The following is a 72,089-nucleotide window of genomic DNA, read 5'->3' as shown; positions in this document are numbered from 1 at the left end:
CCCAATAAAGGAGTGGTTCTGCAGGTGGGGACCACAGACCACTTCTCAGTTCCTATGCTTCCTGGCTGATGTTTTGGTCACTTTTGAAAGCTGGCGGTGCTTTCACTCTAGTGGTAGCATGAGACGGAGTCTACAACCCACACAAGTGGCTCAGGTAGTGCAGCTCATCCAGGATGGCACATCAATGCGAGCTGTGGCAACAACGGCTTGCTGTGTCTGTCAGCGTAGTGTCCAGAGCACTGAGGCGCTACCAGGAGACAGGCCAGTACATCAGGAGACGTGGAGGAGGCCGTAGGAGGGCAGCAACCCAGCAGCAGGACCGCTACCTCCACCTTTGTGCAAGGAGGAGCAGGAGAAGCACTGCCAGAGCCCTGCAAAATGACCCCCAGCAGGCCACAAATGTGCATGTGTCTGCTCAAACGGTCAAAAACAGACTCCATGAGGGTGGTATGAGGGCCCGACGTCCACAGGTGGGGGTTGTGCTTACAGCCCAACACCGTGCAGGACGTTTGGCATTTGCCAGAGAACACCAAGATTGGCAAATTCGCCACTGGCGCCCTGTGCTCGTCACAGATGAAAGCAGGTTCACACTGAGCACGTGACAGACGTGACAGAGTCTGGAGACGCCGTGGAGGATGTTCTGCTGCCTGCAACATCCTCCAGCATGACTGGTTTGGCGGTGGGTCAGTCATGGTGTGGGGTGGCATTTCTTTGGGGGGCCGCACAGCCCTCCATGTGCTCGCCAGAGGTAGCCTGACTGCCATTAGGTACCGAGATGAAATCTTCAGACCCCTTGTGAGACCATATGCTGGTGCGGTTGGCCCTGGGTTCCTCCTAATGCAAGACAATGCTAGACCTCATGTGGCTGGAGTGTGTCAGCAGTTCCTGCAAGAGGTCTTGCTCCATCCACCAATGCCACGTTGCACCACAGACTGTCCAGGAGTTGGTGGATGCTTTAGTCCAGGTCTGGGAGGAGATCCCTCAGGAGACCATCCGCCACCTCATCAGGAGCATGTCCAGGCGTTGTAGGGAGGTCATACAGGCACGTGGAGGCCACACACACTACTGAGCCTCATTTTGACTTGTTTTAAGGACATTACATCAAAGTTGGATCAGCCTGTAGTGTGGTTTTCCACTTTCCAGCATGACAATGACCCAAAACACTTTGTGTTTTGGGTCATTGTCATGCTGGAATATCCATCCATGACCCATTTTCAATGCCCTGGCAGAGGGAAGGAGGTTCTCACCCAAGATTTAACGGTACATGGCCCTGTCCATCGTCCCTTTGATGTGGTGAAGTTGTCCTGTCCCCTTAGCAGAAAAACCCCCAAAGCATAAAGTTCCACCTCCATGTTTGACGGTGGGGAGGGTGTTCTCATCTGACCACAACACTTTCACCCAGTTGTCCTCTGATTTATTCAGATGTTCATTGGCAAACTTCAGACGGGCATGTATATGCACTTTCTTGAGCAGGGGGACCTTGCAGGCGCTGCAGGATTTCAGTCCTTCATGCGTTTTTCAGGATTTTTTTGTTGTTATTCTGTCTCTCACTGTTAAAATAAACCTACCATTCAAATTGTAGACTGATCAATTCTTTGTCAGTGGGCAAACATACAAAATCAACAGGGGATCAAATACTTTTTTCCCTCACTGTATGTAAGAATTTTGTTCATCGACTGTAGCTCAGCATTTAACACCATAGTACCCTCCAAACTTGTCATTAAGCTCGAGACCCTGGGTCTCGACCCTGCCCTGTGCAAGAGGGTCCTGGACTTTCTGACGGGATGCCCCCAGGTGGTGAGGGTAGGAAACATCTCCACCCCGCTGATCCTCAACACTGGGGCCCCACAAAGGTGCGTTCTCAGCCCTCTCCTGTACTCCCTGTTCCCCCATGACTGCGTGGCCATGAACGCCTCCAACTCAATCATCAAGTTTGCAGACGATACTACAGTGGTAGGCTTAATTACCAACAACGACGATACGGCCTACAGGGAGGAGGTGAGGGCTCTCGGAGTGTGGTGTCAGGAAAATAACCTCACACTCAACGTCAACAAAACAAAGGATGATCATGGACTTCAGGAAACAGCAGAGGGAGCACCCCCTTATCTACATCGACGGGACAGTAGTGGAGAAGGTGGAAAGTTTAAAGTTACTCGACGTACACATCACGGACAAACTGAAATGGTCCACCCACACAGACAGTGTGGTGAAGGCGCAAAAGCGCCTCTTCAACCTCAGGAGGCTGAAGAAATTCGGATTGTCACCAAAAACACTCAAACTTTTACAGATGCACAATCGAGAGCATCCTGTCGGGCTGTATCACCGCCTTGTACGGCAACTGCTCCACCCACAACCGTAAGGCTCTCCAGAGGGTAGTGAGGTCTGAACAACGCATCACCGGGGGCAAACTACATGCCCTCCAGGACAACCACAGCACCTGATGTCACAGGAAGGACAAAAAGATAATCAAGGAGAACAACCACCCGAGCCACTGCCTGTTCACCCCACTATCATCCAGAAGGCGAAGTCAGTACAGGTGCATCAAAGCTGGGACCGAGAGACTGAAAAACACCTTCTATCTCAAGGCCATCAGACTGTTAAACAGGCATCACTTGAAAATAAGGGAGAGCCGCACACTCTAGGAGCTCAGACCTGTGTGTCTTCATCAGGGTATCATCACAAACACTGCGAGATGACTCGTTTATATTGTGTCAGAAGACACACAGGTGTCTGTAATCACGGCCAAATGTGGCCTAATATCATTGGTTAACTCTGAAATATAAAAATGGCATACAAAGAACATACAAAATAACAAATGGATAGCATACGATCATGGATACATTTTAGACTACACAAGCTTACAAACAATTACAATGGCAAAGTCACAATAATCACAAGAATGGCTTCAGATCAAAGTCTACGTTGAGACCGAAGGGAGCAAGGGTCTTTAAATTAAAGATCCAGGCAACCTCTCGTTACCATCACTAACATTGAGTGGCTACTGCCAACATACTGACTCAAATCTCTAGCCACTTTAATAATTAAAAATGGGATGTAATAAATGTATCACTAGCCACTTTAAACAATGCCACTTTATATAATGTTTACTTACCCTACATTACTCATCTCATATGTATATACTCTATACCATCTACTGCATCTTGCCTGTGCCGTTCGGCCATCGCTCATCCATATATTTATATGTACATATTCCTATTCATTCCTTTACACTTGTGTGTAAAAGGTAGTTGTTGTGAAATTGTTAGATTACTTGTTAGATATTACTGCACGGTCGGAACTAGAAGCACAAGCATTTCACTACACTCGCACTAACATCTGCTAACCATGTGTATGTGACCAATACAATTTGATTTGATTTGATGCTGGTCTCCATGCCCGTTTCCTTCATTCTCATCTTTCGGTGTTAACGGAAAACACAGACTATGAGCCTTGTATGCAATTCATTGTACCGTATCATCCGGCAATCAATATGTATGGATGCGATTTAACATAAAAATTCTGATGACATGGTAAAGCTAATAACCTCCCTCTCGGAGGACACTTAAAGATAATGTTTCTAGAGAGAAAAACCCTCCCTATGCCCAATACATTTGACCCACCCCTCACAGATTGAGAGCAACTCTCTCTCGCTGTATCTGAATTATAACTAAAACATTTTATAAATTATCCAATCCAATTTCCATCATTCTGCATACCCAATTCAAAACCAAATTGAAAAGATCCAACAACAAAAAATCCCACAGTGTTAACACCACTAACGCATATTCATAAACGGTAAGGTAGGTCAAAAACACACATGAACAGGCCTTACTTATCTGGGAACTCCATTTATGGCTTAATCCATGGTAAAACAAAAGAAAACAAAAACAAACCTTCATGGTTGACCCAAGCTATCATCCAGTGAGTTCTCTAATAACTTCCCTCTCGGAGGACACTTAAAGATAAGGTTTCTAGAGAGAAAAACCCTCCCTAGGCCCAATACATTCGACCCACCCCTCACAGTTTGAGAGCAACTCTCTCTCGCTGTATCCGAATTATAACTAAAACAAATTATCCAACCTAAAGTTAGAATGACAGTCCTTAGTGCATTATTTGAGTCTATCACCCAAATTCAATCTTCTCAACCTAGCACACATCATCCCGGTTAGAATGTACATTTATAAACAGGACCTTTAATTGCCGGGAATAACTCATCTCATTAAAGCCCCCCTTTGTACCTGTTTTCCTGTCGCGAGTGGCATGGTAATGAAAGATCGGTATCTCAATGCATTCTTAGTCTAAATTGTTTGCAGTGTGTAAACCTTCCTCAATACCACCCCCCCTCCTCCCGGCACTTCCTCCTTCCCAACGGCCCATATGTAATTCTTGCCTGTCACATATGATGGCCCTTGGTAATGTCCTGATTTCAATATCAAAATAGATACATCCATTTTTCCCACATACACAAGTCTCTCACCTGAGCTGGTACCACCATTCTGTCTGGTCCATTTCTCCCACCAGTACACCAGGAGCATGAGAGAAGTTTGTATGTTATCCCTATACGGCTACCAACCTGTTTGGGTTTACCTTCCGGGTTTACCTTCCGGGACTTACCATATACCACAAAGCTACGACCGGTCATAATACAATGGAACTACTGAATGAGCTCAGGCTTTCTAGGTCCGTATCCTGTAATTGGGTCAGCCTACGACTCTCATCTCCCCAAGATGTCAGAATTACTGATAACAGGTGTAGGAATTGTGTTTACATTAGTTCTGGTGCTGGCTCCTGTTTCACTGATTCGGAATCTCTAGTTCAACTGCAAATCGTGGTGAACCCTGCTCGCATCGCCAACTGTTAGGTTCTAATTTTCAGAGTAAAAACTCACCGGACACTATGAGAGCTCAAACCAAGTTTATTCTTCCCAGAGGGTCAATACAGCTGCATTAGACAAATACATTAGACAAATGTTTACAATAGTTGTGGTATATGTACCCCACTTTGGGTGGAGTCTTCTCTAAACATTGTATCTTTATTGCTAGGCAGGAAACTAAGTGATATGGGTAATAATATTTTCTTCTCCCTTAATGTGACCTGACCTGTCTTTGACCCCCTTCATCACTAATCCATGGCTCTCTCCCTTTATCAATACCTGCCACATGTTCCCTACTCTCATTCCCTACTCTCAGTACATTCCAAGCTTATTTGCACCCACCATATACCTTCTTCCTACAGATAAACATTAACTTCTGGTGTAGCCAATCGGCGATGGCACCCCTTAGGTCTCTATTACAACTAATGATTAATAACATTTAATGTTCAGAAATCCAAACCTATCAAAACTAAAACAATGTAACTAATAATGCCTTGAATAATGCCCCTTAGATATGAATTTGGAGGGCAGATATGATTAAATATTAAAGCATTAGACCTCTCACTAAAGGCGTCATTCAAAAGTTATACTTAAATCCAAACTGGATTTAACAAAAAATGACATGAGAAGCACATATTTGTAAATCCCAAACTGTAAAAGTAATTGGAAAGGTAGATACAAATGATTTGTGACATTGTGGTTACAGTAAAGAATGTAAACAAGATGCTGTGTTTTTATTTACAGTAGTGATGGACAGCTGGGGCCTGTTGCACAAAAGTAGAATTAAGACATCCGGGATAAATGACTCAGCTGAGCTCAATGAAGCCAAAACATGTGCGTCCAGGCTTAATTGGTTGCACAAAGACCAAGCCAGGATGAGCAGACACGGATTCATTAAGCCAGGTGAAACCAATCCTGGATAGGTGCGCGCTCACGGCTCACTCAAATAGACCCCGCCACAGATCACAGATTAACTGATTTACCATGGCAACTAGAGCCGCGTACTTTTCCCCGTCGGAAGCACAAATCCTCATGGAGGCATACGAGGAGGTAAAATATATAATTAAGAAGAAAGGCAACACCGCCACAGGGATAAAGCAAAGAGAAAAAGCGTGGCAAAGTATTGCAGACCGCCTGAATGCGTAAGTAGTGCACAATTACACAGTCACCGCTCCGCTGAAACATCACAATTACAATTCAAATATTTAATTCACATCTCCAAAAATGCAGTTGTACTGTAATTATGAAACGGTTAAATTTTTAATTGAAATGCACTGCAGATATGAGTGAAATTGTGTAAAGTAACTCCATCACACTGTATAAAGCTATGATAGATTTTTTGATATTTTTACTGAAAACAAGACAAAAATACCAAGTAATTTTTTGCAGTGTGACTCCATTAAATGTGTGTGTGTGTGTGTGTGTGTGTGTGTGTGTGTGTGTGTGTGTAGATTAAACATGAACGGGCCAAAACGGACATGGCAGCAGGTCAAAATCAAATACAAGAACATTCTGCAGAATGGTATGGTCCCTGACTAATATTTAACAAAGCACAAGCATATATTGTACCCAGAAGGTGCCTGCTCACACATTGTCTGTACTGTTTTAGCAGTGAAAAAGAATACCCACAGACAAGGCACGGGTGGTGGGTCACCAAAGGCTGACCTTACCCCAGCAGAGGACATGGCCTTGGAGCTAAATAAAGGCAGGCCCGTCTTAGAGGGGATCCCTGGGGGGAAAGAGACGAGCATAGGTTCCTCCCAAGATGCCACCCGCTTCATTCAAGGTATGTCCTTCCATCTCTACATGGGATACAACCACATTCATATTGAATCAATTTGGACTGTCTGACTTTGGTTTACCTATTGCCTTGCAGTGTCTGGCAGCACTGTGTTCCTGTTAGAGCCACCAGCACAAGCACCAGACGATGCTGATCCAGTGAGTACTCCATCAAAGGCATACTGTAGGCCTGGCATGTCTTGTCTACTAGCTTCAATATGAATCCGATTAAATGTGATAGGGTGAAGGCCCCAGTGCAGCAGCAACAGCACATGATGGAGACGATGATGAGGAGGAGACCATCTCTCTGGATTCCAGAAGGCATGAGGTATCATGTTAAGACTGTGAAAGTACTATTTACTCTACAATGGTGAGGAGTCCTCATCAAAATCAAAAAATCTAATTTCTTTTACAGGACCCAGATGCTATACAGTGGGAAAACCAGCCTGGCAACATAGTGCGTATTAATAAAAGGACACCACATCCTGCCAAATTCCAGCTGCGCTAATTGTATTGTGTTCACAGAGCTCACAAGCTATCAGAAAGTTGTATGGCAACCACCTCCGGCGCCAAATAGAACTGGCAGACATAGACATTCAGTACAAGAAGAAAAAGATGGAAAATCTTGCACTGGAGTCCGAAATAAAAAAGAGGACAATTAGGAAACTGGACCTTGAAATAAAAAAACTTGAGAGGGAGGTGAGATATGCCTTCAATGTACACTGTATGCTAACTGTAACACAAATGTATTAATCATTATTTTTCTTTCCTCCCCCAGCTCCAAGAAGATGACACAGCTCAAAATAAAAATTAGGTATATTCTCGTAAAGTCAAGTGAGCCATGACATATGAGCTCTTATTGTGAGCACACAGGACGGTGGCATCTTTCTAAGGTTTTTTTTATTTTCCCAGCAATCAGTACAACCAAGTCATCGTTATAAGGCATCGCCCTCTTTTGCCCACCCCCCCAGCACCAGGTGTGGCCACTAGCCTATATGAAGGCCCAAAATTGTGTGTTCCTTTCTGCTCTGACAATGGCATGCCCATTCGTGCGAGATGTGGTGGATGAAGAAGCACTTGTGCTGAGGAGAGCCTTCAGGCGAGAAAGGGTCTTCAGGGACCGGTTGGACCCACTGGCCTTCCCTGATGACCATCTATATGAAAGATACAGGTTTTCTGCAGATGGCATCAGGTATCTATGCAGACTACTGGGTCCCAGGATTAAGCACCGCACTGCACGGAGCCATGCACTGAGTGTGGAGCAAATGGTTTGTGTGGCCTTGCGCTTTTTTTCTAGTGGAGCCTTCCTGTACTCAGTGGGGGATGCAGAACAGCTGAACAAGGCCACAATTTGCCGCACAATAAGGAGTGTGTGTCTGGCTATCAAAGCATTAGCAGATGTCTTCATCTCCTTCCCTGGCCACAGAAGACTCTGTGACATCAAAGAGGAGTTCTATAGGATTGCAGGTAAGAGGATCTACAAATTACAGGACAACTGTTAACACATAGTAGGATACTCATTACTTTGTGTGACAGGTTTCCCCAATGTCATTGGTGCAGTGGACTGCACACACATAAGGATAAAAGCCCCCTCAGGTGCCCATGAGGCCGATTTTGTGAATAGGAAATCCTTTCACAGCATTAATGTTCAGGTGAACATAACTTTTTGATATTGTCCATTGACGAACACTCTGCATTGCCAGTGATGTGCATTGATTGGTGTAATATTCCTCATCTTATGATTTCAGATGGTCTGCAATGCTGACTGTGTGATCAGCAATGTTGTGGCAAAATGGCCTGGCTCAGTCCATGACTCCAGAATCTTTCGGGCCTCTGAAATCTATCAGTGCCTATCACAAGGTAAGCCACACAACCCCTATTTATAACCATCATGGCTGTGTCAAGAATATCACTGTGTTTATGAGGTAGTAATGATGAGATTTTGTGTTGACAGGTGAATTCTCTGGTGTGCTGCTGGGAGACAGGGGGTATGGCTGCCAGCCTTTTCTCCTGACACCTTTCACAGACCCCCAGGAAGCACAGCAGGCCTACAACCATGCCCATGCCAGGACCAGGGCCAGAGTTGAAATGACCTTTGGCCTCCTGAAGGCACGCTTTCACTGCCTTCACAAATTAAGGGTCAGCCCTGTTAGGGCATGTGATATTACTGTGGCTTGTGCTGTCCTCCACAATGTGGCCTGCCTGAGGAAGGAGAGGGCCCCCAGAGTGCCACCAGCCATGGACTGGGACAATCCGGCAATCTTCCCTGATGACGACAGTGGTCGGCTGCTGAGGGACCAATATGTGTTGAATTATTTTAGTTAGTATGTGTGCTTTCAATTTTGGTTAAATATGTCCTGCGGTGGCAGAGGAATTGGGTTTTTTTTGGGTTCGTTTTTTTACGAATTTGGCCTCTTATGATGTTTGTGCGGTATACTGTGTGTAATACAAGGCTGCAGGGAGGCTACTGCATCCATTCATTTGTCTGTTCAGTTGATGTGTATGGATTTGTCCTGCATTTATTTTAGTGTGCAGACATGCAGGGTGTGTTATATACAGACCTTTGAATGTGTATGTATCATTTTGTATAATATGCTTGGATTCTGTGCTTTCCATCTTGTAGTCACTGTGACTTCAGTTTCGAAAGGAGCTGATGGTTTACCTGCTTTGTTTTGTCCTTATTCAATAAAGGAACATAATGTTACACATTGTGTTTTTATATTCATATGGAATGTGTATTTGTTTATATGACAGAGTACTAGGGCCACACTGAAGAAAAAGGATAAAGTCATAAATTTATGAGGCTGGTTCTTTCTGCAGAAAAGCTACATATTGTTTTTACAGTTTTGATAGTTATGACAATGTGATACTTAATATTCTGGCACATCAGCATGTCTTTGTTTATGAAACCATACTGAAGTACAATTTCACGAAATGCCCCACATCTGTCATTTTAACAACTGTCCTCCTTTAAAACAACCGGTTACAATATTATTACTTGTGTTTTTTTCCCCTCTGTGGCCCTAATATTCTATCATTTTATATATAGCCTTATAGTCTATGGGAAACTGTAAATTATCTAATGATAGCAACATAATCTAAAAATTATTTTTTATCCAAAATCATTGAAATTAATGATCACAAACGTTTAAATAATGACAGTGGGTCTAGTTATGTGATAACAATGTATAGTGAGCAGTGAAATAACTATTGGTTTCCATTTGTGGTGACTGCTGACTGACATTAGGGATGAGATTAAATAGATCCTGGAATTTAGCCTGGTCTGGAGCAGGCTAGCTCCACAGAATAAATCTCCATGGTAATTTATACCATAACATATCCTCCTGCCCCCTATCCATCTTTAGTGCAACCGGATTACGGATCAATTGAGCCAGGATCACCAAGATATCCTGGCTTAATCCCTTATCCTAGTTTTGTGCAACAGGCCCCTGGTGGCATTTTGAAAACAGGGTTTCAAACACTTGTAGCCCGATTAGCAGGACAATAGACACTTTATAGCCCGGCTACTGTAGGTGTGAACATCCCCCTACCTGCAATGTATTTGATGCTTAAGTACAATTTCAGTTTTATCCACCAGAAAAGACAAAACTAATAATACAACAAAAAGTGTTATTATTATTATTATTATGTATCACATCCGACCATGATTGGGAGTCCCATAGGACTGCGCACAATGGGCCCAGCGTTTCTCTCCCTCTAAAAACAGAAATAAAATGTTTTGGACTTAAGAAATATTATTTTGACCTTTATTCAGATTACAATCGCTCACTTTCATTTTTTTGAAAAAGAAATTGCCTCCAAAATATCGTTATGTTATCAGGTTGATGGCACAGTCATATACCCCGGCACCTACATAAAGCTGAGTAACTCACTCATTCATGGCTTTGGATCAAAATAAATAAGTACCAACATTCTTTCTGATAGTCTTTAATAAAGAAATGTTTTGGTTATCCTGACCTGGACACAATGTACAGTATTATAATAGCCCAGTATGGGCTATTAGCAGGACAATATACCTTCCTAAACACCTCTCTGTATTTTAATACTTTGTGGATGGGGGCTCCCGAGTGGATGGGGGCTCCTGCAGAAAAAAATGCGTTGCTACAGATGCAGATTTTATACCCGTGCTGGCCGCCACCGGGAGACCCATGAGGCGGCTTTTGGTTTTCATTTAGAATCCTCCAATCCTCTATATGTTATTATTGGCGGAGAGTTACCTCATATTTTTTTATATACTGTAAGCCTACCGTAGGTGATATGAGTCTCACTAGTGTTGAGTTATGTACTGTTAAAAGTGGTGTAGGTCTTATTTATTTAAAGAGTATATTGAATTTAGAAGCAATAGGATTCGAAGCAATAGCCTAGAACTATTTTATCATCGTTTCACGCTGAGACAAGCATGGGGACGGCACTGACCAGGATTTGAAAAGGATTTACATCTGTCAGTGCTGTGGCTTAGTTGGTTAAAGTGCCTGTCTAGTAAAAAGGAGATCCTGAGTACAAATCTCAGCAGTGACTTTACAAGTACTTCACTGTAATGATTGGTAGAAAACGTATCAGGGGAAGGACCTCTATTTTTCTCATCCAATGGGTTTTGAGAAGTAGGCTTGGCGAGTGGGGAGAAGATGTGAGGAGCGTGCAAATGTCATGGAAAAATGGCCAACTGAGTAAAGCTGAACTGGCTAACAACTCCAGCATTTAGCCAGGTTGTACGCATCACCATGCCAACATGAGTATCCTCTACAAGTAAGCTCTGATAGCTCGCATGAGCAAATAGAGTAGAGGTTAGTACTCTTCAAATCCTGGTCACTGCACTGACCAAGATTTACATGTTTTGGTGCTGTGGCTTTGCTGGTTAAAGTGCCTGTCTAGTATACAGGAGATCCTGAGTTTGAATCTCAGCAGTGCCTTTACAAGTCCTTCATTGTAACCGTCAGAGGGGAGTGACCTCTATTTTTCTCATCCAATGGGTTTTGAGAAGTAGGCGTGGCAAGTGGAGAGAAAACGTGAGGAGCATGCAATTGAGATATTCCAATGTCACGGAAAAAGGGCCCTTTTTGAATGAATTGAAATGTACCAACTGAGTAAAGCTGAACTGGCTAACAGCTCTAGCATTTAGCCAGCTTGAACACATCACTGTGCCAACATGAATAGCCTCTACAAGGAAGCTCTGGTAGCTCGCAATGATCGTACAGTGGTTGGTACTTTGCGTTGTGACAGCAGCAACCCAGTTTTGAATTTTGAACTACTTAAAACCTACTGTGATAGCTAAGAAACACAAAATCCCCCAGCTCATGGTAGGTTAACTGTTGGGGCTAGGGGGCAGTATTTAGCACTTCCTAAGGCTTCCACTAGATGTCAACAGTCTTTACAAAGTGGTTTGAGTCTTCTCCGGTAGAAACTGACCAAACGAGAGGCCTGGAAAGTTGGTCATAGGGGGAGGGCCATTACTACTATGACGCGGGCGCCCGTGGGTACCCTCTCGTTCCGAAACGTTTAGTAAGACAATGAAATCGTCTGCCTTGAATATTATTGAAGCTCTGATTGAAAATGCCCTAAAGATTTATGTTATACAACGTTTGACATGTTTGAACGAACGTAAATATATATTTTTTGCACATTCGTGACGACAAGTCCCGCGCACCTCGTACATTATGAGTAGCCTTCGGAACGCGCTAACAAGAAGGAGCTATTGGGACATAAATTATTAACTTTTTCGAACAAAACTACATTTGTTGTGGACCTGGGATTCCTGGAAGTGCCTTCTGATGAAGATAATCAAAGGTAAGTGAATATTTACAATAGTATATTTGATTTTAGATGGTTCCAAGATGGCGCTAACCTGTATCGCCTAGCCTATATTTCTGAGCATAGCACCTCGTTTATTGCAAAGTGTGATTTCCCAGTGAAGTTATTTTTAAATCTGGCAATGCGGTTGCATTCACGAGATGTTAATGTATAATTCTTTGAATGACAATATTAGATTTGACCAAGGTTTTCGAATAGTAATTTTGTAAATTGTAGCTCTGATTCACCGGAAGCATTTGAGGGAAAATATTTTCTGAACATCACGCGCCGATGTAAAATGCTGTTTTTATATATAAATATGAACTTTATCTAACAAAATAATGCATGTATTGTGTAACATGATGTCCTAGGAGTGTCATTTGATGAAGATTGTCAAAGGTTAGTGCATAATTTTAGCTGGTTTTCTGCTTTTGGTGACGCCTGTCTTTGCATTGAAAATAGCTGTGTGTAATGTTTTGTGAATGTCCTGGCCTAACATAATCTAACTTTATGCTTTTGCCGTAAAGCCTCTTTGAAATCGGACAACGTGGTTGGATTAAGGAGGTGTTTATCTTTCAAATGGTGTAAAATAGTTGATTGTTTGAGAAATTGAAATTATTAGATTTTTGCTATCTTGTCAAGCAATCCCGTTACCGGGATGAGAACGGGAAGGGGTCCCATAGAGCTTAATGAGTTAAATGAACTAGTTCATCTGCTATTTCAGAGGTTCTTAAGATTTTTCAGCTCAACACCCAAATGATACATTTACTGTCCTCGAAAGACCCAAATTAAGTTGAAATAGTGTGTGATTATCAACGTTTACTCATATCTCGCGACCCACCTCTCACATAATCAGTAGCCACTTTGGGCCCAAAACCATAGCTTAAGAAACCCTGTTCCTAGTCAATTGAAGTTGTCCGTATCGATTCCAATAGGAAATTGCATCTGTTTTGTGACATGTGATTTTGCTAGACAGAGATAAGTGTTATATCAATAAGACTGGTTTGATTCTAATAGGTGTGGGCTTTCATACCCACAATATAATATACAACAGTCTTTACAAAGTGGTTTGAGTCTTCTCCAGTAGAAACTGACCGAACGAGAGGCCTGGAAAGTTGGTCATAAGGGGAGGGCCAGTGGCTTAGTTGGTTATAGCTTCTGTCTAGCAAACAGGAGATCCCGAGTTCAAATTTCAGCATTGCCATTACAACCTATGCATTGGTGGAGAAGGTCAAAGGGAGGTAACTCTATTTTTCTCATCTAATGGGTTTTGAGAAGTATGCGAGGCGAGAGGAGAGAGGACATGAGGAGTATGCAAGAGGAAGAAACTCAACAACTCGGCCATTTGACAAGGTCCCCCAGCTCATGGCAGTTTAATATTATTCACTTCCTTTCTCTTTGATGCCTCATTATTGTGTATTGCTCTGTTCTAGTACGCTCTAAGAGACAGTGGGTTGAGGTCAGTGATAAAGTTGCCTACAGTCCTACTGCCAAGAGATGAGCTATAGGGGTACCTACCGTAGGAGTCCCCTTGAAGCCTATCAATGACTATGTACATACCCAGCATGCGACAGAGCTGCAGGAGTTCTGACCCGTTTTTATTATCGTAGTTGTGCATTGGGGGGCATATGGGGGAGGGATTGTTGTTCCCTCCAGGTAGGTATTTGTTCCCCTGAGTGCTGAGTGTGTCAGGTTCTTGTCCTATTCTGGCAATAACATGTCTGTTTGCTCCAATTGGGGCAAACGGTAATAAAGAAAACATATATTTTTTCAAGATACGTGTATATATATATGTGTGTGTGGGTTTGTGTGTGTACAGTTGAAGTCGGAAGTTTCCATACACTTATGTTGAAGTCTTTAAAATTAGTTTTTCAACCACTCCACACATTTCTTGTTGAACTATAGTTTTGGCAAGTCGGTTAGGACATCTACTTTGTGCATGACACAAGTAAATTTTCCAACAATTGTTTACAGACAGATTATTTCACTTATAATTCATTGTATCAAAATTCCAGTGGGTCAGAAGTTAACATACAATAAGTTGACTGTGCCTTCAAACAGCTTGGAATATTCCAGAAAAATGATGTCATGGCTTTAGAAGCTTCTGATAGGCTAATTGACATCATTTGAGTCAATTGGAGGTGTACCTGTGGATGTATTTCAAGGCCTACCTTCAAACTCAGTGACTCTTTGCTTGACATTATGGGAAAATCAAAAGAAATCAGCCAAGACTCAGAAAAAAAAGTTGTAGACCTCCACAAGATGGGTTAATCCTTGGGAGCAATTTCCAAATGCCTGAAGGTACCACGTTCATCTGTACAAACAATAGTACGCAAGTGTCAACACCATGGGACCATGCAGCCGTCATACCGCTCAGGAAGGAGACGCGTTCTGTCTCCTAGAGATGAACGTACTTTGGTGCGAAAAGTGCAAATCAATCCCAGATTAACAGCAAAGGACCTTGTGTAGATGCTGGAGGAAACAGGTAACAAAAGTATCTATATCCACAGTAAAATGAGTCCTATATCGACATAACTTGAAAGGCCGCTCAGCAAGGAAGAAGCCACTGCTCCAAAACCGCCATAAAAAAGCCAGACTACAGTTTGCAACTGCACATGGGGACAAGATTGTAGTAAATGGAGAAATGTCCTCTGGTCTGATGAAACATAATGGCCATAATTACCATTGTTATGTTTGGAGGAAAAACGGGGAGGCTTGCAACCCAAGAACACCATCCCAACCGTGAAGCACGGGGTGGCAGCATCATGTTGTGGGGGTGCTTTGCTGTAGGAGGGACTGGTGCACTTCACAAAATAGATGGCATCATGAGGATGGAAAATTATGTGGATATATTGAAGCAACATCTCAAGACATTAGTCAGGAAGTTAAAGCTTGGTCGCAAATGGGTCTTCCAAATGGACAATGACCCCAAGCATCCTGCCAAAGTTGTGGCAAAGTCAAGGTATTGGAGTGGCCATCACAAAGTCCTGACCTCAATCCTATAGAACATTTGTGGGCAGAAGTGAAAAGTGTGTGCGAGCAAGGAGGCCTACAAACCTGACTCAGTTACACCAGCTTTGTCAGGAGAAATGGGCCAAAATTCACCCAACTTATTGTGGAAAGCTTGTGGAAGACGACCCGAAACGTTTGACCCAAGTTAAACAATTTAAAGGCAATGCTACCAAATACTAATTGACTGTATGTGAACTTCTGACCCACTGGGAATGTGATGAAAAAAAAATAAAACATGAAATAAATCATTCTCTCTACTCTTATTCTGACTTTTCACATTCTTAAAATAAAGTGGTGATCCTAACTGCCCTAAGACATGGACATTTTACTAGGATTAAATGTCAGGAGTTGTGAAAATTTGAGTTTAAATGTGTTTGCCGTCAGGTGTATGTAAACTTTCGACTTCAACTGTGTATATATATACATGTGTAAACTCAGCAAAAAAAGAAACATCCCTTTTTTAGGACCCTGTCTTTCAAAGATAATTCGTAAAAAATCCAAATAACTTCACAGATCTTCATTGTAAAGGGTTTAAACACTGTTTCCCAAGCTTGTTCAATGAACAATAAACAATTAATGTACATGCACCTGTGGAACGGTCGTTAAGACACTAACAGCTAACAGACGTTAGGCAATTAAGGTCACAGCTATGAAAACTTAGGACACTAAAGAGGTCTTTCTACTGACTCTGAAAAACACCAAAAGAAAGATGCCCAGGGTCCCTGCTCATCTGCGTGAACGTGCCTTAGGCATGCTGCAAGGAGGCATGAGGACTGCAGATGTGGCCAGGGCAATACATTGCATTGTCCGTACTGTGAGACGTCTAAGACAGCGCCACAGGGAGATAGGACGGACAGCTGATCATCCTCGCAGTGGCAGACCACATGTAATAACTCCTGCACAGGATCAGTACATCCGAACATCACACCAGCAGGACAGGTACAGGATGGCAACAACAACTGCCCGAGTTACACCACGAATGCACAATCCCTCCATCAGTGCTCCGACTGTCATCAATAGGCTGAGAGACGCTGGACTGAGGGCTTGTAGGCCTATTGTAAGTCAGGTCCTCACCAGACATCACAGGCAACAACGTCGCCTATGGGCACAAACCCACCGTCACTGGACCAGACAGGACTGGCAACAAGTGCTCTTCACTGATGAGTTACGGTTTTGTCTCACCAGGGGTGATGGTCGGATTTGCGTTTATCGTCGAAGGAATGCGCGTTACACCGAGGCCTGTACTCTGGAGCGGGATCGATTTGGAGGTGGAGGTTCCGGCATGGTCTGGGGCCGTGTGTCACAGCATCATCGGACTGAGCTTGTTGTCATTGCAGGCAATCTCAATGCTGTGCGTTACAGGGAAGACATCCTCCTCCCTCATGTGGTACCCTTTCTGCAGGCTCATCCTGACATGACCCTACAGCATGACAATGCCACCAGCCATACTTCTCATTCTGTGCGTGATTTCCTGCAAGACAGGAATGTCAGTGTTCTGCCATGGCCAGTGAAGAGCCCGGATCTCAATCCCATTGAGCATGTCTGGGACCTGTTGGATCGGAGGGTGAGGGCTAGGGCCCAACTTGCAGGTGCCTTGGTGGAAGAGTGGGGTAACATCTCACAGCAAGAACTGGCAAAGCTGGTGCAGTCCATGAGGAAGAGATGCACTTCAGTACTTAATGCAGCTGGTGCCCCCCCCCTCCCTTTGTTCAGGGACACATTATTAATTTCTGCTAGTCACATGTCTGTGGAACTTGTTCAGTTTATGTCTCAGTTGTTGAATCTTGTTATGTGCATACAAATATTTACACATGTTAAGTTTGCTGAAAATAAACGCAGTTGACAATGAGAGGATGTTTCTTTTTTTTCTGAGTTTATATATATTTGCAAAAATATACATGGAGGATTAGAAATAATGCAGACAATTACACTGATGGAAGCAACAATCTATCTGCAATATTAAAGCTGATCTAATCTGTAAAAAAAGAATGAAAAATAACCTGTGTCTGTTTACCTGCCTGCCTCTCTCTCTCCCATTTACAGTGTGTGTTCAATTCTGAGTTGACCTATTATGGCCCAACTCCTGTCAATCGGCTGATTATTGAACCTCCATTCACATTTACAACATGCTTCTCAGGATGTGGAAGATTAGATTCTCCTCGACCTGGATGGCTGGCCGCGGAGCAGGGGTGGTTAATAGCAGGCTGTTGTTCCTGCCCACGGCTGAACACGCTGGCTGGGTTTGTTTCGGAAAATGAGGACTCCAGTGTGCGATGTTGGCAGCTGGTTATAAATTAGCCACTCAAATGTGGTATTTTTCTAGGGGACAGGATGCCAATATAGATTCCCCTCTGGCTGTGTCATTGATTAGGATTATAAATCCACCAGCAGAGCAGACCCACCATACAGCCGGCCTGGGCAAACTGCAAGGAACCAGTTTGAGAGAACTGTTCAAAAACTTTTTCAAAGTGTATGAAAATCCTACAGTGCAGTAGATAGGACTAACCAAGTAACATCACCACCCACATGTCTCTATGATCTCTCTTAACGTTGGGTTCTGAAAATCCAACTCACAGGACTGCTGGGTCTCTTTTTGTACCTGATTCCAGATGTCCCACGTCTTATAGAGAGAGAGAGCGAGAGAATGTAATTCTTAAACTACTAGAGCATTTAAATATAGTGTCTCACCCCTTGGTAGGAAGTTTTAACACTTAATTTGACAAGTACAGTGGTTCCTGCTTTAAAAGTTGTGAGCTTACACCGCGGGACTTAGAGGTACCCAGCGTCACAGCTTCATTGCTCCAGACCACCACAAGGGGGAGTTAGAGCACTCATTATGCATTTGGGCCTCAAGGTTTTTATATGTCCAATCATATCGAGTGGGTCCAATGACGAATTTGACGTGAGCCACCTGTCCCTGGTGACTTTCTTCAGCAAAGATGGCTGACAAAAAATTACCGGGAAGCAAATGTAAGTAAATATAACGTAATAATGAGTTAAGCAAAAATGTACAATTGAGAGGAATATGTTAGTTACTGTAGAGACAAACGATTGTGCATATTTTTTGTCATAAAGTTAATTTACAAAAATTGCTATTTAGCAAGTTAGCTGACTAGCTAACATTAGCCAAATCAAATCAAATTTTATTGGTCAAATAGACATGGTTAGCAGATGTTAATGCGAGTGTAGCGAAATGCTTGTGCTTCTAGTTCCGACCATGCAGTCATATCTAACAAGTAATCTAAACATTTCACAACTACTACCTTATACACACAAGTGTAAAGGAATGAATAATATATGTACATATAACTATATGGATGAGCAATGGCCATGCGGCATAGCAAGATGCAGTAGATGGTATAGAGTACAATATATACATATGAGATGAGTAATGTAGGGTATGTAAACATTATATAAAGTGGCATTGTTTAAGTGACTAGTGATACATTTATTACATCCAATTTTTCCATTATTAAAGTAGCTAGAGATTTCAGTCAGCATGTTGGCAGCAGCCACTAAATGTTAGTGATGGCCTTGAGATAGAAGCTGTTTTTCAGTCTCTCGGTCCCAGCTTTGATGCACCTGTACTGACCTTGCATTCTGGATGATAACGGGGTGAACAGGCAGTGGCTTGGGTGGTTGTGGCCTTGATTATCTTTTTGGCCTTCCTGTGACATCGGGTGGTGTAGGTTTTCCTGGAGGGCAGGCTGTTTGCCCCCGGTGATGCATTGTGCAGACCTCACTACCCTCTGGAGAGCCTTACGGTTGTGGGCGGAGCAGTTGCCGTACCAGGCTGTGATACAGCCCGACAGGATGCTCTCGATTGTGCATCTGTAAAAGTGTTTTCAATGACAAGCCACATTTCTTCAGCCTCCTGAGTTTGAAGAGGCGCTGTTGCACCTTCTTCACCACGCTGTCTGTGTGGGGGAACCATTTCAGTTTGTCCGTGATGTGTACGCCGACACCTTCTCCACTACTGTTCCGTTGATGTGGATAGGGGGCTGCTCCCTCTGCTGTTTCCTGAAGTCCACGATCATCTCCTTTGTTTTGTTGACGTTAAGTATGAGGTTATTTTCCTGACACCATACTCAGAGGGCCATCACCTCCTCCCTGTAGGCCGTCTCGTCGTTGTTGGTAATCAAGCCTACCACTGTAGTGTTGTCTGCAAACTTGATGATTGAGTTGGAGGCGTTCATGGCCATGCAGTCATGGGGGAACAGGAAGTATAGGAGAGGGCTGAGAACACACAATTGTGGGGCCCCAGTGTTGAGGATCAGCGGGGTGAAGATGTTGTTTCCTACCCTCACCACCTGGGGGCGGCCCGTCAAAGTCCAGAACCCAGTTGCACAGGGCAGGGTCGAGACCCAGGGTCTCAAGCTTAATGACGAGTTTGGAGGGTACTATGGTGTTAAATGCTGAGCTGTAATCGATGAACAGCATTCTTACATAGGCATTCCTTTTGTCCAGATGGGTTAGGGCAGTGTGATTGCGTTGTCTGTGGACCTATTGGGGCGGTAAGTAAATTGGAGTGGGTCTAGAGTGTCAAGTAGGGTGGAGGTGATATGATCCTTGACTAGTCTCTCAAAGCACTTCATGATGATGGAAGTGAGTGCTACGGGGTGATAGCTGTTTAGCTCAGTTACCTTAGCTTTCTTGGGAACAGGAATGATGGTGGCCCTCTTGAAGCATGTGGGAACAGCAGACTGGGATAGGGATTGATTGAGTATGTCCGTAAACACAACAGGCAGCTGGTCTGCGCTGCTCTGAGGATGTGGTTAGGGATGCCATCTGGGCTGGCAGCCTTGCAAGGGTTAACAACTTTAAATGTTTTACTCACGTTGGCTGTGGTGAAGGAGAGCCCGCAGGTTTTGTTAGCGGGTCGTGTCAGCGGCACTGTATTATCCTCAAAGCGAGCAAAGAAGTTGTTTAGTTTGTCTGGCAGCAAGATGTCGGTGTCCTCGACGGGGCCTGGTTTTCTTTTTGTAATCCGTGATTGACTGTAGACCCTGCCACATACGTCTCGTGTCTGAGCCATCTCTATACTGATGCTTAGCTTGTTTGATTGCCTTGCGGAGGGAATAGCTACACTCTTTGTATTCGGTTATTTTTCTGGTCGCCTTGCCATGATTAAAAGCAGTGATTCGCGCTTTCAGTTTTGCGCGAATCACTGCTATCAATCCACGGTTTCTGGTTGGGGAAGGTTTTAACCTCACTAGGGTAGGGGGCACTATTTTCACCTCTGGATGAAAAGCATGCCCAAAGTAAACTGCCTGCTACTCAGGCCCAGAAGCTAGGATATGCATATAATTAGTAGATTTGGATAGAAAACACTCCAAAGTTTCTAAAACTGTTAAGATAATGTCTGTGAGTATAACAGAACTGAAATGGCAGGCGAAAACCTGAGGAAAATCCATCCAGGAAGCGCCATTACCTTGAAATTGTTGTTTTTCCAGTGAAAGCCTATCCACCATTTAAAGGGATAGGACCCAGATTCCGTTCCCTATGGCTTCCATTAGTTGTGAACAGTCTTTAGACATTGTTTCAGGCTTTTATTCTGAAAAATGAGGGAGAATGACAACATTGAGTGAGTGGACCCTGGGATGTCCTCAGAGCTGGTTATCGCGCGCGACCTGTTTCTTTTTATATTGACGAAGCTTTTGTCCGGTTGAAATATTATCGATTATTTAGGCTAAAAACAACCTGAGGATTGATTATAAACATCATTTGACATGTTTCTACAAACTTTACGGATACTATTTGGAATTTTCATCTGCCTCTTGTGATCGCATTTGAGCCATTGGATTACTGAACAAAACACGCCAACAAAATGGAGGTTTTTGGATATAAAGAGGGACTTTATCGAACAAAACAAACATTTATTGTGTAACATGGAGTCTTGTGAGTGCAACCATATGAAGATCATCAAAGGTCAGTGATTAACTTCTTTGGGATGGGGGCAGTATTTTCACGGCCGGATAAAAAACGTACCCGATATAATCTGGTTACTACACCTGCCCAGAAACTAGAATATGCATATAATTAGTAGATTTGGATAGAAAACACTCTAAAACTGTTTGAATGGTGTCTGTGAGTATAACAGAACTCATATGGCAGGCCAAAACCTGAGAAGATTCCATACAGGAAGTGCCCTGTCTGACAATTTGTTGTCCTTCTGTTGCATCTCTATCAACATTACAGCATCTGTGCTGTAACGTGACACTTTCTAAGGCTTCCATTGGCTCTCTAAAGCCGCCAGAAAATGGAATGGGGTGTCTGCTGTCTCTGGGCAAAGTACAGCAGCAGAGTTTGTAAGTGGTCAGCCTGGGGACAGTGAGACTGAGATGCGCGGCGTTCACGAGACTTCTCAATGTTTTTCTTTCACCCTTTCAATGAATACAACGTTGCCCGGTTAGAATATTATCGCTATTTTACGAGAAAAATAGCATAAAAATAGATTTTAAACAGTGTTTGACATGCTTCTAAGTACGGATGCTTGGCCGTGCGCCGAGCGTCACCCTCGGTAGGCCTGCGCACGAACTGGAGGTTGGGCAGGAAGGACCCCTGTGTTGGGGCCGGGGGCTCGACGAGCAGCAGGCTCCACCTGTTGCGTGGGCCCTGGGGCGGCTGCAGCTGCCGTGCTGGCCGGCGCCAGTGCCTGTGTCCCTGAACAGCAGGCTCACCTGTTGCTGCTCGCCTCAGTGTCTCCCCTGTGCCTGTTCCCTGAACAGCAGGCTCACCTGTTGCTGCTGGCCTCAGTGTCTCCCCTGTGCCTGTTCCCTGAACAGCAGGCTCACCTGTTGCTGCTGGCCTCAGTGTCTCCCCTGTGCCTGTTCCCTGAACAGCAGGCTCACCTGTTGCTGCTGGCCTCAGTGTCTCCCCCGTGTCTTTGTCCTGATCACAAGCTGCTAATTAAACTGTCTCTGTTTAGACTGAGAGAGACAGCAGAGATGGGATGCTTCCACTCACTGAGATAAGCAGCTTAATTGCCCCCCCCCCCACCCCCACACACACACACACACACACACACACACACACACACACACACACACACACACACACACACACACACACACACACACACACACACACACACACACACACACACACACACACACACACACACACACACACACACACACACACACACACACACACACACACACACACACACACACAAACTCACACACAGAGAGTTACGTTCCTAACCTAATCACAACTGTACTGTCCCAGCCCCCATTCTTTCGCTCTCTTTAAGATCTGCTGTCAGTCTCCAAATAATTTCCTTTCCTCTTATTTATTACAAGACTGAAAGAAAGTATATTAGAAGGATAGAGGGAGACAGTGTGTGTTTATGTTTGTGTGTGAGAGAGAAAGAGTTATATTGATGATATGTCACACCCTAACACTCTATCTCTCTCTGTATCGCCCTCTGTTTAGTTGACTCTATTTGGGGATCATGTGGTGGTATAGTATTAGATACCAGTGGGTGGATCAATTCAAAAATGTCTCCCTTAAAACCACACAGAATTGTAATTTCAAAAGTTCGTTCTTCAATTACTTTATATTCCGTTGTAGTGTGTGTGTGATCTGAGAGTCCTCTGGTCCAGGTGAAGGGAGGAAGGTGTGTGTGTGATCTGAGAGTCCTCTGGTCCAGGTGAAGGGAGGAAGGTGTGTGTGTGATCTGAGAGTCCTCTGGTCCAGGTGAAGGGAGGAAGGTGTGTGTGATCTGAGAGTCCTCTGGTCCAGGTGAAGGGAGGAAGGTGTGTGTGATCTGAGAGTCCTCTGGTCCAGGTGAAGGGAGGAAGGTGTGTGTGATCTGAGAGTCCTCTGGTCCAGCTGAAGGGAGGAAGGTGTGTGTGATCTGAGAGTCCTCTGGTCCAGGTGAAGGTAGGAAGGTGTGTGTGATCTGAGAGTCCTCTGGTCCAGGTGAAGGGAGGAAGGTGTGTGTGATCTGAGTGTCCTCTGGTCCAGCTGAAGGGAGGAAGGTGTGTGTGATCTGAGAGTCCTCTGGTCCAGGTGAAGGGAGGAAGGTGTGTGTGATCTGAGAGTCCTCTGGTCCAGGTGAAGGGAGGAAGGTGTGTGTGATCTGAGTGTCCTCTGGTCCAGGTGAAGGGAGGAAGGTGTGTGTGATCTGAGAGTCCTCTGGTCCAGGTGAAGGGAGGAAGGTGTGTGTGATCTGAGAGTCCTCTGGTCCAGGTGAAGGGAGGCGGGTGTAATATGGAGAAGTGGCTACTGACATTCATTTGATTTAGAGAATTGATGCTGACATCTGTGTGTTAGTCAATTCACCTGCATGTCTCTGATTCTGTCAATACCTCTTCCTTTGACCTTATTCCTCTCTTTCACTCTCTCTCTTTCTCTCTCTCTCTCTCTCTCTCCCAGCCCTCTGTCTACTTGTCATCCTCCTTCTCAATGTAATCCATCCTTTATTCCTCTAGTCTTTATTCCCTCTCTTTGGGTCTTCAATTGACCTTCACTTGACAAACACACGCACATTATTGCCTAGTTAAATGGAAATGTATTTTGTGAAGTCAGGTTACAAATACACAAACACAATAAACTATAATACATGCAGTACAGAAAACACTGGAAAGTTAGGGCAAGAGACACACATATTCAGATTCTCTGCAGCCTACTGTCTGTCAATAGTGATATAGTAATATCGTCCTCCCTTATGGAGCTAGATGAGGTTGTACTAAGTACTTCTGGGCTGCCTCTATTTTCCAAGAGTAGCTTCTTAACTTGATTTCCTTTACTTCATCTGCACTGATATGAAATAGGTGAAAAGACACATGAGACAATTGAATGTCAAAAGACACTCCTCTTAGTTATCTTCATTGCTTTCACCCAGTGAAGATATCGGATTCACTCGCTATAAACACAGATAATAACCTGATATGGTCAATACACGTATACGGTGTGTGTGTGTGTGTGTGTGTGTGTGTGTGTGTGTGTGTGTGTGTGTGTGTGTGTGTGTGTGTGTGTGTGTGTGTGTGTGTGTGTGTGTGTGCGCGGCACTTACGTTTTCCAGTCTCTCGTGTCCTCTCATGCATTTCCACTCAGCTACAATCATAAAAGAGGTGGAGGCAATATGCTGAGCCCTGTCCTGAGAATTACTTTCGCCTCTATAGATCTGACAAATCATTGCAGATGAAGTGAAGGGGATGAGGAGATGAGATGAAGTGAAGTGAAGGGGATGAGCAGATGAAGTGAAGGGGATGAGGAGATGAAGGGAAGGGGATGAGGAGATGAAGTGAAGGGGATGAGGAGATGAAGTGAAGGGGATGAGGAGATGAAGGGAAGGGGATGAGGAGATGAAGGGAAGGGAAGGGGATGAGGAGATGAAGTGAAGGGAAGGGGATGAGGAGATGAAGTGAAGGGGATGAGGAGATGAAAGGAAGGGGATGAGGAGATGAAGTGAAGGGGATGAGGAGATGAAGGGAAGGGGATGAGGAGATGAGATGAAGTGAAGGTGATGAGGAGATGAAGTGAAGGGGATGAGGAGATGAAGGGAAGGGGATGAGGAGATGAAGTGAAGGGGATGAGGAGATGAAGTGAAGGGGATGAGGAGATGAAGTGAAGGGGATGAGGAGATGAAGTGAAGGTGATGAGGAGATGAAGTGAAGGGGATGAGGAGATGAAGGGAAGGGGATGAGGAGATGAAGTGAAGGTGATGAGGAGATGAAGTGAAGGTGATGAGGAGATGAAGTGAAGGGGATGAGGAGATGAAGGGAAGGGGATGAGGAGATGAAGTGAAGGGGATGAGGAGATGAAGTGAAGGGGATGAGGAGATGAAGTGAAGGTGATGGGGAGATGAAGTGAAGGTGATGAGGAGATGAAGTGAAGGGGATGAGGAGATGAAGTGAAGGTGAGGGGGAGATGAAGTGAAGGGGATGAGGAGATGAAGTGAAGGTGATGGGGAGATGAAGGGAAGGGGATGAGGAGATGAAGTGAAAGTGATGAGGAGATGAAGGGAAGGGGATGAGGAGATGAAGGGAAGGGGATGAGGAGATGAAGGGAAAGGGATGAACACCTGGCTAACCTACAAATAATAATATATGCACAAATTGTTTCGACTGGGAAGCATGCGACAGGCGTAAGGCTAACCATCATAAATTATGAAGTTATGAAATTCAACATAACTTATTCCGTCTGCCTTAAACTCTGCATGCTTTTCCATGTCGTTGTTGTAGTAGGCTACAATGTCATAGTGTGACTCGAAGTTTACTTAGACATTATGGTTTTTATATCAATATTTGCGCATAAAAGCGTTTCCAACTCAATTGTCGCATAATATATTTCACAGAGAAAAAAAATATCCTGCCTTGTCTAGCGTATTTTTTGGGGTTGTCACGTCCTGACCAGTGAAAAGGGTCATTTGCCAATGGTCAGGGCGTGGCAGGGGGGTTGTTTTGTGTGTTTTGGGGTTTGTTTGTTTCTAGGGGAATGTGTTCTAGTTTTAATTTTCTGTTTCGTTTTCCAGGTTTGGCCGAGTATGGTTTCCAATCAGAGGCAGGTGTCTTTCGTTGTCTCTGATTGGAAGCCATACTTAGGCAGGCTGTTTTCCTTTGGGTTTTGTGGGTGGTTGTTTTCCGTATAGTCTGTGTACCTTACGGAACTGTTTGTCATTTGGTTGTTTTGTTTAAGTGTTCTCTTAAAATAAATGAAGATGAGCACTATACACGCTGCACCTTGATCTGTTCACTACGACGACTGTGACAGGGGTCGACATTGGGAAATTTTACCCACAAATTAGCTGTTTCCATAAGACCTGTCAGGTCATTCATCCACATGAAATGGTTGGATGGAAACCTGGTTACTGATATGCTTTTCTCCAGTGTGCACATTTCCATGCGTTCCTTTGCCTTTTTATAATGATTTATTTTCCCTTGATTTAGTTTCATATTTTGTGTGGAGCTCTTTGAAGACACCCCCTACGGGATCCTAATAACGCTGGGTCCATCAGACAAAGCACAACACCCAGGTCTTATGGAAATCACCATGCTGCTAATGGTCAGAGAGAGAGAGAGAGAGAGAGAGAGAGAGAGAGAGAGAGAGAGAGAGAGAGAGAGAGAGAGAGAGAGAGAGAGAGAGAGAGAGAGAGAGAGAGAGAGATGGAGAGTGGAGAAGGAGAGGGAGAGCAGGATGGAGAGTGGAGAAGGAGAGGGAGAGAGAGCAGGATGGAGAGTGGAGAAGGAGAGGGAGAGAGAGAGCAGGATGGAGAGTGGAGAAGGAGAGGGAGAGAGAGAGCAGGATGGAGAGTGGAGAAGGAGAGAGAGAGAGGAAGAGCAGGATGGAGAGTGGAGAAGGAGAGAGAGAGAGGAAGAGCAGGATGGAGAGTGGAGAAGGAGAGAGAGAGAGGAAGAGCAGGATGGAGAGTGGAGAAGGAGAGAGAGAGAGAGCAGGATGGAGAGTGGAGAAGGAGAGGAAGAGCAGGATGGAGTAGAGAAGGAGAGAGGAAGAGCAGGATGGAGAGTGGAGAAGGAGAGGTAGAGCAGAATGGAGTGGAGAAGGAGAGGAAGAAAGTGATGCACAGTATATGAGGGGTGTACTATTGGACACACTTCTAATGGTGTGATGAGAAAAGGATGTAGAGCTGAGAGCATGGAGAATAGAGCAAGGGATGAGGAAGAGAGATGTATAGTAGAGGGATGGGAGGAGAAGTATTAGGATTAAGAGTGAGAGAAAGAGATGAGGAGGAGGTACAGTATGTTAGAGGGATGGGAAGAGAAGGTTTCCGAGAAAGAGTGAAACTATGGAGGGGAACTAGAGAACAGGATGAGGTCTAGAAGGTTGTGGTGGGGTCTGGAGGGTTGGGGAGAGGTCTGGAGAGTTGAAGTGAGGTCTAGAGTGTTGGGGTCAGGTCTGGAGGGTTGATGTAGGGTGTGGAGGGTTGATGGAGTGTTGGGCCGAGGTCTGGAGGGTTGATGTGAAGTCGGGAGGGTTGATGTGGGGTCTGGAGGCTTGATGTGGGATCTGGAGGGTTGGGGAGAGGTCTGGAGGGTTGATGTGGGGTCTGAAGGGTTGCTGTATGGTGTGGAAGGTTGGGGTGAGGTCTGGAGGGTTGATGTGGGGTCTGGAGGGTTGATGTGGGGTCTGGAGGCTTGATGTGGGGTTGGAGGGTTGGGGTGGGAGCTGGAGCTGGAGGGTTGTGGTGGGGGCTGTAGGTTGGGGTGGGGGCTGGAGGGTTGGGATGGATTGGCAGTTATGGCTGATGAAGAAAGACAAAGAGGTGGGGACTATGGCAACTTATGTTGTTACTTGACTTTGGATTACCTTTCAAGGGACAAGAGGCAGTGAGATCCCCTGGGCGTTTCTCAAAATCGTTTCACACTGAAAGGCACTGCACTAAACTCTGGCCTCTGGAGATATAGTTAGGAGAGAGACTGCATGTGTTGGGTATGTTCAGTTGCTTGCACAAGTGTAGGAAATTGTAAATTATCTTGTGTGTGTGTGCTGGGACAGTAAGCCTCTGTTCTGTGTGCTGTATTTTCAGCTCACACACACACACACACACACACACACACACACACACACACACACACACACACACACACACACACACACACACCCCCCCCCCCCCCCCCCCCCCCCCCCCCCCCCCCCCCCCCCCCCCCCTAACATTATTAGTGTTGAGAGACAAGGGGAGGTCAGGGCTGCTTTGCGAGACGACCTCTTTATAAAATCACCCAATACAACACGATTTGGAGTTCTACTACTGTCTCTCCCTCTTTTTTCTCCCTCAGTCTCACTCTTTCTCTCTTCTCTCTTTCTCTCATCCCTTGATACCTCTTCCTCCCTCCTGCGTTCTCTTTCGTCCTCCCTCCCCCTCTCTCTCATCGAAACTATATCCTGAGGTCTTTGCTCTCTTGATTACCTCAATTCTCGATTAACTGGGGAGGAGAGAAAAGTGTACAGTGTGTGTCAGGGGAAGTACAGACTCCCAGTCAGTTCAAGGCCTTGTCTACATCTGCTAATACACAACCAAGCCAAGCCAGTGATACACTGCACCCCCAAAGCTCCACACTTCCACTGTAATTAGCTCCCCAGCTAAACAGCTCATCGGGTTAGAAGGTGAGCAAATGCATCGGCTTCCCTATTAGTTAGATGAAGTGAATAAAATAGAAAGGCAGTGAAACAGAGGGAGATAGATAATAATAATAATATAGAGAGAGAAACAGATAAACAGAGAGAGAGTGAGAAAGAGATATAGATAGATATATATTTATATGTATTATATATATAGAGGGAGAGAAACAGAGAGAGTGAGATATAGATAAACATAGAAACAGAGAAACATACAGATACAGAGAGAGAAACAGAGAATATATATAGAGAGAAACAGACATATATATATACATACAGAGAAACAGACAGATATATAAAGAGAGAGAAACAGACAGATATATATATGAGAGAGAGAGAGAGCGAGAGAGAGAGAAACCAAGAGATGTATACATAGAGAGAGAAACCAAGAGATGTATACATAGAGAGAGAGAAACAAATTAACAAAAAAAAACATAGCAAACTAGAATGCTATTTGGCCCTAAACAGAGAGTACACAGCGGCAGAATACCTGACCACTGTGACTGACCCAAACTTAAGGAAAGCTTTAAATATGTATAGACTAAGTGAGCATAGTCTTGCTATTGAGAAAGGCTGCAGTAGGCAGACCTGGCTCTCAAGAGAAGACAGGCTATGTGCACACTGCCCACAAAATGAGGTGGAAACTGAGCTGCACTTCCTAACCTCCTGCCTAATGTATGACCATATTAGACACATATTTCCCTCAGATTACACAGATCCACAAAGAATTCGAAAACAACCCCGATTTTAATAAACTCCCATATCTACTGGGTGAAATACCACAGTGTGCCATCACAGCAGCAAGATTTGTGACCTGTTACCACAAAAGGTCAACCAGTGAAGAACAAACACCATTGTAAATACAACACATATTTATGCTTATTTATTTTACCTTTTCTACTTTAACCATTTGTATATCGTTACAACTCTGTATATATACATAATATGACATTTGTAATGTCTTTATTATTTTGTAACTTCTGTGAGTGTAATGTTTACTGTTAATTTTTATTGTTTATTTCACTTTATTTTATTATCTACCTCACTTGCTTTGGCAATGTTAACATATGTTTCCCATGCCAATAAAGCCCCTTGAATTGAATTGAATTGAAACAGAGACACAGACATACAGTTGAAATCAGAAGTTTACATACACCTTAGCCAAATACATTTAAACTCAGTTTTCACAATTCCTGACATTTAATCCTAGTAAAAATTCCCTGTCTTAGGTAAGTTAGGATCTCCACTTTGTTTTAAGCATGTGAAATGTCAGAATAATAGCAGAGAGAATGATTTATTTCAGCTTTTCTTTCTTTCATCACATTCCCAGTGGGTCAGAAGTTTACATACAATCAATAAGTATTTGGTAGCATTGCCTTTAAATTGTTTAACTTGGGTCAAACGTTTCAGGTAGCCTTCCACAAGCTTCCCATAATAAGTTGGGTGAATTTGGCCCATTACTCCTGACAGAATATACATCTTAGCCAAATACATTTAAACTCAGTTTTTCACAATTCCTGACATTTAATCCTAGTAAAAATTCCCTGTTTTAGGTCAGTTAGGATCATCACTTTATTTTAAGAATGTGAAATGTCAGAATAATTGTAGAGAATTATTTATTTCAGCTTTTATTTATTTAATCACATTCCCAGTGGGTCAGAAGTTTACATACACTCAATTAGTATTTGGTAGCATTGCCTTTAAATTATTTAACTTAGGTCAAACGTTTCGGATAGCCTTCCACAAGCTCCCCACAATACGTTGAATTTTGGCCTATTACTCCTGACAGAACTGGTGTAACTGAGTCAGGTTTGTAGGCCTCCTTGCTCGCACACACTATTTCAGTTCTGCCCACAAATTTTCTATAGGACTGAGGTCAGGGCTTTGTGATGCCCACTCCAATACCTTGACTTTGTTGTCCTTAAGCCATTTTGCCACAACTTGGAAGTATGCTTGGGGTCATTGTCCATTTGGAAGACCCATTTGCGACCAAGCTTTAACTTCCTGACTGATGTCTTGAGATTTTGCTTCAATATATCCACATCATTTTCCATCCTTATGATGCCATCTATTTTGTGAAGTGCACCAGTCCCTCCTGCAGCAAAGCAGCCCCACAACATGATGCTGCCACCCCCGTGCTTCACGGTTGGGATGGTGTTCCTTGGCTTACAAGCCTCCCCATTTTTCCTCCAAACATAACGATGGTCATTATGGCCAAACAGTTCTATTTTTGTTTCATCAGACCAGAGGACATTTCACCAAAAAGTACGATCTTTGTCCCCATGTGCAGTTGCAAATGGTAGTCTGGCTTTTTTATGTTGGTTTTGGAGCAGTGGCTTTTTCCTTGCTGAGCGGACATTCAGGGTATGTTGATACAGGACTCGTTTTACTGTGGATATAGATTATTTTGTACCTGTTTCCTCCAGCATCTTCACAAGGTCCTTTGCTGTTGTTCTGGGATTGATTTGCATTTTCGCACCAAAGTACGTTCATCTCTAGGAGACAGAACACGTCTCCTTCCTGAGAGGTATGATGGCTGCGTGGTCCCATGGTGTTTATACTTGCGTACTATTGTTTGTGCAGATGAACGTGGTACCTTCAGGCATTTGGAAATTGCTCCCAAGGATGAACCAGACTTGTGGAGGTCTACAAGAGGTCTTACCTGATTTCTTTAGATTTTCCCATGATGTCAAGCAAAGAGGCATTGAGTTTGAAGGTAGGCCTTGAAATACATCCACAGGTACACCTCCAATTGACTCAAATGATGTCAATTAGCCTATCAGAAGCTTCTAACGCCATGACATCATTTTCTGGAATTTTCCAAGCTGTTTAAAGGCACACTCAACTTAGTGTATGTAAACTTCTGACCCACTGGAATTGTGATACAGTGAATTATAAGTTAATTAATCTGTCTGTAAACAATTGTTGGAAAAATGACTTGTGTCATGCACAAAGTATATGTCCTAACCGACTTGCCAAAACTATAGTTTGTTAACAAGAAATTTGTGGAGTGGTTGAAAAACAAGTTTTTATAACTCCAACCTAAGTGTATGTAAACTTCCGACTTCAACTGTATACCTGCTGGAGCGCGTGCTACGGGTGGGTGTTGTTATCGTGACCAGTGAGTTGAGATAAGGCGGAGCTTTACCTAGCATAGACTTATAGATGACCTGGAGCCAGTGGGTTTGGTGACGAACCTTTAGCGAGGGCCAGCTGACTAGAGCATACAGGTCGCAGTGGTGGGTGGTATAAGGGGCTTTGGTGGCAAAACGGATGGCACTGTGATAGACTGCATCCAGTTTGCTGAGTAGAGTATTGGAAGCTATTTTGTAAATGACATCGCCGAAGTCAAGGATTGTTAGGATAGTCAGTTTTACAAGGGTATGATTGGCGGCATGCGTGAAGGAGGCTTTGTTGCGAAATTGGAAGCCGATTCTAGATTTAATTTTGGATTGGAGATGTTTAATATGAGACTGGAAGGAGAGTTTACAGTCTATCCAGACACATAGCTATTTGTAGTTGTCCACATACTCTAAGTCAGAGCTGTCCAGAGTAGTGATGCTAGTCGGGCGGGCGGGTGAGGGCAGCGAACGGTTGAAAAGCATGCATTTGGTTTTACTAGCGTTTAAGAGCAGTTGGAGGCCACGGAGGCCACGGAAGGAGTGCTCTATGGCATTGAAGCTCGTCTGGAGGTTAGTTAACACAGTATCCAAAGAAGGGCCAGATGTATACAGAATGGTGTCGTCTGCGTAGAGGTGGATCAGGGAATCACCCGCAGCAAGATCGACATCGTTGATATATACAGAGAAAAGAGTTGGCCCGAGAACTGAACCCTGTGGTACCCCCATAGAGCCTGATTTGACACACAGAACTCTGTCTGAGAAGTAGTTGGTGAACCAGGCGAGGCAGAGTCTGCCGATAAGAATACGGTGATTGACAGAGTCGAAAGCCTTGGCCAGGTCGATGAAGACGGCTGCACAGAACTGTCTTTTATCGATGGCGGTTATGATATCGTTTAGTACGTAGAGCGTGGCTGAGGTGCACCCTTGACCAGCTCGGAAACCAGATTGCACAGCGGAGAAGGTACGGTGGGATTCGAAATGGTCAGTGATCTGTTTATTAACTTGGCTTTCGAAGACTTTAGAAAGGCAGGGCATATATAGAGAGAAACAGATAAGCAGACAGATATATAAAGAGAGAGAAACAGATATATATAAAGAGAGAGAAACAGATATATATATATATATATATATATATATATATATATATATATAGAGAGAGAGAGAGAGAGAGAGAGAGAGAGAGAGAGAGAGAGAGAGAGAGAGAGAGAGAGAGAGATATTGAGAGAAACAGAGACACAGACAGACATATATTGAGAGAAACAGAGACACAGACAGACATATATATATTGAGAGAAACAGAGACACAGACAGACATATATATATTGAGAGAAACAGAGACACAGACAGACATATATATATTGAGAGAAACAGAGACACAGACATATATACACTGCTCAAAAAATAAAGGGAACACTTAAACAACACATCCTAGATCTGAATGAAAGAAATAATCTTATTAAATACTTTTTTCTTTACATAGTTGAATGTGCTGACAACAAAATCACACAAAAATAATCAATGGAAATCCAATTTATCAACTCATGGAGGTCTGGATTTGGAGTCACACTCAAAATTAAAGTGGAAAACCACACTACAGGCTGATCCAACTTTGATGTAATGTCCTTAAAACAAGTCAAAATGAGGCTCAGTAGTGTGTGTGTGGCCTCCACGTGCCTGTATGACCTCCCTACAACGCCTGGGCATGCTTCTGATGAGGTGGCGGGTGGTCTCCTGAGGGATCTCCTCCCAGACCTGGACTAAAGCATCCGCCAACTCCTGGACAGTCTGTGGTGCAACGTGGTGTTGGTGGATGGAGCGAGACATGATGTCCCAGATGTGCTCAATTGGATTCAGGTCTGGGGAACGGGCAGTCCAGTCCATAGCATCAATGCCTTCCTCTTGCAGGAACTGCTGACACACTCCAGCCACATGAGGTCTAGCATTGTCTTGCATTAGGAGGAACCCAGGGCCAACCGCACCAGCATATGGTCTCACAAGGGGTCTGAGGATCTCATCTCGGTACCTAATGGCAGTCAGGCTACCTCTGGCGAGCACATGGAGGGCTGTGCGGCCCCCCAAAGAAATGCCACCCCACACCATGACTGACCCACCGCCAAACTGGTCATGCTGGAGGATGTTGCAGGCAGCAGAACGTTCTCCACGGCGTCTCCAGACTCTGTCACGTCTGTCACGTGCTCAGTGTGAACCTGCTTTCATCTGTGAAGAGCACAGGGCGCCAGTGGCGAATTTGCCAGTCTTGGTGTTCTCTGGCAAATGCCAAACGTCCTGCACGGTGTTGGGCTGTAAGCACAACCCCCACCTGTGGACGTCGGGCCCTCATACCACCCTCATGGAGTCTGTTTCTGACCGTTTGAGCAGACACATGCACATTTGTGGCCTGCTGGAGGTCATTTTGCAGGGCTCTGGCAGTGCTCCTCCTGCTCCTCCTTGCACAAAGGCGGAGGTAGCGGTCCTGCTGCTGGGTTGTTGCCCTCCTACGGCCTCCTCCACATCTCCTGATGTACTGGCTTGTCTCCTGGTAGCGCCTCCATGCTCTGGACACTACGCTGACAGACACAGCAAACCTTCTTGCCACAGCTCGCATTGATGTACCATCCTGGATGAGCTGCACTACCTAAGCCACTTGTGTGGGTTGTAGACTCCGTCTCATGCTACCACTAGAGTGAAAGCACCGCCAGCATTCAAAAGTGACCAAAACATCAGCCAGGAAGCATAGGAACTGAGAAGTGGTCTGTGGTCTCCACCTGCAGAACCACTCCTTTATTGGGGGTGTCTTGCTTATTGCCTATAATTTCCACCTGTTGTCTATTCCATTTGCACAACAGCATGTGAAATTTATTGTCAATCAGTGTTGCTTCCTAAGTGGACAGTTTGATTTCACAGAAGTGTGATTGACTTGGAGTTACATTGTGTTGTTTAAGTGTTCCCTTTATTTTTTTGAGCAGTATATATAGTATATATAGAATATATATATATATATATATATAGAGAGAGAGAGAGAAACAGAGAAACAGAAAGATACATAGAGAGAGAAACAGAGAAACAGACAGATATATAGCGAGAGAGAGAAACAGAGACACAGACGTATATATATATATATATATATAGAGAGAAACAGAGACACAGACGTGTGTATATATATATATAGAGAGAGAGAGAGAGAGAGAGAGAGAGAGAGAGAGAGAGAGAGAGAGAGGAGAGAGAGAGAGAGCGAGAGAGAGAGAGAGAGAGAGAGAGAGAGAGAAACAGACAGATATATATATAGAAACAGAGAAACAGACACATATGTAAGAATGCTGTTCATTGACTATAGCTCAGCATTCAACACCATAGTACCCTCCAAGCTCATCATTATGCTAGAGGCCTCAACCTCACCCTGTGCAATTGGGTCCTGGACTTCCTGACGGGCCACCCCCAGGTGGTGAAGGTTGGAAACAACATCTCCACTTCGCTGATCCTCAACACTGGGGCCCCACAAGGGTGCGTTCTCAGCCGCCTCCTGTAATCCCGGTTCACCCATGACTCTGTGGCCATTCACCCCTCCAACTCAATCACCAAGTTTGCAGACGACACAACAGTAGTAGGCTTGATTACCAACAACGACGAGACAGCCTACAGGGAGGAGGTGAGGGTACTAGAAGTGTGTTGTCAGGAAAACACCCTCTTACTCAACGTCATCAAGGACAGCAACCCCCCGAGCCACTGCCTGTTCACCCCGCTACCATCCTGAAGGCGAGGTCAGTACAGGTGCATCAATGCTGGGACCGAGAGACTGAAAAACAGCTTCTATCTCAAGGCCACTAGACCGTTAAAAAGCCATCACTAACACGGAGAGGCTGCTGCCTACATACAGACTTGAAATCATTGCCACTTTAATAAATGGATCACTAGTCACTTTAATAATGCCACTTTAATAATGTTTACATATCTTGCATTACTCATCTCATATGTAAATACTGTATATTATACCATCTATTGCATCTTACCTATGCCGCTCTGTCATTGCTCATCCATATATTTATATGTATATATTCTTGTTCCATTCCTTGCTTAGATTTGTGTGTATTGGGTAGTTGTTGTGGAACTGTTAGATTACATGTTAGATATTGCTGCACTGCTGCACATATTTGCTACACTCGCAATATCATCTGCTAACCATGTGTATGTGACTAATAACATTTGATTTGATTTGATTCATCAGGCTTGAGACATGTTTCAGTCAGGCCAATCACATCAAGATTATGATCAGGGAATAGTTCATTGACTACGACGGCCTTGGAAGTGAGGGATCTAACATGAAGTACCCCTATTTTGAGATGTGAGATATCACAATCTCTTTCAATAATGACAGGAATGGAGGTCTTTATTCCAGTGAGATTGCTAAGGCGAACACCGCCATGTTGAGTTTTTCTCTACTTCGATCGAGGCACAGATATGGTCTCAGTGGGGATAGCTAACCTGACTACACTGACTGACGAGTGGCAGACTCCACTAAGCTGGCAGGCTGGCTAACAGCCTGCTGCCTGGCCTGCACCCTATCTAATTGTGGAGCTAGAGGAGTTAGAGCCATGTCTACGTTGATGGATAAGATGAGAGCAATTTGACCTCAGATTCTGACGTTTATCCACCTTTCTCAAACTTCAAAAGTTACTCCAAACCAGTGTAAATTCCGTCAGCAAAAAAAGTGGATGAAATATTCGTCAAACACCTATGTTTCCGTGGCAATTGACGAGACTATAACTGACTAAATAGACCCAGAAAAAAACTATAACTAAACAAAAACGAGACAAAATTATCTCTGTGACTAAAATCTTAGGTTTAAGGTTTTATTTAATTGGACCAAAGAAAAGAAGTGAACGACAAAACAGTACAGATAAAACAACTGGTAAAAACGGAGGTTGGAGCCAAAAAGGGCTTATATGAAAACCACACCACAAATATAAGTAGAAAAACCATGTTCGATTATGTGTGTGCATGTGTGTGTGAGTGTGAGAGTAAGGCTATATAGAGGGGATTATTGGGTAGTTTGGTTCATCAGGCTGACACACAGTCTTTGCTTGAAGTTACTGAGGGATGATGAGGTTTTGGCAATGTGAAGATAAGAATTCCAGAGTACGGCACCTCTGTGTCTGATACAGAATTGACTATGTGGGGTGCAGCTGTGGGGAGGGTGAAGGTTATCGCAGTGTCTTGTGTGATATAGATGGATTTCAAAATTAACCTGAAATAATCCACTGAAGGGTTTAGGTAAACTGTCTGGGAGGTATGAGTATGTGTAGATGAAAGTGCATAATTGGCATACATTAATGTCATAAATAGACAAAATATTGAGTTTCTTAAACAAAGGTGCAGATGCCTTCCCTGTAGCTCAGTTGGTAGAGCATGGTGTTTGCAACGCCAGGGTTGTGGGTTCGATTCCCACGGGGGGCCAGCAAAAAAAAAATGTATGAAATTGTATGAAATGTATGCATTCACTACTGTAAGTCGCTCTGGATAAGAGCGTCTGCTAAATGACTAAAATGTAAAATGTAAAGCCAGGTAATTAGAGGAGGTGGAGATTGAGAGGAGATTCAGATTAGAGGAGATTTAGAGCTTTTCAGTGATGATCAAAATTAAAATTAGCAGGACAGATGTGCAGAGCAGTTATTTTCACCAGTGGGAAGGATACTCTGTGCCCAGTGTGAGCCTTCTAGTTAGCTACCCTTTCCGTGGTTAAGAAACACAAGCAGCTTTACAAAATTAAAAACAATAGCAGCATTGTGTTTAATAGAAAAACAACCCATGAGTATAGAAAAGTTGGCTGTCGTTGAATTTGCAGTCTCACTCAACTCCCTGACTTTCCCCACTGTATTTTATAGCCAGCTTAGACAAGTCTCCCTCTTTTCCTCAGAGAAAACAGTTGTTTCTAGCCCTTACCGTTCAAAAGATATGACCCATAACACCGGCTCTACATTTTTGTCTTATTATCGTACATTGGTGGGCCGCATTTTACATTCATAAAGCATATCGCGGGCTGTTTTAAAACTAGGCAACTTGTGTACCGGACCATTACCCATTTGTTTAGGCTACACATTGTTCAGTCATGTTACCTCATTAGCCAACTATGGCTAACAACTTTGGGGCACGTTCAGCAAGACACAACGCTTTAGAACGTTCAGATAGAAATATGCTATGTAAAACAAACATGCCTCTCTGAGATGTTGAAAAAGGTCATCTTGATTAATGGAATTTCTATCTGCAACGTACGAGAACATTTTGCAACTGAACGTGGCCCTGGTAACTTTACCAGTAGCCTATATGCAAACATTTGGTGGCACAGAAAGAAAGGAAAAGGGATAACAAACAATTTATTGACTAAATCCCTCTTGCAACTACACTATAGCTGACTGGGTAAATTGTTTATTTTGAGTTAATGTGACTCAGCACTTGGACTAGGACTCGAGCACTGGGACTTGGATTTCAGCCATAGGAACCATTGGTGACTCGGACCTGGGCTCGAGCACAGGGCACTTGGGACTTGTTTCGGACTCAAGGTTTAGTGACTCGACTACATCACTGGGCGAAACAGTCCTTGTAGCTCCTGTTCAGTCATTGGCCCCCGGCCTGTTCTACTTCTGGACATCAGTGTGACTGAGGCGTCTGGAATGTTGATAACAATGGAAATGACGCGACTGAGGGACGGAGGTGCAACCCATAATACTTTGCAGCACCTGGTTATTGTCTCTCTCTCTCTCTCTCTCTCTCTCTCTCTCTCTCTCTCTCTCTCTCTCTCTCTCTCTCTCTCTCTCTTTCTCTCTCTTTCTCTCTCTCTCTCTCGTATGTAATGTGTAATATCTATGTAGGCTGAATTAGGAATTTACATGGCCAGATAATTCTTATATATGATTGTCATATTTCTGCTGTTGGGAAGAGATTAGGATGTTATGCAGCAAAAATATGCTTGTAGGACAAGGCTATGTCTGTGTGTGTACGTGGAAGTCAGTGATTTATGTTTACTATAGGTTAACACGGCAATACAAATGTGATGTGACTCAAATGTTACTAAAATGAAGGGGCATTTAGTTGACTAAAATGGCCTCTGTTCTCGTCATTTTGACAATAACTAGATTAAATCATTATTCAAATGTCAAAAATGAGACTTAATGATATTTTAGTCAAAATGACTAAGACTAGACTAAATCTAAAAAAAGAGTGGCAAAATTAACAATGCTCCAAACGTCAAATTTCGAAGTGTTTTTGACACCCTGGGTTGCACCTCCTTGTCCACATTGCTCCATTTCTCCAAATGTCAAAATTCGAAGTTGATAGGGTTAAAACATTAAGTTTAGACATTCATTCAGAATGGTTATGTTAATTAAGGGTTAAGGTTTGGGATAGGGAAAAACAACACACAAAGAAATAGTGTCTATCACTCGAATTGAACACGCAACCTTTGGATCCAGAGTCATGGGGTTACGTCCAATCAGAGGTAATGTAGTATAAGTACTGTGCCACATCATTGATATCAGGCTCTGCTATGGACTCATACAACCCTGCTGACGTCAATCTCTTTCTTCACTACCAGGACCTTAAAGAATAATGACGGACTTGGAATTTTGTGAGATTTACATTGATGGTTGTGAAGTTTGTAGGAGATGTGGAGGAGGAAACTGATTAGAGGGCAGAAACCGGGGGCTTTGGTAAACACAACGTATCAGCATCAACACTCAATCCCCCTTATAATCAAATCAAATAAAAAAAAATGTATGAGCATGGTCTTCTATTACAGCATTTCTATGTCATTCATATTCCTTTCACCCAGCTCAATGTAACATTGATAGTGACATGTCTCTAGTATCCTTAATGGGAAGACATGCTATTTTCAAATTGATTACCTAACGTTTAAATTAAATGAATCAGGCAATAACTAACTCATTCGGAATCCGGGGCACCACGGAAGCATTAGTTTATATAGAGCGGCTATCTCCCGAATCCACTCTTAAAGATCTGAAGATCTTTTATATCAATAGCAGTCAATCATTAATTGTTCATTACCTTCTATCAGTCTCATCTGAACGTCGTACAATTCTTGGTTCTCTGCACGAACCCTAGCATAAATTATGAATCAGCGATATACAAATTGGCTTAATTATTTAATAACTAATCAAATCACAGAAATACATAACAAACAAACAATGGACATTATACGTTGGGTTGCTACATGATACATAAATAAGTCCCTAGTGGACGAATTTGATATGACAGCTTGGTAGACAAAAGAAAGGGGAGGGCGGTTCAAGAGCGGGAAACTGAGAGGATTACTACACCCATAGAAATTGCTAATACTTTACATGAACGACCACTCATTCGAAAAGAAATTGCAAATTATATTTACACCCGTACGTCGTTGTTGTCTTCTTTGTTGGAATCCGGTACGTCTGCTGGAGAGTTCATCAGAGTCTCTATGGTTGCGATTCGCCAAAAATCAAAGTATTTCATGGTTGATAGAATGGATACCTCAGAGTACCATTCGGAAAGGTTCTCATAGACTAGAAGTTTCGACGGTTGTCTGTATTCTTTTCCTAGATTTACGTAATTTCTAGCTGCAGAGTAGTAATTCGTGTCGTCTAGAATTTCTCACTTATTCTGTAGGGAATCGATAGTCTCAGAGTTTAACAATTTCTAGCTGTGCAGCCAATGCTCCACAAGGGATGGTTTTCTAGTCTTATCGTTTGTAGAGGTTTTAACCAATCGAGATGTCCGGCTTACTGTAGGTCTCTGTGGCACCTTTGTAGTTTAAACCACTTCACACACCAGCGTCACCTGGCATGTTTTGGTCTTAGAAATTCATCCATTTGCAACCTTAGTTTACACTGTGATTTGCGTGGTCTTGTGTGAATTTCATCAGGAGTGGGTTTTATATGTTTCAGTAGAAAAGAGCGGTCCATGATGCCTAATGTGATGGCTGGGCTCACGGGGGTGTGGCCACTGACTAGTTAATCTTTCTATGAAAATTCATACTCTCATTTAGAAGGTTAATATAACATTAATCTTTTCACAAAGAGTTTCATGTTTAATCACATCATTTTCACAATATTTAGATGTAAACCTGACAGCTGGGAAATGTACACTAGAAGAGATACCGTTATGTGTGTTTCCTGTCCTTCATGAGATCACCAAATGAAACACACGGGTCATAACTGTCCCTTATGTGTCCACGGACCATTCCCACATTCTCAAAAGTAGAAATAGTTTAATTCTCCCATTTTGGGGATTTAGGAGTTTGGCCAAGTGAAGTCCTTTCTTCTCTCTCTTTGATTTCTCCCTCTCTTTCTGCATGACCAGGGGGAGAGAGTCTCTGCCAGGAATGTATGATCTGAGATAACAAAACCTTGGTTTAGGAGAGGGGGTGGGAGCCACGATCTACACCCAGAAAGGGCCACGTCATGACAATAGGTTTAGGCTACAACATGATACAAGCATGTTCCCTCTACCCATCATGAGGTTGTTACAACCTTGCCTGTGAAGGGAAGGTTAGAACGTATGTGAACAGGTCGGGAGAAATTTGAGTAATGAAAGTGACAGACAGTGACACATACATTCATTACCGCCTTGCACACTCTTTCCTGCATCTAGCTGATCTACGGCGTAATCATTAGTCCAAAAGTTGCGAACAAGAGTTTCTATTGGACAAATACAAGTATGTTTATCCCCATTTCGTTACGTTTTCTTCCGTTTAAGAAATGTTTTCCAACTGAATCAGTGGAAAGAATACACCCCTGATCACACACAAACACAGTTCACTTTCATAACAGCCACATACAAACAGCATGAACATTTTGCTCATTGTATAAATCCTACTCACGCTCTCTCCTCCTCTCACATTTCCCCTTAGCTCATGGACTTCAGTGCACAACCCATCAGCTGTCTGTGACCAGGCGAAAAAGCCAAAACTTCATATCATAAATGCTAACCGCTACACACAGCCTACATTGTTGTCACCATATTAGCTAACAATGTTAGTAATGTCTTAGTCTACATAGCTACTAGAACTAACACATTAGTAAACCCGCTACAACCATGCATTACTGTGTACAGTCAGCAAGCAGTTTAGCAGTTATACTGGCAGGCCCCAGTGGCAATAAATGAATACATTAAAAGCTTACCTTGACTTGGAAGAGTTCCAGTGTTGTATAGCTATAGCCAGCTAGCTAACATAGCAGTCCTATATGTTTGAGCCGGGTGTTTGAGTAGGCTAAACTAGCTAGCTGCATTTGGTAGCTCTCTCTCTTGATTCTTATTTTTTTAAGAAATTAATTTGTTCAAAACTGTTCAACTATTGTGTTCTCCCTCTTTGAGTCAACTACTCACTACATGTTATGCACTGTAGGGCTAGCTAACTGTAGCTTATGCTTTCAGTACTAGATCCTTCTCTCATTCTCTGATCCTTTGATTGGTTGGACAACATGTCAGTACATGCTACAAGAGCTCTGATAGGTTGGAGGACGTCCTCCAGAAGTTGTCATAATTACTGTGTATCTAAAATGGATAACTTTTTTAATGTTTCAGTATTTTATTTGAATGAAATTGACTGAGGAGGATGTTCTCTCTCTTTTTCTCTCTTGCTTGTCCTTAATTTTTTAAATAAATGTATTTAAAAACTGTTCAACTATTGTCTTTCTCTTTGAGTCAACTACTCAACATATTTTGTAGCTGTAGCTTATGTGTAATGATCATCTGAAAGAGGGGACCAAGATGCAGCGTGGTGAGTGTTCATATTGAATTTTAATAATACAAAACACTTGAACATAAGACACAAACGAACGCCAACAGTTCTGTCGGTGCAAACCACACAACAGAAACAACTACCCACAAAACCCCAAAGGAAAACAGGCTGCCTAAGTATGGCTCCCAATCAGTGACAACAATGAACAGCTGTCCCTGATTGAGAGCCATACCAGGCCAAAACAAAGAAATACAAAAACATAGTAAAAAGGACATAGAATGCCCACCCAAATCACACCCTGACCAAACCTAAATAGAAACATTAAAAAGGCTCTCTCAGGTCAGGGCATGACAGTACCCCCTCCCCAAAGGTGCGGACTCCGGCCGCAAAACCTGAACCTATAGGGGAGGGTCTGGGTGGGCATTTCTCCGCGGTGGCGGCTCTGGAGCGGGACGCAGACCCCGCTCCACCACTGGCTCACCCCACTTTGGGTCCCTCGCCACGGGCCCTGGACAGGCGGGCGGCTCTGGCTGCGCCGGACAGGTGGGACTTGCAGTAGGCCTGGCTCTGGGCGCAGGCACAGGATTCACCAGGCTGGGGAGACTTGCAGGAGGCCTGGCTCTGGGCGCAGGCACAGGATCCACCAGGTTGGGGAGACATGCAGGAGGCCTGGCTCTGGGAGCAGGCACAGGACGCACCAGGCTGGGGAGACTTGCAGGAGGCCTGGCTCTGGGAGCAGGCACAGGACTCACCAGGCTGGGGAGACATGCAGGAGGCCTGGCTCTGGGAGCAGGCACAGGACGCACCAGGCTGGGGAGACATGCAGGAGACCTGGGTCTGGGAGCAGGCACAGGATTCACCAAGCTGGGGAGACATGCAGGAGGCCTGGCTCTGGGCACAGGCACAGGATCCACCAGGCTGGGGAGACATGCAGGATGCCTGGCTCTGGGAGCAGGCACAGGACGCACCAGGCTGGGGAGACTTGCAGGAGGCCTGGTCCGAGGAGGAGGCACAGGATATACCAGGCTGGGGAGACCCACTGGAGGCCTGGTCCTGGGAGGAGGCACAGGACAGACCAGGCTGGAGAGACCCACTGGAGGCCTGGTCCGAGGAGGAGGCACAGGATAAACCGGGCTGTGGGGGAGCACTGGAGTTCTGGTACATAGGCTTGCCACCCATACTCCAGGCTGAATGCCCACTCTTGCCCGGCACGGGCGGAGCGCAGGCATAGGACGAACTGAGCCCTCCCAGCGCCCCGGAGACACAGTGCGCAGGATAACCTGGACTGAAACGGCGCACTGGAGACCAGACGCGCTGAGCTGGCACAGTCCGCCCTGGCTCGATGCCCACACTCGCATGGCACTTGCGGGGGGCTGGCCTATAGCGCACCGGGCTATGAGCGCGCACTGGAGACACTGTGCGCTTCACAGCATAACACGGTGCCTGACCAGTACCACGCTGCTTCCGGTAAGCACGGGGAGTTGGCCCAGAATTCGATCCTGGCTCTCCCACACTCCCTGTGTGACCCCCCCCCCCAACATTTTTTGGGGGGCTGCCTCTCGTGCCTGTTGCGCTCCCTTGCCTCATACCATCGCCTCTCCGCTCTCGCTGCCTCGATCTCCCACTGCGGGCGGCGATACTCCCCAGCTTGAGCCCATGGTCCTGCCCCGTCCAGTATTTCCTCCCATGTCCACGATACCAGATAGCTCCTCTCCTGGTGCTGCTCCTTCCTCTGCTGCTTGGTCCGTTGTTGGTGGGTGAATCTGTAACGGCCATCGTCAGAATGAGACCAAGGTGCAGCGGAGGATGTGTTCATCTTAAATGATTTTAATGACTGAATGAACACTTGCAAAAGAAAACACGAAAATGACAGCCAAACAGTTCTGTCAGGAATAACAAAACACTAGACAGAAAACATTCACCCACAAACCCCAAAGGAAAAACAGGCTGCCTATGTATGACTCTCAATCAGCAACAACGATCTACACCTGTTCCTGATTGAGAGCCATACACGGCCGAAACAAAGAAAACCACCAACATAGAAAAAGAAACCTAGAACGCCCACCCATGTCACACCCTGGCCTAACCAAAAATAGAGAACAAAAAACCCTCTCTATGGCCAGGGCGTTACATTATGCTTTCAGTACCAGATACATTCTCTGGTCCTTTTATTGGGTGGACAACATGTCAGTTCACACTGCAAGACCTCTGAAAGGTTGGAAGTTGCTATAATTACAGTTTAAGTCTATGGAAGGAAGTGAGAATTATGAGCCTCCTAGGTTTTGTATTGAAGTCAATGTACTCAGAGGAGGACGGAAACTAGCTGTCCTCTGGCTACACCGTGGTGCTATCCTACAGAGTGCTGCTGAGACTACTGTAGACCTTCTTTGCACAACAGTGTGTTTTAATCAATTATTTGGTGATGTGAATATATTTAGTATAGTTTCATCTAAAAAGGATATATTTTTTTATCTTTCACTATTGACATTTTTCTGAAATTCACTGAGGAGGATGGTCCTCCCTTCCTCCTCTGAGGAGCCTCCACTGATGTGCATGTGATGTGTGAACACGTGCATTTATGAGAGCGTGTGTGAGGAGATCAGAGAGTGTGTGTGTCTGATTGGTTTTCCACAGAGTAATTGGTAGTGTATCAGACATGGCGGCCCTGGCTTCTGGCTTATGGCTCATGGCATTTCTCCCATACAACTCTTCACTCCAAAAAGATAAGCAAGGGCCTGTGTGCTATACGTGTGTGTGTGTATATGTGTGTGTCCGTGTGTCTATCTATCAGTGATATATGTTTACTATAGGTTAATGAGGCAATACAAATGTGATGTTACTAAATTGTGACTAAAATGAAAGGGCATTTAGTTGACTAAAATGGCCTACTGTTTGTCATTTTCACAAAAACTACAGTCGACTAAATAATTATTAAAATTATAAAAATGTGACTTAATGATATTTTAGGCAAAATTACTAAGACTAGACTAAATCGAAAAAAGACTGGCAAAATGGATTTTGGATAGGGTTACAACATTAAGTTTATACATTCATTGAGAATGGTTATGTTAAGGGTACATTTTATGGATAGGGTTAAAACATTGTTTAGATATTCATTCAGAATGGTTAAGGGCTAAGGTTTGGGATAGGGAAAAACAACACACACACAAACGAGTGTCTATCACTAGAACTGAAAACGCAACCTTTGTATCCAGAGTCATGGGGTTACATCCAATCAGAGGTAATGTAGTATAAGTACTGTGCCACATCATTGATATCAGGCTCTGCTATGGACTCATACAACCCTGCTGACGTCAATCTCTTTCTTCACTACCAGGACCTTAAAGAATAATGACTGACTTGGAATTTTGAGAGATTTACAATGAAGGTTGTGAAGTTTGGGGCTGTTTGTAGAACACATGGAAGAGGAAACACGTGGAAGAGGAAACTGATTAGAGGGCAGCAACATGGGGCTATGGTAACCACAACGTATCAGCATCAACACTCAATCCCCCTATTACTGAGAAGCTTTCTGAGCCTTGGGTTAGTATCAGTGGAGGCTGCTGAGGGAAGAACGGCTCTTAATAAATCGCTGGAAGGGAGCGAATGGAATGGCATCAAACACCTGGAGACCATGTGTTTGATGTATGTAATACCATTCCATTCAATTATCTCCAGCCATTACCACGAGCCTGTCCTCCCCAATTAAGGTGCCACTAATGTCCTGTGGTTAGTACACACATGCACGCACACACAGACACGTACATGCACTCACAGACAAATACAGACTCAGACACACACACACATGCAAGCATGCACACACACCTAGCATTGATCTTCTTTTGACTCCCACAGCCACTGCTAAAATAGCAGATCAGAAAGACTTGTATCCTGCCTTTACCAGAAACATTCTTGTATCCCCATTAGGCTAATGTGTGTGTGTGTGTGTGTGTGTGTGTGTGTGTGTGTGTGTGTGTGTGTGTGTGTGTGTGTGTGTGTGTGTGTGTGTGTGTGTGTGTGTGTGTGTGTGTGTGTGTGTGTGTGTGTGTGTGTGTGTGTGTGTGTGTGTGTATACAGCTCTGGAAAAAATTAAGAGGCAAGTGCAAAATGATCAGATTCTCTGGTTTTGCTATTTATAGGTATGTGTTTGGGTAAAAATGAACAAGTTTGTTTTATTCTATAAAACACTGACAACATTTCTCCCAAATTCCAAGTATAAATATTGTAATTTAGAGCCACTCCAGGACAACCTTGTATGTGGCTTGATTCATGTGTCTTTCACAAAGACACATCTGCCCGATTCCAGCCTTGCTGAAGCACCCCCAGATCATCACAGATACTCCACCAAATTTCACAGTGGGTGCGAGTCCTGGAGAGGCCTACAAGCCACAGTGTCTCACACCCACTGTGAGTCCTGGAGAGGCCTACAAGCCACAGTGTCTCCACCCACTGTGAAATTTGGTGGAGGATGGGTGATGATCTGGGGGTGCTTCAGCAAGGCTGGAATCGGGCAGATGTGTCTTTGTGAAGGACACATGAATCAAGCCACGTACAAGGTTGTCCTGGAGTGGCTCTAAATTACAATATTTATACTTGGAATTTGGGAGAAATGTTGTCAGTGGTTTATAGAATAAAACAAACATGTTCATTTTACCCAAACACATATGTACAAGGTTGTCCTGGAAGAAAACTTGCTTCCTTCTGCTCTGACAATGTTCCCCAACTCTGAGGATTGTTTTTTTCCAGCAGGACAATGCTCCATGCCACACAGCCAGGTCAATCAAGGTGTGGATGGAAGACCACCAGATCAAGACCCTGTCATGGCCAGCCCAATCTCCAGACCTGAACCCCATTGAAAACCTCTGGAATGTGATCAAGAGGAAGATGGATGGTCACAAGCCATCAAACAAAGCCGAGCTGCTTGAATTTTTGCGCCAGGAGTAGCATAAAGTCACCCAACATCAACGTGAAAGACTGGTGGAGAGCATGCCGATACGCATGAAAGCTGTGACTGAAAATCAGGGTTATTCCTACAAATATTGATTTCTGAATTCTTCCAAAGTTAAAACATTAGTATTGTGTTGTTTAAAAATAAATATGAACTTATTTTCTTTGCAGTATTTGAGGTCTGACAACACTGCATCTTTTTTGTTGTTTTGACCAGTTGTGGTCAGTCTGCAAATAAATGCTCTAATGACAGTATTTTTATTTGGAATTTGGGAGAAATGTTGTCTGTAGTTTATAGAATAAAACAACAAAAAATTCATTTCACCCAAACACATACCTATAAATTGTAAAACCAGAGAAACTGATAATTTTGCAGTGGTCTCCTAATTTTTTCCAGAGCTGTATATCTGTGTGACTGCTTATTTATTCAGCTGTGCCTGCCTGCTTGCATGCATGCACATGTGATGTTTGAACATATGTGCATTTATGAGAGCGTGTGTGAGGAGATCAGAGTGTGTGTGTGTGTGTCTGATTGGTTTTCCACACAGTAATTGGTAATGTATCAGACTTGCCGTCCCTGGCTTATGGCTTATGGCTTTTCTCCCATATAACTCTTCACTCCAAAAAGATAAGCAAGAGCCTGTGTAGTATACGTGTGTGTGTGTGTGTGTGTGTGTGTGTGTGTGTGTGTGTGTGTGTGCGTGTGTGTGTGTGTGTGTGTGTGTATATATGTTTTTGTGTGTCTCTATGTGTGTGTGTGAGTGTGTGCGTGCGTATGTGTATACAGTACCAATCAAAAGTTTGGACACAACTACTCATTCAAGGGTTTTTCTTTATTATTACTATTTTCTACAGTGTAGAAAAATAGTGAAGAAATCAAAACTATGAAATGACACATATGGAATCATCTAGCAAGCAAAAAAGTGTTAAACAAATCAGAATATACTTTATTTTTATATTCTTCAAGTAGCCACCCTTTGCCTAGATGACAGATTTGCCACTCTTGGTATTCTCTCAACCAACTTCACCTGGAATGCTTTTCCAACAGTCTTGAAGGAGTTCCCACATATGCTGAACACTTGTTGGCTGCTTTTCCTTCACTCCGCGTTCCAACTCATCGCAAACCATCTCAATTGGGTTAAGGTCGGGTGATTGTGGAGGCCAGGTCATCTGATGCAGCACTCTATCACTCTCCTTATTGGTAATAGCCTGAAGGTGTGTTTGGTCATTGTCCTGTTGAAAAAGTAATTATAGTCCCACTAAGCACAAACCAGATGGGATGGCGTACCGCTGCAGAATGATGCGCTAGCCATGCTGGTTAAGTGTGCCTTGCATTCTAAATAAATCATAGACAGTGTCACCAGCAAAGCACCCCCACACCATCACACCTCCTCTCCATGCTTCACGGTGGGAACCACACATGCGGAGATCATCCGTTCACTTACTCTGCGTCTCACAAAGACACGGCGGTTGGAACCAAATATCTCAAATTTGGACTCATCAGACCAAAGGACAGATTTCCACCGATCTCATGTCCATTGCTCGTGTTTTTTGACCCAAGCAAGTCCCTTCTTCTTATTGGTGTCTTTTAGTAGTGGTTTCTTTGCAGCAATTCGACCATGAAGGCCTGATTCACACAGTCTCCTCTGAATAGTTGATTTTGAGATGTGTCTGTTACTTGAACTCTGTGAAGCATTTATTTAGACTGCAATTTCTGTGGATGGTAACTCTAATGAACTTATCCTCTGCAGCAGAGGTAACTTGGGTCTTCCTTTCCTGTAGTAATCTTCATGAGAGACAGTTTCATCACAGCGCTTGATGTTCTTGAAATTTTCCGGTTTGTCTGACCTTCATGTCTTAAAGAAATGATGGACTGTAATTTATCTTTGCTTATTTGAGCTGTTCTTGCCATAATATGGACTTGGTATTTTACCAATAAGGCTATCTTCTGTATATCACCTCTACCTTGTCACAACACAACGGATTGGCTTAAATGCATTAAGAAGGAAAAAAATTCCACAAATTAATTTTTAACAAGGCACACCTGTTAATTGAAATGCATTCCAGGTGACTACCTCATGAAGCTGATTGAGAGAATGCCAAGAGTGTGCAAAGCTGTCATCAAGGCAAAGGGATATATTTTGATTTGTTTTTATTCTTTTTTCGTTAGTACATTATTCCATATGTGTTATTTCATAGTTTTGATGTCTTCATTATTATTCTACAATGTAGAAATTAGTAAAAATGAATAAAACCCTTGAATGAACTGGTGTGTCCAAACTTTTGACAGGTAATGTATATATCTGTGATTTATGTTTACTATAGGTTAATGAAGCAATACAATTTTCATGTGACTAAAATGTGACTCAAAATTCAAAAGGCACTTGCACACTTGAGCTATCTGTTTTGCAGGTGCACGGTAAAATGAGAAAAATGAAGAAACCCGCAGACTGCTCTTGATAGTATCTTATAAACTTTACGTATAGACCTCACGGCTTATTAAAGTGATACTATCAAGAGCAGTGTGTTGGTTTCTTCATTTTTCTCACAAAAATGTGACTAAAATTAAAGGGCATTTAATTGACTAAAATGGCCTGCTGTTTTTCGCATTTTGACAACTACACTAAGTCATTATTCAAATGACAAAAATGTGTCCAGAGCTGTGTTTGAATACTCATACTAACCACACTAACAGTACTGTTTGTGACGTAAATTGAGTATGTAGTATGCTTATTTGTCATAGTATGGATATAGGTTGTATGCCAAAAGTTCCCGGATGTCGTATTATATTCTCCATAATACGAAGTATACAAGCAGTGGACACTATTTCTCTGCTTTTAGGGCCCACAATGCAATTCTTCAGAAAATGGGCGATGCATCCAAAAAAAAATCAGATTTGAATAAAATGGATGGAAATATGCAGCCGAAGTCCGACGATAGCGGATGCAAATTCATTGCTTTAACTTATTATGGCAAATGTTAAGAAAACGTTGAGCAATGTAATAAAGTAATGAGTTTTCAAATAAGTTACATTGCACATTATGTTGGTTGACAATATGTTAGCTATGTTATTCTTATGAACCGCATATCATATCATTACAGCAGTATGTTAGCTAGCTACCTAACATTAGTTGGCTACTAATACATCGAACTTGCCAGTATATTAACTACAGTGGTTGCTCAACTAAAAGTTTTGAGATTATGCTGCTGGATTTAAAGGTAATTTGTGGTTTAGTACGGTGCCCTGTGTCACTGCGTCACTGCTCCAGACCAGCGCAAGGGGGAGTTAGAGCACTGATTATTCTTACTGGAAAATACTCTTTCAAAATTAATGGAAGAGGCAATGAAATCATCGCCAAAATATAGTTATTTTTAAACAGGCCATAGAAAGTTGGTTGCAATTTTTAATTAATTTAGAATGATATATAAGCCCCTTAGATATTCTCACAGATCAGATTTGCCCTAACGAAAAATGCCCCTTTAATTTAGAATCCTCCAATCCCCTAAATCGAATTAATTATTGACGGAGAGTCACGTCATTGAACAAAAATATTTTAGATATACTGTAGGACTACCGTAGGTGACATGAGTCTCACTAGTGTTGAGAAATGTGCTGTTAAAAGTGGTGTAAGTCTAATTTATTTAAAAAGCATATTGAAGTTAGAAGCAATAGGATTTGAAGCAATAGCCTACCCGAGTGTGGTCAACTATTTCAGCACTGTTTCGCGCTGCTCTGAGACAGACATGGGGACTGGTCTTGATAAATCAATGAGATGTTTATTTTCACCGAATCTCCGTTTGGGTATTGGTTAGACTACAATTAGGGTGTAGAATTGTTATACTCTTAGTACTGTAGCATACTCCCGACCATCAGGTTGTAAAGTCCCATATTTTCTTAACGGAAACCCTGAGGGTTTGTTTTTTTCCATTTTTCGTGGAATAGAAACACCATAATATTAATATAATTAATTAAGCTAAATTCTTTAAAATAAATCCCATATTACTATGTTCTTACAAAAATAGGTTTTAACCTCTTGTCGTTCGCCTAGGATAGGGGGCGCTACAGCGATTTTTGAAAAAAATGTGTGCCCATTTTAAACGGCCTCCTACTCAAACTCAGAAGCTAGGATATGCATATAATTAATACTTGTGGATAGAAAACACCCTAAAGTTTCTAAAACTGTTTGAATGGTGTCTGTGAGTATAACAGAACTCATATGGCAGTCAAAACCCCGAGACCGATCATAACAGGAAGTGGAATTCTGAATTGCGGACTCAACTTCATCACTTTGCCTGTAAATCACACAGTGAGCAATGGTTCATTGAGCACTTCCTATTGCTTCCACTAGATGTCCCCAGTCTTTACAAAGTGATTTGAGCCTTCTACTGTGAAAACTGAATGAATGAGATGCAGTGGAACGTGGTCACACGGAGAGGGCCATCACCATTATGACGCCGGCGCCCCTGGCTACCCTCCCCTTTCGAAACATTTTGAAACACAATGCAATCGTCCCCCTTGAATCTTATTGGAGCTCTGGTTGAAAAAGGCCCTAAAGATTTATGTTATACAACGTTTGACATGTTTGAACGAACCTAAATAAAATAAAAAATGAATTTTTTCGAAAGTGGAGTCCCGCGCACGACGGAACTTTTGGTGCAGCCTTCAGAACGGGCTAACAAGAACAAGCTATTGGAACATAAAGGATTAACTTTTTCAAACGAAAATACATTTGTTGTGGACCTGGGATTCCTAAAGTGCTTTCTGATGAAGATAATCAAAGGTAAGGGATTATTGACAATAGTATACAAGACTAGATTTGATATGCGATTATTCCAAGATGGCGCTGACCTGTAACGGTAGCCTATTTTCGGATCCCCTTTTATTGCAAAGTGTGATTACCCAGTAAAGTTATTTTTAAATCTGGCATTACAGGTGCTTTCAAGAGATATTCATCTATAAATCTTAGAATGACAATATTACATTTTAAAAATGTTTTCGAATAGTAATTTAGTAAATTGTAGCGCTGTTTCACCGGATGCATTTGAGGGAAAATAGTTAGTCAACTTTACGCGCCGATGTAAAATGCTGTTTTTATATATAAATATGAACTTTATCGAACAAAAGAATGCATGTATTGTGTAACATGATTTCCTAGGGGTGTCATCTGATGAAGATTGTCAAAGGTTAGTGCTGCATTTAGCTGTTTTTTGGTTATTTGTGATGCATGTGGTTGGTCGGAAAATGGCTATGTGGCTCTTTTACGATATACTCCTCTAACATAATCTAATGTTTTGCTTTTGCTGTAAAGCCTTTTTGAAATCGGACAACGTGGTTCGATTCAGGAGAGGTGTATCTATAAAACGATATAACATAGTCCTATATTTGAAAAAAAAAAAGATCTAGCACAGCCAATATTGAAGACTATCAAATGCTTCTCAAAGATGCCATCCGGTGGTCAAACTAGCAGAACATTGGCTGACAATAAAATAACATGCCGTAGAATTCTACGGCAGCCCCTAAGGTGTGCTGCAGTATAACACAACTTTTACTGGAATAACCACCACATATGCTAGCTACCTAACGTTAGTTGGCTACTAATACATCGAACTTGCCAGTATATTAACTATATGCTATCTAACTATCTACCCAACGTTTATTGAGTTGATTATTCGTGTCATTCTTAGCTTAGCTAAGTGGTATAGTCGTTGTGCTTTCTCAATGGACATTGTTAATTTGGATGTTTGTAAATTCGCACTGGCTATCTACTCTGAATGTGCCAGAGCGCAGAATAACTGATGAATTAATGAGCGCTCAACAGCTGGTGTCAGTAAACGTCGGCTAAGAAGCATAATAACATTTTTTGCCAGCAGCACAGTTACAGTCACTAACGCCCTGGATAACACTAGAACAGCTTATTAACAAGCTCTGCTAGGGCGAGTAAAATGGTAAGCGTGAGGTGTTCTCATTTGTTGACTGCAATTAACTAGCCAACATTAGCCAGTTAGCTATACACTAGTAGTGTATAGTATGTAGTATATACTCATGAAGTATGTAGTATACAGTATGTTAGTATGGGTATTCAAACACAGCTTTAGACTTAATGATATTTTAGCCAAAATGGCTAAGACTAGACTAAATTAAAAAAAGTGGCAAAATTAACATTGCTCCAAAAATCACATTTTGAAGTGTTATTGACACCCTGGGTTGTTCCTCCTGGTCCGCATCGTTCCACTTCTTCAAACGTCAAATTTCGAAGTTGCTACAAACATTACATTTCTAAGGTAAGGGTTACGGTTTTAGATAGGGTTAAAACATTAAGTTTAGACATTCATTCCGAATGGTTATGTTAAGGGCTAAGGTTTGGGATAGGGAAAAACAACACACAAAAAAAACTGGTGTCTATCACTGGAATTGAAAATGCAACCTTTGGATCCAGAGTCATGGGGTTACGTCCAATCAGAGGTAATGTAGTATAAGTACTGTGCCACATCATTGATATCAGGCTCTGCTATGGACTCATACAACCCTGCTGACGTCAATCTCTTTCTTCACTACCAGGACATTAAAGAATAATGACTGACTTGGAATTTTGAGAGATTTACAATGATGGTTGTGAAGTTTGGGGCTGTTTGTAGAACACGTGGAAGAGGAAACACGTGGAAGAGGAAACTGATTAGAGGGCAGCAACATGGGGCTATGGTAACCACAACGTATCAGCATCAACACTCAATCCCCCTATTACTGAGAAGCTTTCTGAGCCTTGGGTTAGTATACACATGCACACACAGACAGACAGACTCAGATTTGCACACACACACACCTAGCATTGATCTTCTTTTGACTCCCACAGCCACTGCTCAAAAACGGATAGCAAATCCGAAAGACTTGTCTTGTCATTACCAGAAAAAGTCTTGTAACCCAATTAGGTTGATGTGATTGTGTACAGGTATGTGTTTTGTATGGATTGTGTGTGGATTGTGTTTGTGTGTGTGTGTGTGTATATATATGTCTGTGTAACTGCTTATTTTTGCAGCTGTGCCTGCCTGCTTGCTTGCATGCACACACATGTGTCTGAACTTCTGAACATTTATGAGAGCATGTTTGAGGAGATCAGAGAGTGTGTGTGTGTCTGATTGGTTTTCTGATTGGTAGTGTATCAGACTTATAGCTTTCCTCCCATATAACTCTTCAACTCTCTCTCTCGCTCCCTCTCTATCCTGATCTCTCTCCGTGTCCTTGCTCTGGCACCTGTCCACAGCTGGAGGTGCTAATGTGGTTAACAGGCTAGCAGGCTATTCTAAGTGTTTCGTAGCCCTGTAAAGGAGTCTGGGAGGCAGATGGTACTCAACTGAGGGTGTCTGTCACATTTACACTGTGAGAGTTTTCTATTATGTAACACACACACACACACACACACACACACTAAATTGCACACATATTTTGGGGGATTTATACCTTCTTCAGTCTTGCCAACATACTTTCATGAATCCATCAAACCAATAACTATGCATTCACATGGAAATCTGACCCCCCCCCCCCCCCAAAAAAAAAGTTGCTACATTTACAGCCATAGTACATTTTTAGTAGTAAAATGATTAGAACATAATATTGCTGAAGCTGTTTTCCCTTCCATGTGTCTGCATTTCCCCCTTTATGTGCATAACTCAAATCCCAGTGCTAAGCATAACTTTTTATTTGTTCCTGTTTTACCCTATGCCAAATCTTAACCCTTGCCTTAACCACTCCAAATTATTTTTTGGTTTCACTTGTATGCAGTTTGATTGACAGCTACAGTGCATTCGGAAAGTCTTCAGACCCCTTGACTTTTTCAACATTTTGTTACGTTACACTGTCAAGGCAGAGATCTGGGGAAGGGTACCAAAAAAAATTCTGAAGCATTGGAGGTCCCCAAGAACACAGTGGCCTCCATCATTTTTAAATGGAAGAAGTTTGGAACCACGAACACTTTTCCGAGAGCCGGCTGCCAGGCCAAACTGAGCAATTGGGGGAGAAGGGCCTTGGTCAGGGAGGTGACTAAGAACCCAATGGTCACTCCGACAGAGCTCAAGAGTTCCTCTGTGGAGATGGGAGAACCTTCTAGAAGGACAACCATCTCTGCAGCACTACACCAATCATACCTTTATGGTAGATGGCCAGATGGAAGCCATTCCTCAGTAAAAGGCACATGATAGCATGCTTGGAGTATGCCAAAAGGCACCTAAAGACTCTCAGACCATGAGAAACAAGATTCACATTGAACTTTTTGGCCTGAATGCCAAACATCATGTATGGAGGAAACCTGGCACAATCCCTACGTTGAACCATGGTGGTGGCAGAATCATGCTGCAGGGATGTTTTTCAGCGGTAGGGACTGTGAGACTAGTCAGGATCGAGGGAAAGATGAACGGAGCAAAGTACATAGAGATCCTTGATGAAAACCCTCCTCCAGAGTGCTCAGGACCTCAGACTGGGGCGAAGATTCACATACTAACAGGACAACGACCCTAAGCAGACAGCGAAGACAACGCAGGAGTGGCTTCGGGAGAAGTCTCTGAATGTCCTTGAGTTGCCCAGCCAGAGCCCGGACTTGAACCCGATCAAACATCTTTGGAGAGACCTGAAAATAGCTGTGCAGCAACACTCCCCATCCAACCTGACAGAGCTTGAGAGTATCTGCAGAGAAGAATGGGAGAACCTCCCCAAATACAAGTGTGCCAAGCTTGTGGCATCATACCCAAGAAGACTCAAGGCTGTAATCGCTGCCAAAGGGGCTTCAACAAAGTCCTGAGTAAAGGGTCTGCATACTTATGTAAATATGATTTTTCATTTATTTTTTTAAACATTTGATAAAATATCTGAAAACCAGTTTCTTTGTCATTATGAGGTGCCGCACAATTGGCCCAACGTACCCCAAGGGGTAAAACAAATGAACACTAGTTCACACCATAGACATACCAGCTGTACATAAAATCATTATATTCATTTTCTTCTTTGGGGTTGGAGAGGCATGTGGGGCATTTGTTGTGATGAGGTAAACGGAGAGGTTCTAATGACAAGGGGAGTGTGGTGAGCGATGAGAGGAAATAAAGGTGTTGTTGTGACAGTGATGGATGTTATGTGTTGTTGTGATAGGGGACAGTGATGGATGTTATGTGTTGTTGTGACAGTGATGGATGTCATGTGTTGTTGTGATAGGGGACAGTGATGGATGTTATGTGTTGTTGTGACAGTGATGGATGTTATGTGTTGTTGTGACAGTGATGGATGTTATGTGTTGTTGTGACAGTGATGGATGTTATGTGTTGTTGTGACAGTGATGGATGTTATGTGTTGTTGTGACAGTGATGGATGTTATGTGTTGTTGTGACAGTGATGGATGTTATGTGTTGTTGTGACAGTGATGGATGTTATGTGTTGTTGTGACAGTGATGGATGTTATGTGTTGTTGTGACAGTGATGGATGTTATGTGTTGTTGTGACAGTGATGGATGTTATGTGTTGTTGTGACATTGATGGATGTTATGTGTTGTTGTGACAGTGATGGATGTTATGTGTTGTTGTGCCAGTGATGGATGTTATGTGTTGTTGTGATAGGGGACAGTGATGGATGTTATGTGTTGTTGTGACAGTGATGGATGTTATGTGTTGTTGTGACATTGATGGATGTTATGTGTTGTTGTGACAGTGATGGATGTTATGTGTTGTTGTGCCAGTGATGGATGTTATGTGTTGTTGTGATAGGGGACAGTGATGGATGTTATGTGTTGTTGTGATAGGGGACAGTGATGGATTTTTCGTGACATGGACCAGAAGCACAAACATGTGAACAGTGCAGCAGTCCCCATGGACAAAGTATATGTAGGGTTGTTTAAGGCTACTGAGATAGGTACAGGTAGATATGGTTTCTGGTGTTAATTTTTGGATAAATATTCACTGGATACTGAAGACCTGCTTTTTGAGTCAGTGATATAGATGGTCACATGTTACCACATGAAGCCCCACCTGAACAGTCACATGTTATAGGTTTAGATCCTGGGCAACATATACTCCATGACCAAAAGTATGTGGGCACCTGCTTGTTGAACATCTCATTCTAAAATCATGGGGATCAATATGGTGTTGGTCCCCTCTTTGCTGCTGTAACAGTCTACGCTCCTCTGGGAAGGCTTTCCACTAGATGTTGTAACATTGCTGATGGGGACTTCCTTCATTCAGCCACAAGAGCATTAGTAAGGTAGGGCACTGATGTTGGGCGATTAGGACTGGCCTGTAGTCGGCATTCCAATTCATCCCAAAGATGTTCGATGGGGTTGAGGTCAGGGCTCTGGGCAGGCCAGTCAAGTTCTCGACAAACCATTTCTGTATGGACCTAGCTTTGTGCATGGAGGTATTGCCACGTCAGCCACTACTACACATTGTGGTACACTACTACTACACACCCACTACAACAAGTACTATACTACTGCACACACCACTACTACAAGTACTACACACCCACAAGTACTGCAATACACACCCACTACTACAAGTACTACACTACTACACACCCACTACAACAAGAATGACACTACTACAAGTACTACACTCCCACAAGTAATACACTACTACAAGTGCTACACTACTACAGGTACTACACACCAACAACTACACACCCACTACTACAAGTAATACACTACTACAAGTACTACACTATTACACGCCATACTTCTACAAGTAGGACACTACTACAAGTATGACACTACTACTACAAGTACTACACTACTACACACCCACGGCTACAAGTATGACACTACTACATACCAACTACTTCAAGTACGACACACCCACTACTACAAGTACTACACTACTACAAGTACTACACTGTTACACCCCCACTTCTACAAATACGACACTACACACCCACTACTACAGGTACTACCCGCCCACTACTACAAGTACTACACACCCCCTACTACAAGTACTACACTACTACAAGTATTACACACCCACTACTACAAGTACTACACACCCACTACTACAAACCCACTACTACACACCCACTACAACAAGAATGACACTACTACAAGTACTACACTCCCACAAGTGCTACACTACTACACACCCACTACTACAGGTACTACACACCAACAATTACACTACTACACACCCACTACAAGTACTACACTCCCACTACTACAAGTACTACACTATTACACCCCCCACTTCTACAAGTAGGACACTACTATAAGTATGACACTACTACACACCCACTACTACACGTACTACACACCCACTACTACAAGTATGACACTACTACATACCGACTACTTCAAGTACGGCACTACTAAACCCACACTACTACAAGTACTACACACCCACTACTACAAGTACTACACCCCCACTTCTACAAGTACGACACTACTACACGCCCACTACTACAATACCACATACCCACTACTACAAGTACTACACACCCCCAAGTACTACACACCCACTACTACAAGTACTACACACCACTACCTCAAGTTCTACACTGTTACACCCCCACTTCTACAAGTACGACCCTACTACAAGTACAACACTACTACATACCCACTACTACAAGTACTACACCGCTACACCCACACTACTTCAAGTACGACACTACAACAAGTACTACACCCACACTACTACAAGTATTACACTACTACACACCCACAACTACTACACACCCACTACTACAAGTAGTAAACACCAACTACTACAAGTACTACACCCCCACTTCTACAAGTACGACACTACTACAAGTATGACACTACTTCAAGTACTACACACCCACTCTTCAAGTACAACACTACTACACCCACACTACTACAAGTATTACACTACTACACACCCACTACTACAAGTACTACACTGCTACACACACTATACTACAAGTACTACTACACTTTGGCATTCTCCTCAGAGTGTTTGTGTAATTTGAGCTGACTACAGAGATAGTATCATGACCGTAGCTCCAGTGTTCCTTCACCTCCCATCTGACTAAACCTCTCTCAGAGTCTCAGCCCCAGCCCCAAAAGGTTTGGATGACAACACTGGTTACTCCACTGTACGGCAGGGAAGTCACAGGTGCGTGCAGATGAGACTCGTTGTAACTAATGCAAAATACCGTGATTAGATGATCTTCTTCTTCCTCCTCCTTTACTTCTCATCATCTACCTGTCTGTTTCATGTATTCTCTCTCTCTCTGTTCTGTCCAGCTGTTGTCTGATGCAGATGTTGGTAAGAGGTTACAAAGAAGAGCAGGAAAACCATGATTATGGTTCAATTGTAGGGTAGATAACAGAGAGATGTGAGGGATTGGCAAAATGTTCTCTCTTCCACACAGTTGTCTCCTCTCTCTTCCTCCACCTCTGTCTCCATACACTCCCCTCCTGACCCTTCACACTGCTTTCGCCACCTCTTCTGTTTCATTTCTCCAGTCACCTATGGTCATATCATCCCATGTCCTTGTCCTCTTTTTTATATTATTGCACTGTCCTTCGTAACTGGAGGCGGTAGGTGACAGGGTTGATGCTATGGGTTATCTTAAAGGGACCAATGAAGCAAGGACAGAACTTTTTGCAGGGGAGGCGGATGTCTCTGGTAGTGAGCCACACACGCTGTCCGGGGTGAAAGACTGCCGTTGGTCGGCGGCGTCTGTCGGAAAAGCGTTTCTGGGTATTAGAGGCTTCCTGCAGATGCTGGTGAGTGGTCTCCCATACCCGCTCACTACACCAAAACCAGTCATCGACAGCTGGGACAGTACCAGGCTCCGCCTCCCAGGGAAACATGGGGGGGTTGGTAACCAAGGACACACTGAAACAGAGTAAGGTGGAGGGATGAGTGCATGAGTGAGTTCTGAGCGTATTCGGCCCAGGCCATATACCGACTCCAGTCTTGTGGAGACGCAGAACATTGTTGGCGGAGGTACTTCCCTATTTCTTGGTTCAGGTGTTCCGTCTGCCAATTGGTCTGGGGGTGGTACCCAGAGGAGAGGCTGAGGCCGACCCCCAGTTGGTCACAGAAGGCTCGCCACACCCGGGAGACAAACTGGGGCCTGCGGTCAGAGACGATGTCCTCCAGAATCCCATACAGACAGAACACCTGCTGGAACATAGACTCCGTCAATTCCATGGCTTTAGGTAGATGAGGAAGAGGAACCAGTCGACATATTTTGGAAAAACAGTCTAATGTGACAAGGATGGTGGTGTTACCAGAGGATTCAGGAAGGTCTGTGATGAAGTCAATACCTATGTAGGACCAGGGTCTGTAAGGGATTGGCAAAGGTTGAAGCTTCCCAGAAGGCAGATGACGAGGGCTTTTGGTTTGGGCGCAGACTGGACAGGAGAGTATGTAATCCTTTATGTTGGATACCAGTGAGGACCACCAGAACCTCCGGGCTAGAAGGTTGGTGGTTCATGTAATGCCCGGATGTCCTGACCGCAAGGGCGTGTGACATCATTGCATAATTTGGGGTCTAACAGCTGTTGGTACGTAACTCTTCCCAGCTGGTGTCTCAGGAGGAGTCGGATCTGAGGTTAGGGCTTCTTGTATGGCAGAGTGAACCTCCCAATGTACCGGTTCCATAATGCAAGAATAAGGAAGAATGGGTGTAGGGTCGGAGTTACTGGTCGGAATGTCAAACTGGCGGGAGAGAGCATCAGATTTTACATTTTTCTTTCCAGGGATGTAAGTAACATGAAAATGGAAGCGCGTGAAGAAAAAAGCCCAGCGGGCTTGTCTGGAGATTAACCTCTTGGCCCCTCTGATATATTCCAGATTACAATGATCTGTTAGGACGAAAAAGGGATGTTGTGCGCCCTCCATCCACTGGCGCCACTCCTCCAGGGCCAGCTTGATTGCAAGGAGTTCTGTTCCCCACATCGTAATTCCTCTCAGCAGGGGATAACTTCCTGGAGAAGAAGGCACAGGGATGTGATTTCGGAGGTGTTCACACCTGTTGAGAGAGTATGGCTCCTACTCCTACTTTGGAGGAATCCACCTCCAGGGTGAAAGGAAGGGCCGGATCAGGTTGGTGAAGGACAGGAGCTGAGATGAAGAGGCGTTTCAAGTTGTTGAACACAGTCAGGGCGATATCAGTCCATTGAAGGGTCCGGGTCTTTTGGCTAGTAAGGGCAGTGAGGGGAGCAGCCGTAGAACTGAAGTTCCGAATGAACCGGGGATAGATGTTGGAGAACCCAATGAAACGTTGGAGTTCCTCACCTCTTTGGGCTAGGGGGCAGTATTTTGACGTCCGGATGAAAAGCGTGCCCAAAGTAAACTGCCTGCTACTCAGGCCCAGAAGCTAGGATATGCATATAATTGGTAGATTTGGATAGAAAACACTAAGGATTCCAAAACTGTTAAAATAATGTCTGTGAGTATAACAGAACTGATATGGCAGGCGAAACCCCGAGGACAAACCATCCAACAACAAAAAAAGAATTTCAGCCTACCACTGTTTCCAATGGCTGTCATGTTTATTATGAGGCAAAATTCTCCCAGATTGCAGTTACTAGGGCTTCCACTAGATGTCAACAGTCTTTAGAAAGAGTTTCAGGCTTGTTTTTGGAAAAATGAGCTAGAATTTGTAGTTTTTCTAAGTGGTTCCCATTTTGGCTGTAGTGTTTTCATGCGCGTGGATGAGAGCACATTCTTTGTTGTTTATCTCCGGTACAGACAATAACAATTCTCTGTCTTAAATTGTATCATTTATTTACATATTAGAGTACCTGAGGTTTGATTATAAACGTTGTTTGACTGGTTTGGAGAAGGCTATTGGTAACGTTTGGGATTCATTTTGTATGCATTTTGAAGGAGGGTAACCGGTGGATTATTGAATGAAGCGCGCCAGCTAAACTGAGTTTTTGGGGTTATAAAGAAGGACTTTATCGAACAAAAGGACCATTTGTGATGTAGCTGGGACCTTTTGGAGTGCCAACAGAAGAAGTTCTTCAAAGGTAAGGATTTTATTATATCGCTATTTCTGACTTTCGTGGTGCACCTGCCTGGTTGAATTTTCTTTTTCATGCCTTTGAATGCGGGGCGCTGTCCTCAGATAATTGCATGGTGTGCTTTCACCGTAAAGCCTTTTTAAAATCTGACACAGCAGCTGGATTAACAAGAAGTTAAGCTTTATTTTGATGTATGAGACTTGTATTTTCATGAATGTTAAATATTTCTATAATTAGAATTTTGTGATCTGCAATTTCACCGGATGTTGTCGAGGTGGGTTGCTTGCATTACGCCTGCGCCAGAAAGGTTAACGGTGGTGGGTTTGGGCCACTTACTGTCAGTATGAAGTCGAGGAAGTTTACCGAGGTTACATGGAAGGCACTCTTTTCAGTCTTCAAATAAAGGTTATGGTCAAGGAGCCGTGGAAGAACCTTTTGCACATGCTGTATGTTTTCCTTCATGGAGTAGGAGTAAATCAGGATGTCATCAATGTAGACGATGAGAAAGCGATTGATCATATCCTAGAAAACCTCATTCATAAAGGATTGGAAGACGGCGGGGGAGTTCGTAAGGCATGGCCAGGTACTTGTAGTGCCCTCGAGCGGTGATAAAGGCCGTCTTCCATTCGTTGCCTTCACGTATGCAGACTAGGTTATATGCACTTCGCAGTATAGATATTGCCGCGGCCCACTTGTTCAAGGGTCGCTGGGATCAGAGGAAGAGGGAAACGGTTTTTGACCGTGATGTCATTCAGGGAACGATAATCAATACATGGACGGAGACCACCGTCCTTTTTCCCAACAAAGAAGCTGGACGCAGAAGGGGAAGAGGAAGAACGAATTAAACCGTTTGAGTGATTCATCAATGTAGTTCTCCATTGCCTCATTTTCCTGGATAGATAGTGGTTAAACACGGCCCTTCGGTGGGGACACTCCAGGGATTAAGTCAGTAGCACTGTCTTCTGGGCGATGTGGTGGCAGAGTGGAGGCCTTGGTTTTGCTGAAGACATTGCTGTACTGGGCGTATTCAGATGGTATGGTGGGTGGCACTGCCGAAGCAGAGTCCTCAATGGTAGTGGCTCTGCAGGGTAGGCTGAGACAACTGGAGAAGCAGGTAGAAGACCAGGGCAGTAGTTCACCTTGTGGCCATGAGATGGCAGTGTCGTGATGACAAAGCCAGGGGTGTCCTAGGATGAGTGACTGTTTGGGGGATGAGAGTTCCATGAGATGAATGGTTTCGGTGTGGAAGACTCCAATCTAGAGGGTGACGCTCTGTGTCAGGTGCGTGATGAAGCCCGTGCCTAATGGCTGCAGGGTGTTAATCCTTAAGGGAGGGGTGACAGGTGTTAGATCAATGATAAGCTCTTGTACTAGCTGGGGATTGATAAAATTACCTGCTGCTCCCGGATCTGTCAAGCCTTCTACGTACTTCGTAACCCCCTTCACGGTTATCAATACTTAGACGGAGAATTGCTTCTGGGAGATATTTATAAATAAGGACACTCATACCTGCATGGCAGCGGGGGGACCCTTCTCATCTCTCTGTGGGGGCTGAACAGGGCAATGGCTGAGTAGATGATCTTTCCCTCCACAGTATAGACAGAGCCCTTCTCGAATCCGCATTTGACGTTCGATACAGAGAGGAGCATGGCCCAACTGCATGGGCTCTGGAAGACTTGGATGGGACAACGAAATCATGGAAAGAAAAGGTTTCGGGTTCCTGGGTGGCAGAGTTCTTCGGCAGTCGGCGATGAGGTAGTCGATGGAGATGGACATACGAATGTAGATTTATATCCTGAAGGTCACCTCTACAGGCCAGCACCGACTGAAGTTCCCTGTTGAGCCCTCTTTGGTAGACTGTATGCAAAGCAGCCTCCCTGAAGCCATGGTGCTGAACTCGGAGGCATACTCGGCAGCTGAATTGTGTCCTTGTTGAAGTTCTATGAGGAGGTCTTCTATAGGACGACCGGAGGGAGAGTGATCGAATACCTCTTTGAAGAGGGTGTGGAAATGGGTCTCAGATCCGAGTTCTGTGCTGTTGGCCGTCCATATGGCGGTAGCCCAATCCAGGGCTTTGCCTGTGAGTAGAGACAACAAAATCCACCCTGCCGGTGGCGAAGTTAATGGGGTTGTGCTCAATGTATTTGCTGCATTGCATCAGAAATCCCTGACATTTCCCAGGTGAACCATCATATTTTCCAGGCATGGGTATAAACAAAGGAGGGCTATGGGTTATGATACCTGGCATCGGAGGAGTGGGGATAGGCTGGCGGAGATGATGGCAAATTTCCTCCATAAGCTCCTCTTGCTGGGTTAGGCGCCACTGTAGCTCTGCTGAATCCATTCCCTTTTTAGGTGAGGTATTCTGTAATGAGTACTCAAGGAGAAAAAGGTGTAGATTCACGCACAGAACGCGGCAGATGTTTATTAAGCCTTCGCAAAAGGTAGGAACCATGATCACAGGCAGGCAATGGTCAAGCACAGGTAGGCAATGGTCAAGCACAGGTAGGCAATGGTCAAGCACAGGTAGGCAATGATCTAGCACAGGTAGGCAATGATCAAGCACAGGTAGCCAATGGTCAAGCACAGGTAGGCAATGGTCAAGCACAGGTAGGCAATGGTCAAGCACAGGTAGGCAGTCAAAAACAAACAATACCTCACAACCATACAAACAGAAGGAACTGAACTAAATAGGGAGCTGATGAGACCAGGTGAGAAAGGAACACAGGTGAAATCAATGAACAAAAATGAAAGACAGGGCTACGTTCCAGAACACAAAGAAACAGGGCTACGTTCAAGAACACAAAGGAAAATAACACAAGATTGACTAAGAAAAGAAAAGCAGAACCTTACAAGTGGCAGGTCATTGGTAACAATAGAAAGAGGGCCTAGAGAGCTGCCCTGCACTTGATCAAGGCAATTTACCCTAATTGCTCCTGTAAATTGTTCTGGATTAGAGCGTCCGCTAAATGACTAAAATGTTTAATTCAAAATGGTTACGGTAAGGGTTAAGGTTTGGGATAGGGTTAAAATAAAAAAATAAAAACAGTGTTTAAACGCGCAACATTCTGATCCTCAGGTCCAATTTTGATGTCAATCTTGAACCTGGCTGGTCATCTTATAGGGGCATAGCCATGGTAGCCAAAATAATGGCCTGCCCATCTTTTTTATAGATGACCCTAAGCGTGATGGGATCTTAATTGCTAATTAACTCAGGAACCTACTCTCTTCATTCCTTCTCCCCTTCCTTCTTCCCTCCCTCGCTTCAGTGGACCAGTGTGTATCACCTGGCCAGGCTGTAGCATGTGGAGGTAAGCCTGGAGAAGAGCACCTGAGGAGATCACAGCAAACGGAGCAAAGAGAGAGTGTTCGTGTGTGTGTGTGTGTGTGTGGCGGTAAGCCTGGAAAAGAGCACAGGGCAGAATAATCCAATATGGACAGTAAATATATTTTCTTTAAAAACTTTTAACACTCCAGACGGTTACACACACAAACACACATAGAGAATGAGAGAGAAAGAGAGAGAGAGTGATAAGGTTATTGGAGTTTGTTTAGAAATCCTTAGAGGACTCATATAATTCAAGGTAATACTCTCTACAGTATAATCGAATGAGCATTTCTTCAATTAAATGTAATTAAATGTTCAATATACTTTATTGACATGTAAAGTAAAATACCTACATTGTCAAAGTAAACACACACACGCACTATGCAAACCATCACAAGCTACTCAAACTTTTGCTATCGGGTAACAATGCACACATCCATATATTAACTAGCTGTAACATACTGTATGTATTAACTACTAATATTACAATTAGATAACTCCCACATACTTATCTGAACATAGAGCATTAAAATATCAAATCTACTGTATGTTTGATTCAGAGAGGTTGGGTTAAATGTGGTAGACACATTTCAGTTCAATGCATTCAGTTGAATACAGTAGGTATCCCCCTTTTCCCCTTTCCTTTCCACACATATTGAAATGCTAATATGTTATAGTTGCCTAACAAGCATAGATCCACATATTGAAGTGGGTGTATTGTTTCATTACGGTTGGTGACTAGCACCTCCATGTTTGTATAAGTTGTGAAGAATCGGCCACACCTTTTTGACATGGGTTGGACTGTGTCTAAAGAAGGTAGGTGACGGACAGGTGTGCTGGGTGTGTGGTCCCTCACACCAGGTGATGTGCCATAATCATGGGGTGCAGAGCCCACCTGGTTATTACAATTCAGGGCACACCCCTTACACACTACACAAACAAATGAATGAATGCAAGCAGCCAACGACCATGGTTCATCATCCTTTCCTCTGATGATTTTACAGGGAGACAGTTAGTAGGGGAACAAGTGTTATTTATGCCCAAGGACACCCCTCTTCTCCACTACAGTCATAATGTAATACTACCAAGTCTCCCCTTCCCTCCTTTGTGAGTTCAGGGAGTCTCTGTGAGGGAGGTTGAAGGCCTGTCGTACATCTCTGGGTCTGTCTGCTGGGCATCTGGGCTCTGGTAATGTTGTCATTGGGTACTTAGAACAGACTATAGTACAGACACTACAGAGGATGCATTTCTTTATATCTGGCTCTTGCCAAAGCATTTCAAAAGAAATGAGAGATACTATCTTTAAAAGATTATACCAGCACGCTGTTCAGATGCCTCCTGAGTAGGGCTGTGGCGGTCATGACATTTTGTCAGCCGGTGAATGTCAAGCAAATAACTGTAATTGACCATTAATTAACATAAACACGTTTAGCATCTCATGGCTTCCACACATAGCCTACAAGCCACTGATGCAGACCTTTGTCACGATTCTCTAAGACAGAACCCAGAAGCAGACCAGGACAAGGTGAGTAAAATGAAAGTGAGTATTTATTGGTAGTCTTGATGTGTAATTTGAGTAATCCAGGAGACGGAGCGGCAGCGGAGGTGAGTTGATGAGAGTGAATGGGTTGATCCATTGAAGTCACTGAATCCACCGACGGCCAGGCAAGGGAGTTGAATGTTCAGGGAGAATGACTGTAGACAGAGTAAACGGGAGTGAGTAACCGGCAACAAGTACAGAATAACAAAACAAACTCAGGAAACATGAGGCTGATACGCTGGCACAACATACTGTTCGTTGCTAACGATCCAGCAGGGAATGGATGTCAGCTCAGGGCTTAACCTGTTGGGGGTAGGGGGCAGTATTGACACGGCCGGATAAAAAACGTACCCGATTTAATCTGGTTACTACTCCTGCCCAGTAACTAGAATATGCATATAATTATTGGCTTTGGATAGAAAACACCCTAAAGTTTCTAAAACTGTTTGAATGGTGTCTGTGAGTATAACAGAACTCATATGGTAGGCAAAAACCTGAGAGGATTCTATATGGGAAGTGGCCTGTCTGACAAGTTGTTGTTCATCTTGGCTCTTTTTATTGAAGACTGAGGATCTTTGCTCTAACGTGACACTTCCTACGGCTCCCATAGGCTCTCAGAGCCCGGGAAAAAGCTGAATGATATCGAGGCAGCCTCTAGCTGAAACACATTATCGCTTTTGGCAAGTGGCCGATCAGAGGACAATGGGCTTAGGCGCGTGCCCGAGTCGACCCCATGCTTTATTTTCTTTCGTCTGTCTACCTAAATGCAGATTCCCGGTCGGAATATTATCGCTTTTTTACGAGAAAAATGGCATAAAAATCGATTTTAAACAGCGGTTGACATGCTTCGAAGTACGGTAATGGAATATTTAGAAATTATGCGCCATGCTCGTCACCCTTCTTTACCCTTTCGGATAGTGTCTTGAACGCACGAACAAAACGCCGCTATTTGCATATAACAATGGATTATTTGGGACCAAACCAACATTTGTTATTGAAGTAGAAGTCCTGGGAGTGCATTCTGACGAAGAACACCAAAGTTAATAACATTTTTCTTAGAGTAAATCTGACTTTGGTGAGTGCTAAACTTGCTGGGTGTCTAAATAGCTAGCCCTGTGATGCCGGGCTATCTACTTAGAATATTGCAAAATGTGCTTTCACCGAAAAGCTATTTTAAAATCGGACATATCGAGTGCATAGAGGAGTTCTGTATCTATAATTCTTAAAATAATTGTTATGTTTTTTGTGAACGTTTATCGTGAGTAATTTAGTAAATTCACCGGAGGTTTGCGGGGGGGGTATGCTAGTTCTGAACGTCACATGCTAATGTAAAAAGCTGGTTTTTGATATAAATATGAACTTGATTGAACAAAACATGCATGTATTGTATAACATAATGTCCTAGGTGTGTCATCTGATGAAGATCAAAGGTTAGTGCTGCATTTAGCTGTCTTCTGGGTTTTTGTGGCATTATATGCTAGCTTGAAAAATGGGTGTCTGATTATTTCTGGCTGGGTACTCTGCTGACATAATCTAATGTGTTGCTTTCATTGTAAAGCCTTTTTGAAATCGGACAGTGTGGTTAGATTAACGAGAGGCTTGTCTTTAAAATGGTGTAAAATAGTCATATGTTTGAGAAATTGAAGTAATAGCATTTCTAAGGTATTTGAATAACGCGCCACAGGATTCCACTGGCTGTTACGTAGGTGGGACGATTTCGTCCCGCCGGCCCTAGAGAAGTTAAGAAGAGGTGATGATCAGGACCAGGTGTGCAGAAGGTTGATGAGATGCAGGTGCGGGTAATTACTAGATCTCCCACCTAACTTCGTTGCCTAGCAACCAGACAGGGTGCGTTCAGGAACCTTAGACAACACTCCAAACAAAAAACAGTCAGCTCAGGCAGAAACAGACTCAGGAAGCGGGATTCCTGACACCTTTGTAAAATCTACATCTTAGAAAGTCTAATATCCATTTAATATAGCCTACACCATCACAATAAATCACATTATTTATTTTAGCCAGGCCTAAAGAAACTTGATATGAAAAAAATGTAGTCTATTTCAGAAGAACAGAATAGCATACTCGGCGTTGTCTTTATGTTAGGCCATGCTCTGGCTATGCCATATGGCTGTGGGCTACAATTGTTCATTTAGCAGACAAGATTTGCTTAGTATTTCTTGGCATTATTTTAAATTATGAAGAATACAATTGAACAAAGCTGAATAGAATATAAAGGATATCTTCCTGTGATCAGTTCTTAACAAAGAAACAGGTCTTGCTATATGCTTAATTCAGAGTTATTTATGCAACTTTAGTTGTGATGCAAATGTTGGGCTATATGTTTAGATTTTTAATACATTCCAAGGCGGCGTGATACAACTCTAATGATGATTTGAAACAAATTGCATTAAAGGCATGAACTATGATTTGTTTCTTGAGCAGGTTGCACACACTTCATCAGTCGCTCATTCACAATTTGACAAGCACTTTAAAATATTCTTACCAGACCTCAAATTTTCTGGCAGCATCCCCCTTGTTTGGCCGTAATGCCCCCTAAAAAAATCCATGCCTTTTGTGGCCAAAGTGGCCATTGTGTCCTTCGGCTGTATATAATAATTATAATTCCATTTTAACCTGTTGGGGATAGGGGGCAGTATTTGCACGTCCGGATAAAAAACGTACCCGATTTAATCTGGTTACTACTTCTGCCCAGTAACTAGAATATGCATATAATTATTGGCTTTGGATAGAAAACACCCTAAAGTTTCTAAAACTGTTTGAATGGTGTCTGTGAGTATAACAGAACTCATATGGCAGGCCAAAACCTGAGAAGATTCCTTACAGGAAGTGGCCTGTCTGACGATTCCTTGAGCTTCTTGACTCTGTTTATTGAAGACTGAGGATCTTTGCTGTAACGTGACACTTCCTACGGCTCCCATAGGCTCTCAGAAGGCGGGAAAAAGCTGAATGATGTAATTCCAGCCCCAGGCTGAAACACATTAGCGCTTTTGGCAAGTGCTCTATCAGAGGACAATGGGCTGAGGCGCGTGCACGAGTCGACCCCATGTTTTTATTTTCTATCGTCTTTGAACCTAAACAGAGATTCCCGGTCGGAATATTATCGCTTTTTTACGAGAAAAATGGCATAAAAATTGATTTTAAACAGCGGTTGACATGCTTCGAAGTACGGTAATGGAATATTTAGAATTTTTTTGTCACGAAATGCGTCGTGCGCGTAACCCTTATTTACCCTTTCGGATAGTGTATTGAACGCACGAACAAAACGCCGCTATTTGGATATAACTATGGATTATTTGGGACCAAACCAACATTTGTTATTGAAGTAGAAGTCCTGGGAGTACATTCTGACGAAGAACACCAAAGGTAATAACATTTTTCTTATAGTAAATCTGACTTTGGTGAGTGCTAAACTTGCTGGGTGTCTAAATAGCTAGCCCTGTGATGCCGGGCTATCTACTTAGAATATTGCAAAATGTGCTTTCACCGAAAAGCTATTTTAAAATCGGACATATCGAGTGCATAGAGGAGTTCTGTATCTATAATTCTTAAAATAATTGTTATGCTTTTTGTGAACGTTTATCGTGAGTAATTTAGTAAATGTTTAGTAAATTCACCGGAAGTTTGCGGGGGGTATGCTAGTTCTGAACGTCACATGCTAATGTAAAAAGCTGTTTTTTGATATAAATATGAACTTGATTGAACAAAACATGCATGTATTGTATAACATAATGTCCTAGGTGTGTCATCTGATGAACATCATCAAAGGTTAGTGCTGCATTTAACTGTGGTTTGGGTTTATGTGACATTATATGCTAGCTTGAAAAATGGGTGTCTGATTATTTCTGGCTGGGTACTCTGCTGACATAATCTAATGTTTTGCTTTCGTTGTAAAGCCTTTTTGAAATCGGACAGTGTGGTTAGATTAACGAGAGTCTTGTCTTTAAAATGGTGTAAAATAGTCATATGTTTGAGAAATTGAAGTAATAGCATTTCTAAGGTATTTGAATAACGCGCCACAGGATTCCACTGGCTGTTACGTAGGTGGGACGATTTCGTCCCGCCGACCCTAGAGAGGTTAAAAGCAATGAGGCTGATGAAAAAGATCAGAACGTTTATCTTAAAATTTGGATAAACCATTAGGCTATTACTTATGCCAGTTAGACTCTACACCGGTTGTACATACATTTTAAGAAGTTATTTGGCCTCTTTATTTGTGATACCAGGCAGTTAGCAAGTTTGGTATGCTAGTAATGACCATCAGCAGCATCAGAGCCACCTAGTTATTGTGACTAAACGGTCACATGGAATTTGACTGTGATCATGACTCCTGACCTCCGGTGTGGTGGTAATACAGTCACTGTAACAGTCAGTAGAGGATGCCTGGTTATTCTTTGAAAGTGCCTTCCTCACCATCTTAAATAAGCATGCTCCATTCAAAAAAAATTGAACTAGGAATAGATATAGTCCTTGGTTCACTCCAGATCTGTCTGCCCTTGACCAGCACAAAAACATCCTGTGACATTTTGCATTAGCATCAAATAGCCCCCGTGATATGCAACTTTTCAGGGAAGTTAGGAACAAATATACACAGGCAGTTAGGAAAGCTAAGGCCAGCTTTTTCAAACAGAAATTTGCATCCTATAGTACAAACTCCAAAAAGTTGTGGGACACTGAAGTCCATGGAGAATAAGAGCACCTCCTCCCAGCTGCCCACTGCTCTGAGGCTAGGAAACACTGCTACCACCGATAAATCCACTATAATTGAGAATTTCAATAAGAATTTCTCTACGGCTGGCCATGCTTTCCACCTGGCTACCCCGGTCAACTTCCCAGCACCCTCCACAGCAACCCGCCAAAGCCTCCACCATTTCTCCTTCACACAAATCCAG

This window comes from Salmo salar, chromosome 13 (genome assembly GCF_965601325.2).
Source record: "Salmo salar chromosome 13, fSalSal1, whole genome shotgun sequence".
Taxonomy (NCBI): Eukaryota; Metazoa; Chordata; class Actinopteri; order Salmoniformes; family Salmonidae; genus Salmo; species Salmo salar.
Note: the sequence above shows the minus strand (reverse complement) of the source record.